At 37.2% G+C, this 72,089-nt stretch overlaps 4 protein-coding genes across 4 annotated transcripts; 2 read left to right on the plus strand and 2 right to left on the minus strand.

Annotated features, from left to right (window-relative positions):
- Window positions 1-4,513: 4,513 nt before the first annotated feature.
- si:dkeyp-51f12.2 (uncharacterized protein LOC100151460 homolog) lies at window positions 4,514-7,187 on the minus strand. Its single transcript, XM_054602150.1, has 2 exons — window positions 6,874-7,187; window positions 4,514-4,751 (listed from the first exon to the last, which is right to left on the minus strand). Exons 1-2 carry the CDS (start codon window positions 7,185-7,187, stop codon window positions 4,514-4,516), a joined length of 552 nt encoding a protein of 183 aa, XP_054458125.1.
- Window positions 7,188-9,612: 2,425 nt separating this feature from the next.
- On the plus strand, window positions 9,613-21,802 carry dhcr24 (24-dehydrocholesterol reductase). Its single transcript, XM_054603065.1, has 10 exons — window positions 9,613-9,662; window positions 9,767-10,003; window positions 13,830-13,985; window positions 14,908-15,013; window positions 15,599-15,717; window positions 17,604-17,867; window positions 18,377-18,520; window positions 19,830-20,027; window positions 20,110-20,288; window positions 20,647-21,802. Exons 2-10 carry the CDS (start codon window positions 9,773-9,775, stop codon window positions 20,798-20,800), a joined length of 1,551 nt encoding a protein of 516 aa, XP_054459040.1. The 5' UTR covers window positions 9,613-9,662; window positions 9,767-9,772; the 3' UTR covers window positions 20,801-21,802.
- An 11,847-nt stretch (window positions 21,803-33,649) lies between these two features.
- si:ch211-121a2.4 (transmembrane protein 205) lies at window positions 33,650-37,901 on the plus strand. The gene is made up of 3 exons (XM_054603120.1): window positions 33,650-33,785; window positions 35,021-35,184; window positions 35,280-37,901. Exons 1-3 carry the CDS (start codon window positions 33,686-33,688, stop codon window positions 35,580-35,582), a joined length of 567 nt encoding a protein of 188 aa, XP_054459095.1. The 5' UTR covers window positions 33,650-33,685; the 3' UTR covers window positions 35,583-37,901.
- A 620-nt stretch (window positions 37,902-38,521) lies between these two features.
- Window positions 38,522-48,848, minus strand: LOC129094481 (UDP-N-acetylglucosamine/UDP-glucose/GDP-mannose transporter-like). The gene is made up of 12 exons (XM_054602674.1): window positions 48,677-48,848; window positions 48,515-48,548; window positions 47,084-47,170; window positions 46,932-46,999; window positions 45,721-45,792; window positions 45,487-45,555; window positions 45,130-45,232; window positions 44,371-44,463; window positions 43,635-43,702; window positions 43,299-43,377; window positions 43,123-43,205; window positions 38,522-40,337 (listed from the first exon to the last, which is right to left on the minus strand). The coding sequence occupies exons 1-12, from the start codon at window positions 48,784-48,786 to the stop codon at window positions 40,232-40,234; spliced, it is 972 nt and encodes a 323-aa protein (XP_054458649.1). The 5' UTR covers window positions 48,787-48,848; the 3' UTR covers window positions 38,522-40,231.
- Between the last annotated feature and the right edge of the window lie 23,241 nt (window positions 48,849-72,089).

Genomic DNA, 72,089 nt, shown 5'->3' on the forward strand with positions numbered 1-72,089 from the left:
GAGAATTGTAGTACATTTTTTACATTACATTCTCTGGGCTTTTATTTTTGGGTTCAAGAGAACTACTAGTTCATTTTCTTTGATCTAAAAGCATCATTAGTGCAGAGTTTTATTGATTATGGATCAGCTGGAGAGGTCCATGAGCTGATCTCTTGATTTCTCCCTATATAGATTGAATCTGCCTTTATTTGAGGGCTTGGTTTATTCTAAGGATATCATGATACAGGACTAGATATGTCTTTGATTTTGGATATTGTGATATGCCACAATAAGTGGTTTTAACGGCTGCATTACAGTAAAGTGATTTGTTTTTCTGCACCTACTGTATTGTTGCAATATCAATAACGAGGTATTTGGTATTAAATACCATTTTGGACTTTCTCCATATTGCCCTGCCCTACGTTATCTTGTTGACTGAACACCTAAATTGCCCTATAACTTATTAAACCTTAAAAAAAGCATCTTAAGTGTCCCCTTAACAATCATGTTTCTACTCCATTCTGATAATTAAAGGAATCAAAAAAATGTTGCATTAAAAAAACCTGGAAAAAATCGACTTCCGTAGAACAATCACATGAAAACAAAAACATAAAGTACAATAATGATGCTTGTTTCTTTATTTAATGATTAAAAAAACCTCTGTTTTCATTCTCTGGTTTCTTCTTCTTTATATATCTCTATCTTTGCTCATAAAATGCAACATATTTTCTTACCTGTTATTCCCTCCCGTTCCTTCATATTCCACCCTATATTTTGCTAAATGTTTTCTATTATAAATACCAAATATGAAAAACTCCTGGTTTATGAAATGTAAAACTGTACGGTGCAGATGTGTGTGTGGTTTCTGCCTTTCAAACCTGATTGTGGGATTCTCTCTCGCTTTCCACAATATTAGAATATCAAAGACCTGAACCACTTGATCCGGTTCCTTCCGCCCCTTCAGACAACAAAATGTGCTTGTGTCCATTATTGCCAAACATGAACCCAGGGTCATTTACCACGTCAACAGTCAGTGAGTCTGATATCTTGTCTTTAATCACTGATTTATTAAATAAAGTTGAATACACACACATTAAAAAACCTGGTGCAAGATTTTCCCTTGAGTTACCTTTTCCAAGAGTAAAACCCATCAGTCATAGCAGCATGCATATTCAAACAGTCCCAAACAACATCCTGTGATTCAGATCAGCTCTCCTGTTGCAGCAGAATGTGTGTGTGTGTGTGTGTGTGTGTGTGTGTGTGTGTGTGTGTGTGTGTGTGTGTGTGTGTGTGTGTGTGTGTGTGTGTGTGTGTGTGTGTGTGTGTGTGTGTGTGTGTGTGTGTGTGTGTGTGTGTGTGTGTGTGTGTGTGAGAGAGAGATTGCAGCTGTAGTCAGTCATCCTTGTGCTGTCAAAGATAACAATATTTGTGGTCATCTGTTCAGTGCAGCATCTTATTTCAGAGGTGGAGAAGGCTGTTGGACTCGTTCTTCACACAAATAATTCAGAATAACAGTCGTCGTGTGAAGGCAGACATTTTACACATACTGTCCATGCATCCTGTAAACAGCAGTTTATAAAGACCGGTATGTTAAGAAAAATAGGAAAAGAAATTGACATTCTTGTGTTTTTGCATCATTTGCAATGATGGTGCATACTTTGATTTTATGTATTTTTATTAAGAACTTTATATCAATTTAATTATGGCCTGAAAATCAGCCTGCAGATACAGGCTTGCATGAACTATGCAAACCATCACAGTGATCATCACATCACCTTTATTCCTTTAATTATTTGTGATTAACAAAGATTCGTCTTACATTACAGTCATTTGGTGCATGTTTTTGTCTTTGTGAGTCTGAACCTTTTTTCAGTCCAGCCCTGTCCTCGTGGGCATACTTCTAATATGCAAGATTTCAACAATTTTGAGATGGCAGCCAAACAGCATATTTTCCCACACAACTTCCATGTCTGACTTTTCAGAGTTGAGATTCCCACCAGCACTCGGATGTCTCATGCTGAAGGAATTTTAAATAAATTAATGATTTTACTGTGATGAATCAACTTCCCCAAACAAGTTCAAAGTCTCTGCAAGTTGGATATGCATTAAATTAAAATGTATGGATATCAACAGAAGTCTGGAAAGAAAATTATATTAAAATGCATGAAAATAAAGTCCCGTAAGTATGCAACAATAAAGTATGCAAAACCACTGATATGATCCTTTAAAATAGACGTTCTCATGCTGTGTTGCCAGTGAGCTGCCGTGGTCTAGTGAGCGGGGGAAAAACTCACATGGGCAGATGAGTCATTGCTCCCATGCTTTCAACAAGCCGATGAGTACTTGTGTGGCACACAAACTAAAATAAAAACCTCTCCGGGCCTGAGTGCTGTTATCCCAAAGTGAATTATCATCATATCCATCCTGCCATGAAGCATGTTAATCCTGACGGGAAAAAACATTTGTTTCAGGAGGACGTTTTTCCGACATTACCACAGAACAAAGCATCACTGCATTGATTCATCGACGAGGACACAAAACAGAAAAATTGTCATCAGGGGGAATCCCACAAAAGAGGATTAACCAGATGTTTTTGATCTGAAACCAAAGCCTGGATTCCCTGTGTGCTTCTGTTGCCGTGGCAACTGATGCCTTCAAAGGGATAGTTCAGATTTTTTTATGTGGAATGGTATGAAGTAATTATCTGTTTGTTACCTACAGTAGATGGAGTTTGATAGAAACAGGCCGGAGTACCAGCAGTACCAGTGACTTTAGTGTTTTAAAAGAGTTAGTTCAGATTCACTTAAGTCATTATAACAAAACAAAAAAAAAACAGCTGATTGAGGCAGCGGTAGACCACCAGCTGACGTGTAATGCACAATAAAATTACTGTTTTTGTGAATTCAATCTGGTGGCTTTGATGAGTTTTTTTTAAGAAGTGCACGTTGTCATGGTGACGTCAGCCATTGGTTTGTGGACTGACGTTTTGAAGCTTTGAGTTCGGCAATTTGGCCTTTGTCATTTTTTTTTTTTGCAACCAGTTAGAAAAAGTGACTAGCTGAGGAGGAGTGACGTAGAGACGGCGTTTACAGTTCGGGTAGAGACCTGTCAATAATAAGGTGGCCCCGCCCTAAAGCATCCCCTGCTTTATGGTCTGTTTGACTCTAAATGGAGCATCATTTACTAAATGAACATCATGCTGTATTGAAGAAGACTTGAAACTAGAGATTGAGACCATAAACTCATGTTTACAATGTTTACTGAGGGAATAAATCAAGAGAGAAGTAGAGTCATTTTCTCATAGACTTCTATACAACCAGAGGAGTCGCCCCCTGATGGACACTAGAGAGAATGCAAGTTTAAGGCACTTTGGCATTCGCAGCACTTTTTCGGCGAAAATATTCTAAATATAGTGTTCACTTAAACTGATGATTGTTTTAATTGTCTAAAATATGTCCGCAGCAGTACATAGCTTTTTTACCTGTGCTTGTACACCTGACTGTTTCTCCAAACTCCATCTACTGTAGTAAAACACTGACTATGAAGAAGGACCTCAAAACTTTCCCTTTAAACTCACCTGCTCCAGGTGAAATCCTGCTATTACAAAGGTAAGGACCCCTGACTCAATATTAAGCTAATTGTATCAGTATCCTCTGCAAATAACTTTTGTGACTGTACTAAATAAGCATGTATTATTATTATTTCCTGTATTTTAATTCCAATTAAATACAGTTCATAAATATAATTTGGGACCAGGTTTCCACCATACATGGAAGCGATTGTGTCAGCTACCAGGTAGCAAAAGCTAATTGACCGACTGCCTGTAAGAAAATATTTTACTTTAGAAAAGCCAACTTTCTTTGCAAGCAAATAAGATACTTCATATAACCTCAAAGATGTCTAATGAAATTCAATCTCATAACTGATTAGAGGTTAGGGGTTAGACACAATTAGATGCAAAGAAGAACACCAACATAGGAGTTACCCCTTATCTCATTTTTATGTCCACATGCCTGATACGTAAAAAATCTGCTGCCCTTGGTCAGTGAACATCACAGCTGTTTGTTTAAATGAATCTTCTTCATTGTGAATGGATGTGTGCTTGATGTTTTTTGTTATGTGTTAGCTTAGTTTAGCTTAGCATAGAGGCTGGAAGTCGCTGTGACTTGCAAAAAAACACATAGTCTCACATAGTCTCCCCCTAAAAACCACGACTTATCGTTTTTTTTTACTCTTCCATTTTGGTGCTTTATTTTGTTCTGCTCTGGCTGAATTCAGTGTGACCTACCTTTCATTTTCACCATACATTAAGATATGCTTTTACACCTGATTTGTAAGTACAGTTAACTTTGGGGAAAGCATGCTAGGACCCACTGGTCACCATCAGAAAGAAGCATGCTTCGAGTGTTTGATAGAGTTTGTTGCTGTCATGGGAACAGCTATTGCAGAGTCTGAGTAAAAGCCCCCGTCTCATGACTATTTATCTTCCGATCAGATGCACAGATGAGAGTTGGGGTGTCCGTATCGTCCAGCGTCACACCTCAAAGCTGATCTCTCTTGAGCGTCCAAACAGGGGCTCCGAGGCCAGGTGTGTGTCCGAGTATGCGCGCCGCAGGTGTGTGGAGCTGCACGTGGTCTTGATGGCGACCTCGTAGGGAGGCGGGGGTTCCTGCCACAGGGGAGGGTGAGGCGTCGGACTGAAACCACTAGGGTCCATGGGAGGGTAGTCGAAATCCTCAGCCCGAGCACCTTGCCTGTGGCGCTCCATCGTCCTGCACCCGAGAAAAACAGTAACAGAGAAAAAAAACATATGCAAACAAACGTGTGGAAACAGAAGTACGATATAGTTGTTGCAGCAGGGTGTAGAGATCAGATGATAGCAGATCGAGTCGTGTTCTGTCTGTAGTTGTGTTTCCTGACAAATACAGGATGTGTAGTGTTGGGTTTCACAGAGGTATAATGGACATATTGGCTCTGCCGGAAGATAAAAAGCTTTTGAATTACAGTCGTAAATTTGAGCCATGTATACAAACCTTTAACCGAACGGCAGGAGACAATCGAATGTCTTGGTTTACATTAAATCTGCATCTGAGTCTTTGGAAATACGACAGCACCAGCTCCTGAATCCTTCTTAGTTAAAGGATTAGTTTGACATACGGGAAATACATGCATTCATTTTCTTGCTGAGAGTTAGACGAAAAGATCGATACCACTCTATTTTTATGCACAGGGGGGAGATTATGAGACAATTATGAGACGTACGTAAGAGCAAGTCAAAAATACTTTATAGTTGTTTGGCCTGTTTTTGCTTAGTTTTGTATCTATTTGTAGTTGTTTTGAGTCTCGTTATATTTGGTTTGTGTCTCTTTGTGGTTGATTCTCACTGTAGTTGCCTGGTGTCTCTTTGTAGTTGGTTTAAGTCATTTTGTAGTTGCCTGGTGTCTCTTTGTAGTTGGTTTAAGTCATTTTGTAGTTGCCTGGTGTCTCTTTGTAGTTGGTTTAAGTCATTTTGTAGTTGCCTAGTGTCTCTTTGTAGTTGTTTTGTGTCTCTTTTATGTAATTTTGTGTCTGTTTGTGGTCATTTAAAGTCTCTTTGTGGTTGTTTTGCCCATTTTCATGGCCATTGCGAGTCTGTCTTTGGTCTCTTTGTGTCTTTTTTAAGCTTTTTTGCATTTCTTCTGAGTTATTTTGGTATGTTTTGTTTCTTTGCAGTAGTTGTCTTTGTGTTGATTCTGAGTCTCCTACTGGTTGTTGCATGTCTCTTTAAGACGTGAAGACTAGGGGTCCTACCGTCAGCAGCCTGTTAGCTTAGCTTAGCTTAGCATAAAGACTGGAAATAGGGGGAAACCTGGCCCTGTCCAAAGGTAACCAGCAGAGACACTAGGAGGTTACTGGAACCTGACAGGAAACACTGTTGTTTCCTTTGTTGGAAATTGCATACTAATATACTTTTCATACTTAATATTATTAAAATATAGTATGTAATGCGGTCCAACTGCATAAATGTAGATTTTGTGTACATGAGAAATGCCAAATAGTCAGTATCAATTTATAACGATATGATATGATTAATCTACATAAACTATAAAATCAACTATTAAAAACAATATTCAATTAAATTAATATTTTCTTATTTAGTTTGCTTTTTTTTTGTCAGATAACAATAAAAAAAACATGTTCAATATGCATGTTGAGGTTGTCAAATGTCAACTCTCTATTTGACGATACCATGGTGTATGTGTGTGTGTGTGTGTGTGTGTGTGTGTGTGTGTGTGTGTGTGTGTGTGTGTGTGTGTGTGTGTGTGTGTGTGTGTGTTTCACAACAAGGAAATACCAAAGGCCTACACCGGGGCCAGTCGTGACTACTCTACGTCACCGTTTAGTGTACAGACATGAGGGTGGTATGAATTATTTCGCCTAAAAAATAAATAAATGTATCTCCTTAAATTTCAATCGATATCTTTAACTTTCTTTTTTGTCGTGGTTATATTTAGATATCTGTGTATCTCGCCTGTGGGCTGTGTCATCAAGGGCGGAACACGGCCATATTAGACCAGAATTAATGGGAAATAAAAGGAAAGTGGACTTTTCTCTTGAAAAGGTGAAGTTGTTTCGGGTCTGTGTGCAAACAGATGTAGAAAAAGATGTTTCTCTAAAGGACCCTGAAATATAATAATAATAATAATGTAGTGGACAGTAACAGTGTTTAGGGCCTTTATAAAATGTATTCTTTGTGTTAAATAAACTGGTTTTCTTTACAAATACAGGGAAGAAATCCTTTTAATACACTTTTTACAATTTTCTGTCTTCAATATAAAATATTCCATACATAGAAATAATAAAACTGTGCAAAACAGTAAATAAATCTAAACATGTTATTGTTTTTCAACCCACCTTGGCAGGAACACCGACTGGGATTCTGGGAAGCGGTTCCCCGGGGGTGTGAAGAGGGCATGGCCGCCGAAGTTGGGGTAGTCGTACGGATAATGTGGACACTCTGGGTCGAACTCCCGGTGGTTGTAGTTGGCGGCACTCTTGCTGTTCATGGCCCAGAACAGCCCCAGGATGAGCATGACCACCCCGAGCACCACGCAGCAGAGGGAGAACGCCTGCAGGCGGCTCTGGGACGAGGCCAGGAAGGCTGTGGAGCCTCCGGTCACGATGAGGAAGGCTCCGATGAAGATTGTTCCGTGGTGCAGGGAAGGCATCCTCCTGCAGGACCGTGACTGTGTCTGGGGTTACTTTCAAGGCTGTGACCGGCTGATGCTGACTCTGACCAGACATCCAAAAATATTTACTCCACAGATACAGAAGTCCTGAAGGATATATATATTAAAAAAAAAGAATCTTACTTATTTGTTCCCATATTTTCCATCTTCCATACTAGAAAAAACAAACTGCTGATCATAAAGTGTTAGTCCTCACTCTGTAGATCTCCAGCTTGTTGGTAAAAGTGTTAAAATGAATAGTTTTGTCGGTGAAAAAAAGAAAAAAGAAACCGGTGAAGGCTTTGATGCGCATCAGGACGAGCTGTGTTTGTCATCAGAGCAGATGGACAAGAGGACGGCAGAGCCCATTAAGAAATCTTTACTGGCGCCCCACCCTCCCTCTGTCTAATGTGTCTGATGGGTGTGTGTGTGTGTGTGTGTGTGTGTGTGTGTGTGTGTGTGTGTGTGTGTGTGTGTGTGTGTGTGTGTGTGTGTGTGTGTGTGTGTGTGTGTGTGTGTTTGTGTGTGAGAGACAGCAATTTCTCTTAACATAAATGGACATATTGGACAAGAAATAGAGTGGACTTTAGGCCTTCATTCTTGCTTTTTTAGCCTCATTGTGTCAGGTTACAACATTCAAATAGAGAAAAAGAGTTGAATGTTTGGTAGTTGAGTTTATTTGCAAAAGCCAAAGACAGAAATCTGCTTTCATATGATTGATTGGGACGTTCAACATACTTTAAAGTTTAAACCAACAGCAGTGTGTTATTTTTCTGCTCCTTGCAATAAATATTAATTTGACACGGTATACTAGAATATAAATAGAGTGCAAGTGTACAATTAAATGTTACAGATATACACAGAGACAGTTGAGAGAACCCTGAGTCTAATAGTTCATTTTGGTATTTTCCTGGATATCTAATTAATAATTGAATGCTAGATTTTACGTCAAACTGCAAGGCTGAGTGGAGATCAATATGTGAAGAGGCTCAGTTTTTTTGCCTTTGCTGTCACAAGCTGTTACAGTCGAATATGATTCTTATAGCAGAGAGACTCCACAGTATGGTGTTGTGTAGGTTTAACACAGAAACAGCAATTGTCATTTATATTCAGTGGATTTTGTGAGTCTCAACCACTACTGGGGATTTATTAGAGACACAACCAATAATATTACAAGTGTCGGTATACGGACAGCGGATCAGTATTTCTGCATTTCTGCTGGATACAAGCCACAAAGCATGATTTATTAAAATGGTCATAATAGCTGGAATTAAATGTAGTACTGTGACTATGAAGGATGCTCGAAATAGTCACATACCCTTTTCTGAGAAACATTGACTTTACGTAATATTTGGCAAATACCACAAATTCTTCAGAGTAATATATCACCACTGGTGCAACAGCGGAGGTTGGGCATATTTACATGGCAAGGGAGATATTAGACATATTTGTACAATATGTACAGTTTCTATTGTTGACCAAATGGGCCGATGAACAACCCACAGAATTTATTAAAGTCATATTTGGTATCTTACTATCTAGACTTGACAGAAAGACACTGTTTGATGTTTCGACGTTGCTTTGAAGGCAATGAATCAGGACCTATAGCTACAACTACTGAGGACACTCAGGTCATGTCCTGTTTTATGAACTTGAATCTGAATTTATTTAATTATATAGAACATATAAAAAGATAAACTTTATTTAAAAAAAGCTTTATTTTCTTTATTTTCTTTTTTAAGGTAGGTTTTAGTTTTTTTTTAAAATACTTTACAACTACAGAACACTTGACTTGTCGTTTTATTTTTTATTTTCATTGTTAGTTATTGCTGTTTTTTTAATATATATATTTAGGCCTATATAACATTTATACATAGGTTAGACGCCTACACCTATTTTTTCTCATACTTATACCTACATAACAGTCGACTCTATTCTTTACTTTTATTTGTCCAGCTTTGTTGTCCTGGATTTTTGCTGTTATGTCTATTTATGTATAAAAAAAGGAAAATTCCTTGTATGTGCACACATACTTGGCAAATGAAGCTGAACTCAGTAACCTCAGTCAGTATTTTGTAAAAACTCTGGCCTTTCTATACTTTTATATTCACAATAGTAACACAAAATAGAGCTGATATAATATATTAAATGTATATGAATGACCATATTGTTTGGGTCTAATCAGTTATATATATATATCTCTGTATTCACTCCCTGAACAGGGTAGTTTGACCTCATGTTGGCTGATATGGGCACAGTGCTGTAACAGAGCCATGGTGTGACAGCCTCTCTGCTCCCTGATTGGTCAAACCTCAGAGAGGGCGTCACCGCGTTGACCAATCAGCGTGCAGCGTGCGGCGCTCGGTCCCGCCTTGTTATCGGGTTTAACCAATCAGCGCCGAGCGGAGGAGGAGCCGAGCGGCCAGATGGAAAATAGTCACAGGGGAGGTGATCGGGAGTTCTCTGTTTCTGCAGGTTTGACACCATCAATCTCAGTTGTAGTTGGACTGAATTAAAGCCTGATTGATACTCTTTGTTTGCAGATAGAAACAACACATTGTGCATGATAATCTGTGCAGAAAACGATGGATTCCCTGCTGTATTTGGCCGGTCTGGTGGCCACGTTGCTGCTGTGGGTCCGGGTGAAAGGTGTAGATTATGTGATGGTGCACCAGAGGTGGATCTTCGTGTGTCTGTTCCTGCTGCCGCTGTCGGTCGTGTTCGACGTGTACTATTATGTGCGAGCGTGGATCATTTTCAAGATGTGTTCTGCACCCAAACTACACGACCAGCGCGTGAGAGACATCCAGAGACAGGTGAGTCATCTTCATCATCTTCATCATCTTCATCTTCATCATTATTATCATCTTCATCATCTTCATCATCATTATCATCATTATTATCATCTTCATCATCATTATTATCATCATTATCATCTTCATCATCTTCATCATCTTCTTCATCATTATCTTCATCATCTGTGATTCTTACAGGTGTGTGTGTGTGTGTGTGTACAGCTACCTTTCAGTGATTCTGTGTGTGTGTGTGTGTGTGTGTGTGTGTGTGTGTGTGTGTGTGTGTGTGTGTGTGTGTGTGTGTGTGTGTACAGCTACCTTTGAGTGATTCTTACAGGTGTGTGTGTGTGTGTGTGTGTGTGTGTGTGTGTGTGTGTGTGTGTGTGTGTGTGTACAGCTACCTTTGAGTGAGGTGTGTGTGTGTGTGTGTGTGTGTGCTTGTACAGCTACCTTTTGTGTGTGTGTGTGTGTGTGTGTGTGTGTGTGTGTGTGTGTGTGTGTGTGTGTGTGTGTGTACAGCTACCTTTGAGTGAGTGTGTGTGTGTGTGTGTGTGTGTGTGTGTGTGTGTGTGTGTGTGTGTGTGTGTGTGTACAGCTACCTGTACAGCTACCTTTGAGTGATTCTTACAGGTGTGTGTGTGTGTGTGTGTGTGTGTGTGTGTGCGTGTGTGCGTGTGTGTGTGTGTGTGTGTGTGCATTCTTGTCCAGCTACCTTTTGTGAGGACCAATTAGAGTTTTTAGGGTCCTCACTTTGGGAAAGACCCTCAAAGGCTTGGTCAACATGAGGTCAAACTACTCTATTCAGGGAGTGAATACAGAGAGATGTATAACTGATTAAACCCAAACAATATTCCCCAATATTATAAGGATCATTCATATACATTTAATATATTATATTAGCTCTATTTTGTGTTACTATTGTCAATATAAAGTTATAGAAAGGCCAGAGTATGTGTGCACATACAAGGAATTTGACTTATTTGTTTTGCATTGCTCCCAATGTACTTACACATACAGTACCAGTCAAAAGTTTGGACACACCTTCTCATTCAACTACTTTGAAGAATGTAAAATATAAAACATATTCTGGTTTGTTGAGCATTTGTTTGTTTACCACATAATTCCATATGTGTTCCTTCATAGTTTGGATGTCTTCAATATTAATCTACAATGTAGAAAATAATAAAAAGAAAGAAAAACCATTGAATGAGAAGGTGTGTCCAAACTTTTGACTGGTACTGTATATAGACATAACAGCAAAAAGCAAGGACAACAAAGCTGGACAAATAAAAGTAAAGAATTGAGTCGACTGTTATGTAGGTATAAGTACGAGAAAACCTATATCAGCCTTGGTTTTAAGGTTCAGGTAAGAATCAGGTTCAGGTCAAGGTCTTGTTTAGGTATTGCATATGTCAAAGTCCTCAAGCAGTAGTAGGCCTACAAGCTTTTGTGTGCGTGTGCATTATGATGTTTATTCTCATTTGTTGTGCTGAAATAATTTAAATGGTATCATTCTTAATGATTTTAACACCATGGAAAAGTTATGATGCAGCTGCAGATTCAATTCAATAAACCATATGGAGTTGATCATAATCATAATTACCTTTACTGACCACATATACATATACAGTACCAGTCAAAAGTTTGGACACACCTTCTCATTCAATGGTTTTTCTTTCTTTTTCTTTTTTTCTACATTGTAGATTAATATTGAAGACATCCAAACTATGAAGGAACACATATGGAATTATGTGGTAAACAAACAAATGCTCAACAAACCAGAATATGTTTTATATTTTAGATTCTTCAAAGTAGTTGAATGAGAAGGTGTGTCCAAACTTTTGACTGGTACTGTACATATTTATACATACAGCTTTCCAAGTCACTCGTGATAAAATTCACGTTTATCCAGCTAATAGAAAGTTCCACGATCAACTTATTGAGTGTTTTGTTTTAATTGTGATTGGTGACTAGGTGAAACATTGTCTTCCCAAAGCCTTGAATGTCTGTTATGTGTTTATATTAGGCGCTGGTTCTCCACAGAAAAAGCAGCGCATGCTTATGATGACAGCCCTCCGCAGTTACGGGGGCTTGCATTTTTCATCGGCCTGCGAGATGCTCATAAGAGATTACGCGGAAATAGTGGGTCAAACTGGCAAAGGTAGCCTGTGTTTGTGCCAGCGGAGAGAGGCTTCTCCCTGCAGAACCGCATTGCTAGAAAGCCGCCTTGGGGAAGGAAGAACGCATTTTAATTGCTTCACAGTGATTTTATTTTTTATTGCTGATTGGTGACTAGTTGAAACAATTGTCTATCCCTTTAAAAAGCCTTGAATGTCTGTTATGTGTTTATTTACTTTGGCCTTGCATTATAGACCCTTTAAAATGCAATGTTTAATTGTTCTGTCACCTGCCAACCTTTTAATTAAAAACACCAGGCTATAAATCGACATGCCTTGATGATATTATTCTTTATATAGCCTGCCCAATTTTTTGGCAATAAAACGGACATTATATCCGACCGATTTCAATTTGGCCTCTTGTCATTTTTAAATAAGTGGCCACCCTGGTAAAACAAGTTGAGTATCTCTGGCCTACATGATGCCTACTACGATAGAATGAGGAGTTACCTGTTTTGCAAAGAATCATGACTCATAGTGACCATTTGTGTTTTAAAACTCGGACAGTGATGTTTTTAACTACATGAAATACATGGAGTCAAAGCAACTTTGCTAGCAGTGCATTGTGATGTAAGAAAGTGTTGCTTTATCTCTGTTATGTCATAAATTAATTATTACACAAGTTTTTAATATCTACTCACCTTTCGCTCTGGATACACACAGTAGATAACATTTTGTTGGAACAGTTTGAACTGGCTTGTAATTCATTTTTTAAATCACCAACCATAAAGAGCCACGACTGGCCATGGCTGTCATATAATAACTACATTATACGTGGTAATTAAAACGTATGCTTGTTGTGTAATTTTAAATAAGACGGCTGATTAAAAGCACATCCATTTCTTTGGATTTGGATAAGTTGGGCCTGCAAGTTCATGATCACTGTGAATCACCTACCACAGTGAAGCAACTACTTACCTTATGGTTTGGTTGTGCAACAATCAAAACACAAAATACAGTGTCCACATACTCTGAAAATTAAGTCCGATACAATATGTGTTAGCTGTATGTTGTTTTATATATGCCTGTTAGAGAAATGGCTGAACTTTTGAACTTCGGCACACTAAGTCGTTTTTAATTGTTTATTTCAAAATGGTATAATGAAAGTGATCAATGCATTGAATCAGTACATAAATGAGGTAAATATCATGAGCTTATATGGCACTTTAAAGTACTAAAGCGTTTTTTTTCCTATTTTCTTAAGTCCTTAACTTTTCTACTTGTCTCTGTGCTGTCGTACAGTTTAGATCTTTGCAAGTTTGTGTGAGTTTAGGCAATCAGTTCATAGTCTGACAAAATGCTGACTCTGTAAGAGGGAGAGAACACTGAGAGCAGACAAGACAGACACCTGATACCTTGATTCCTAGAAGGATTTGGTCAGGAGAGAGGAATCTGACGTGAAGTAGAGGTAAATCAAACTGAGCGTTAGTCAATAATGTGTAAAGGAATAATGACAGAAATTCACATATGGGTCCTCCATGGTCCAGTGAATGAACTGTGAAGATAAGTCTTCAAAAGATATACTTTGAGGAGTAAAAATGAGCTGCCAAGGTCTTCAGTCTACCAAGAAAAGCCTTGACAACGTTGATGATGGCTATAAGTAAAGAGGTACAAGGTCGGCTCACTGAAGAGATGATAATGTGTTCTTTGTTTTTATCACACGTTTCTAGGTGCGCGAGTGGAGTAAGGACGGCAGAAAGACCCAAATGTGTACGGGTCGACCCGGCTGGCTCACCGTGTCTCTCCGGGTGGGGAAATACAAGAAAACCAACAAGAACATCATGATCAACATGATGGACATCCTGGAGGTGGACACGAAGAGGCAGGTAGGAGGACTCAATCAATCCCATCAGCCTCAGCTCCACCATGGTAAACATTACACCTGCATGTTATCTTTGTCTTTGTGAGTGCGGCTGCTGGCTGTCTTTACAATTGCCTGATCTGATCTGAGTCCTGAGATCTATTGTTCCTTTGATGAGTGCAATCAAAGTTGCTCTATAACAAAGACAGTGCATTACAAACTCAGCAGTGGTTTAAAATGGTACACACTTCCTGTCTCTTAAGTTGGTGTGGTCATGGTGTGTTTGTAAGTTATAACCTTCACTGTGTTTGCCAACTTAGTTTAGTGTTTTAGTATACTAAAACACTAAACTAAGTTGGCAAACACAGTGAAGATTATAACTTCAGATCAGATCAGGCAATTGTAAAGACGGCCAGCAGCCAGCCTATTAAAACCATTAAATTTGAAGGGACACTTTGATTAATAATCATACCATTTCACTAGTTTTCTCTTAATAATATATTTGGCTAAACTGGGGGTGTGTATGATAGCTGTGTGACCATCCGGCTGCCTCTGTTAATCAGCAGGGGCGTCAGGTTCCCAGAGTTCAGGATTTATAGCCTGGTGTTATTATAAACCAAAAGCAATAATGACACGATGACAGATGTAAGACTAACATTGTTGTATCAGTTTTCACTGAGGTTGCACATTGCTCCCTTCACTCTCCAACTGTATCGGACAACAGGCTCATTCTAGGCTCAGGAAAACACAACAATTCTTAGTTTTAGGTATTTTTTCGCTAACGAAAACATATATTGTGAATATTTTATTTAAAATTTCTGCTGATAGATACCCTGAAATGCAGCACACTGGCCATTAAAAACACTACTTATTAAAATGTACCTGGCTGAATTTTGCATTGACAGTCAAATAGCTGATCTTCACTCATAGAGGTCTTTGTTTTTTAGGTGGTGAGAGTTGAGCCTCTGGCCAACATGGGTCAGGTGACCGCTCTCCTCACCTCCATTGGCTGGACGCTGCCGGTGCTGCCCGAGCTGGATGACCTCACTGTGGGTACGTCGCTCTATTACTGTGGATTTCTTTTCCGGCGAACCATCACAGAGTGGCCTCAGCTGTGGCCTCTTCTTCTGGTGTCTAGAAATAGAGACGTGCTGATGATTTCCACAGCTCATTGTTCTCCGTGAGGCAGATCCTCCATCTCCTCCATCAATCACTGTATCCTGTTCAGAGCACCAGCGACTTCTCTAATCGTGTTAGAGGACTGACGTTGTAGCTCAAGAGATGAAACTGGGAGGAAATGGCTGCAGCGTTGGAAGCACCCCTGGATCGGGTTTCATAATGGATTCCCTGATGCCATAAACTGCGCATCAGCAATCTAATATTTTCCCATCAGGCAGCGGTTACATTCATTTATCCTGATGTCCACACATGCACATACATACTAATCTCCCAGCAGGCAAGCGCTGCTTTGTGCTTGTGTGTGTGTGTGCGTGTGTGTGTGTGTTTTGTGTGTGTGTGTGTGTGTGTGTGTGTGTGTGTGTGTGCGTGTGTGTGTGTGTGTGTGTGTGTGTGTGTGTGTGTGTGCCCAACTGGAAAGATATTGAATTTACGACTCTTTAATTCTCTCTCCTCTCTCAGGTGGTTTGGTGATGGGTACAGGCATCGAGTCATCCTCTCACATTTACGGGCTGTTTCAGCACATCTGCGTAGCGTTTGAACTGGTTTTAGCTGATGGCAGCTTGGTTCGCTGCACTGAGGTGAGTATTTTGTGTGTGTGTGTGTGTGTGTGTGTGACGTTGTGTGTGTGTGTGTGTGTGTGTGTGTTCAGGAGCCCTGTAACATGAAGTGAGATTAGTGGGCTACTTAGCACACAATCTTGACTCTTGTTTTTAAGAGTCGCTCTGCTGCCTCGGGGCGATTGGTTGCCCCGTCGCTCAGAGGTCCCTGCGGCCGATCCACCCGGTCACAGCTTCTTTCTGTCCTGGCCCCTCAGTGGTGGAATGAACTCCCCACTGACCTCAGGACAGCAGAGTCGCTGCCCATCTTTAAACTCACCTCTTCAAGAAGTACTACCCTGAGCCTTCCGCTAAGCACTTATTGTATTCATATTAGTTGTTGCACTCACTGTATTCGTATCAGTTCGCTGCACTTATTGAATTTGTATTTGTTTACTGCACTTATCCTATTCGTAGTAGTTTGTAGCACTTATTATATTCGGATTAGTCTGTTGCAATTATTGTTTTCGTATTAATTTGCCTCTGCACTATACTTTTGCTCTGGTTTATGCTTTGAGATGCTTGTTTAAGAAAGGAGATGCACTTATGACTTCTGGTGACTAGTAGTTCTCTTGAATACCTATGTTGAATACACTTCCTGTAAGTCGCTTTGGATAAAAGCGTCTGCTAAATGACTGTAATGTAATGTAATGTAATGTAATGTAATGTAAGGTATCACAAAGTTCACTCATGTTTAACCATGGATCACCACGGCAACACCATCATCACATCATCTGGAAGCAACTAACAACAACCCTCCTCCATAACGTCTCAGCTCGACCCTGATTTCAAGCTTAAAATGTTAATGTGGCAATACTTTAACGCAACTCAAATCCCGATGGAATTGCCAAAATAGATTAAAAAGAAACACATAACAAATGGTACTTCCTGTTTACGGAAACATTCCAGCTGTTTTCTATTTTTGTACCAAGAGCTACCAAATGAACAGTCATTAGCGCTGTCACTGAAAGAGAGAACAGGCTTCAGCTCAGGCTCAATCTAGCTTTACCTGGAAGAAGCAAAGTCCAGGTCGATCTATACATGTGTTAAGTCACATCTATGTGACGCATTTAACATCACTGCAAGTTATCTTATCATTCATAATAAAGTGAGATAATGTTAGACCCCTTATAATGAAAAGTATCCACATCCTCTCTTTCTCCAAACTGACATATCAGTTCTACTCATAGAATGAGAAGTAGTCATAGTAACCGTGACATCACTCATTGGTTTGTGGACTGCTGTTTTGAAGCCTTGAAAGCTTCAAAACAGCAGTCCACTGTTTGCTCAATACAACCAAACTCTGAATGAGACATTTTAAGCAACCACAATGGTTACAATTAACTTTCATGAACTGAAACACACTGTGAAAGGGTGAAAGCACTAAGACGAAAACACAGACAACTCTCAGACCGGACAACGCTGGGTCAGCGACCTGTCAAACACAAGGTAGCCCCGCCCTAAAGGATACCCTGATTTATGGTCTATTTGACACTGAATGCCTCAGCTCCGTCACCTTGCACAGCAGCTGAATTCTCACGATATCCCAAGATCGTGCGAGAGTCTCGTCCTCCACTAATCATTTTCAAATGGTCGCTAATGTAAAAGGAGGCCAGACTTGGTTGTGCTTGTGATAGTAGCCCCAGAGTTGCAGTAAAATGTTGTGCAATTGTCTCATAAAGTAAGCAAAAGAGTTGTCATCTTGTGGAGAAGATGAAGTGGTGGGCGGTTTGCTAATGGTTTAATGGTCAAAGCCAACATGGTTGCAAATAGCCAAACGTTAGAAACCCAGAAGGCAGAGACCACATTTATAAATGTGCAGTTTGTTCTTGTTCAAATACACAATATACATTCTTTCTGTCTCGTAGGAGGAGAACTCGGACCTGTTCCACGCCGTCCCGTGGTCCTGTGGAACTCTGGGGTTCCTGGTTGCAGCAGAGATTAAAATAGTGCCGGCTAAACCCTGGGTGAAGCTGCACTACGAGCCGGTCAGAGGGCTGGAGAACATCTGTAAGCGCTTCACTGAGGCGTCGGAGAACCGGCAGAACACGTTCGTAGAGGGCCTCCAGTACTCTCGGGACACCGCCGTCATCATGACGGGAACAATGACCGACCACGCCGAGTCTGATAAGGTGAGGTGTTTGTGAGCGTGTTTGACTTGTTTTCACGTGTTTTATCAGACGCCGTATACAGCGCTGTTGGCGGCAGCAACCTGTCAAGCACAATAAGCCCCGCTCTAAATCATACCCTGCTTTATGGTCTGTTTGACTTTAAATGGAGCATCATTTACTAAATGAACATCATGCTGTATTGAAGAAGACTTGAAACTAGAGATTGAGACCATAAACTCATGTTTACAATGTTTACTGAGGGAATAAATCAAGAGAGAAGTAGAGTCATTTTCTCATAGACTTCTATACAACCAGAGGAGTCGCCCCCTGATGGACAGAGAGAGAATGCAGCTTTAAGACACTTCCTCATCGGCTTCACTAGGCAGAAACCAGATGTTGCCGCCTGGTTCTCCCTCAATACTGGACCAATTCAGAAAGTTGATTAGTCACTTAGACAAAACACATGTGATGATAGGTTGAAAAATATCAAAGTTTCCCTTTTAACCTCCCTTCATCCTCTCTGACGTCAGATCAACAGAATCGGCCTTCACTTTAAACCCTGGTTCTTCAAACACGTGGAGGGCTACCTGAAAGACGACCAGGCCGGAGTGGAATACATCCCTCTGAGACAGTACTACCACAGACACACACGCAGCATCTTCTGGGAGCTTCAGGTACTCACAAAACCACACGCACACGCACACACACACACACACACACACACACACACACACACACACACACACACACACACACACACACACATTAAGTTACTGCACATTTCTTCCAGATATTAGCTCGTCATCATCTCATCAACTCCTTGCTAACTTCTCTTTAGTACACTCTAATGCTCTTTCTCTGTCACACACACACACACACACACACACACACACACACACACACACACACACACACACACACACACACACACACACACACACACACACACACACCATTAGCCATTAGTGAGAAGGGCTTGGCATCCTTTTTTTTGTTTCAGTAAGTGGTGTGATGAATTATGCATAGCATTGGTTTGGCTAGATACCTACAGGAGCCTAGCTCTGGGCTTTTGGGTGCTCCCTGTTTTTTAAAAGGTGTTTTTTTCTGTAGAGGATTCAGAGGAAAAGGCAGACAATATCTGGGCTGAACTATGCTTTTTCAATTTGTGTTGTGTTTGACATGGAGATGTGAGAGGAGAGTGTTTTACATTATTTGGCAGGTTGTGACTGCCCTCTGCTGGAATATTAGAGGAGTGCAACTGGATTGTATCAGCGTCTCATTTACTTTCAACTTTATGACAAATTTTATCCTCATGTAGGAATTAAACATTATATGAGGGACAAGAATATGATTATGATTCACATGTAATATTAAATGTTAAAATACTGTATGCAATTATTTGGGTGGGGGGTGGGGATCACAGTATTAACATTTTATTTAGACCCTCCTCATCTTTATTTATTTTTTTTTTTTAAATAAGTCATCACACAGGGGATGACTGAAATAAAATAAAAAATGGGTTATGATTATTACTATTTATTTATTTTTGTGTGTCAACACCATGATTTTGAAATACTGACATTGCTCATTCCTACACATTTATCTTGGTTAATAGGTCTGCAAAAAATGATAATTATCTACATCATTTAGACTTGAAAAAATTGGAAAATGGTATAAAAAAGTCCAACACAGATTTCCAGAAGCCAACTTGACATCGTGAAAATACTTCCTCTGATTTCACAGCCCAAAACCCAAGAATATTTCATTTTCATTTCTATAAAACAAAGAAAGAGAGCAGATATCAGCAAATGTTTGGCTATTTTGTAAAAAAAACAAAAAAAACTGACTTGTTAGTTATTATATATTTTTTTCCTAACTAATTCATTGTTACAGCCGAATTCATCATGGAACGCCAATCTACCGTCATCTTTTAACCGGTTTGTGTACTTCTCTCTCTGTGTATATTTGTGTCCTTTTCTCCAGGATATCATTCCCTTCGGCAACAACCCGATATTCCGCTGGCTCTTTGGATGGATGGTTCCTCCTAAGATCTCGCTGTTGAAGCTCACGCAGGGCGAGACCATCAGACGGCTGTATGAACAGCACCACGTGGTCCAGGACATGCTGGTTCCCATGAAGAACCTGCAGGCTGCCATCACGCGCTTCCACGAGGACATCGACGTAAGACTCGGATGTGAATGAAACCACTACAAACCTTCTGTTTACGGTCCTGTTTGATCTCCTGCGTCCTCTGCTGTTTCAGGTTTACCCTCTGTGGCTGTGTCCCTTCCTGCTGCCCCCCGGCAGAGGGATGGTCCACCCCAAAGGTCAGGAGGAGGAGCTGTATGTGGACATCGGAGCTTATGGAGAACCTAAAGTCAAACACTTTGAAGCTAAAGCGTCCACACGTCAGCTGGAGAAGTTTGTTAGAGACGTGCACGGGTAAGTCTGAAATAATACGTGAAAATTATCATTAGTAAGGTGATATCTTATAATCAATAGGCGATTTGTTCATTTTTAACAGTGGGAGATGGAGCCGGTTTGTTTTGTTCCTAAATGATTGTGAAAAAAATAATAATTGTGAAACTTGCAATATCATTTGCAATTTGCAATAAAGGGAATTTTTACATTTTACATTTTTTATTGAAAAAACAATATGGGGTGATTCTTGCAGGGATCTGCACCAAACAATGATTATTATTTGTTTTATTAAGTCTGTAAAATATGATTATATCTCTGCAGCAGCACAATATTTAATTTTAAAATGGTGCTTTTGTCTTTTTAACAAATAATCTTCCAGGTTCCAGATGCTGTATGCAGATGTGTACATGGACCGGGAGGAGTTTTGGGAGATGTTTGACGGACAGCTGTATCACAGACTGAGGGAGGAACTCGGCTGTAAGGAGGCCTTCCCGGAGGTTTACGACAAAATCTGTAAATCCGCCCGACACTGACCCCCCCCCCAACATCACTGGTACCCAGACACAGAGGCTCTGTGTCTGCAGCACAAAAACAAACTGTTTAACACAAAGATACGTCTCAGAAATAAGCTCTCTGCACACAGTACTACAAGCTAAAGGCTTAAATTTCGGCAACCAAGCTGTGTCTTAAGGCCCTTCTGTCAAAGCAAGAGCACAAGTATTGTATGTCATGAATATGTTTTTTCCCCCCCTTTCTCTATAGATTATTTCAACATCCATGTTCTCATTTCATTTCTTTATTGCTTTACCAAAAAAAAAAGCCTTAAGTGTAAGTTTATGGGAGCAAATTGGACCATATTTTTTATTTTTGTTTTGGTTTTAAATGTGTATTTTTGGCCGTGTTTCACTACCTAATAATTACCTACAAGTGCCATACACTTTGAAAACATGACTTAAGTCAAGCACATATTTAAAATACATACTTATGTAATAAATATCTGAAAAAGAGAAACCAAACCAGCTATATTGTTACTCATAGGATGCCTATTCTGATATTTAAAAAAAAATCATATCATCAGGACTTTGTAAGGATTTAATTAATTAGTTTAAATTCTTTCATTCTCATGCATTTTTTAAATATAGATTCTTAAATTGGTTTTTTGGGGGGGGGTAATAATAATAATAATAATTAAGCCTTTATTAGTCCCACAATGGGGAAATTATTTCTCTGCATTTAACCCATCCCGGAGGAGCAGTGGGCTGCAATGAAGCGCCCGGGGAGCAACTTGGGGTTAGGTGTCTTGCTCAAGGACACCTCGGCATGTTGCCGGTAGAGGGGTTTAATACAATGCAGCACTGTAGTAATAATTGTTTTCACAGCTGTCACATGAACATAGTCAAAGCTAATTTATTTGCTCTGAGCAGATTTGTTTGACTATTTGAATAACGGCCCAGTGCAAAACTGATCTCTTTTCTTTCTGTAACTTTCAACTTCTCTTTTCATTTGTGGCATATAGTGAAATAAATGAATATGCTCATCAATACTTATTTCATTTTGTTTGAATAACTTGACGGAATAACTTTTTGGGGGTTTGTTTGTTGTCCCTGTGTGATCGGAAAGGCATCAGAGCAAACCAAAGACTAAGAAGTTTTTACTTTTTCTTAATTGGACAATTTCAAAATATGCCGGTATGTTGGAGGAGCCCTTTTAACATTTAATCCGTAGCGGTGCGGTAGTAGAAATCAACAATTGTTTTTGGGCTAGTTACAATTCCAAGCCAACATATCCACTATTCCAACATATCCACTATGTAATTTTGACTAGTAGCAATTACATTTAAATATATTAATCAATATGTCGCTTGTCAAAATGATACCAATAATTCATGTCTTAATAGTGGATCGTTGTAGATAACTATAACTTAATTAAACCAGTCAACTTTTACCATGAACTTCTATTCAATTTCAATAACAGATATATTTTATTTTGATGAGTTATAATTCCAAGTATATATATATCCATAATGTAAATAATAACTAAATTCTCACTATTTAAAATGTTAATTGTTGATATCAACAATTAAATTATCACCAATGGCAATTGTTCATTGTAGATATCTACATATACTCTAACATTACAAGCATGATAAATTGAATTCTGGATATTCTAAAAGTGGAAATTAAATTATTGATATGTTGGATTGTTATAATAACTTGTAATCATGTTATCTATCTTGAATTATGTTTCAGATATATTTTATATAATCTCCCTTAGCAAGACCTGTCAATCATAATCCTTTTTTTATATTGAACATAGCACATGAACAATTTCACAAATTGTTAATAAGAAACGGCAAAATAAAAACATTCAAACTAACATGCCAGGGGGGCAAACGCAGAGTTTAAATAAAAAAACGTTTTTAGACAAACAAAGTAACAAGAATCACAGTATATATATAATAATAATAATAATAATAATAATAATAATAATAATAATAATAATAATAATAATAATAATAATAATAATAATAATAATAATAATAATAATAATAATACTACTACTACCGGCTGCACAGTGGTGTAGTGGTTAGCTACTACTACAGCAAGAGGGGCCCGGGTTCAATTAATCGGCTGGACAACCTTCTGTGTGGAGTTTGCATGTTCTCCCCGTGTCAGCGTGGGTTCTCTCCGGGTTCTCCGGCTTCCTCCCACAGTCCAAAGACATGCAGCTTAGGTGCATTGATGACTCTAAAATTGCCCGTAGGTGTGGATGTGAGTGTGAATGGTTGTCTGTCTCTATATGTCAGCCCTGTGACAGGCTGGTGAACTGTCCAGGGTGAACCCTGCCTTCACCCAATGACAGCTGAGATCGGCTCCAGCACCCCTGCGACCCTTAACTGGATAAGCAGGTTACGGAAAATGGAAAATGGATAATAATACCAGATGAATGCAATGTGCTCTTGAAGTCAAGCTGGTCAACAGAACACCCTAAAATTGATATGACTTAAACTAACAAAGGCCTTTTTGTTGGTACAGCATTTAATAGTTTTTATATACAGTTCCAACTCTTTGTAAGAATAATTAATAGATTTATTATATATGACCTTTTTTCAAATTTTGTCATGGGTTAAGAATCCAAATATAACATTTTTATATTATAATAATAATTATAATAATAATAATTATTATTATTATAATTATAATTATAATTATAATTATTATAATAATAATAATAATAATAATAATAATAATAATTATAATTATTATTATAATTATTATAATTATATTTTTTAATATAATAATAATAATAATAATAATAATAATAATAAATGTATTATATGGGATAAAATACGTTATTAAAAACACCACTTTTATATTTGGAAGCTGTTAACTGTCTTTAAAAAGGTTATTGCTAACAAGTGGCTAAATAAGACTACAGAGGTTGGCGGGGAAATTAGACGTCATCACGTCGAACGCTTGTCCGCAGTGGTGGTGACGTCGTATTCGTGCGACGTTGGTGTAGTTCGTTAGGCTAACTAAAGCTTTTTACTTCTGGTGAATGATGTCCTGTCATTTATGATTAAACAAATGTTTATGATTATCTACAACAAAGCTTTTTTTTATATGAAAACTTAATAATAGTAGTAATAATAACTTTATTTATATAGCTCCTTTTAAAAGCAGTCATAAACAAAATAAAGATATATATATATAAAAAAGTACTTGCATTTTTTATTTACCAAGAGTAACCTGCAAGTACTTTATATATATATATATTTTATATATATTTATATATATAAAAGTACTTGCATTTTTTATTTACCTAGAGTAACCTGCAAGTACTTTTATTTTTATATATATATATATATACACGTTAAGGTGGCTACCCAAATGTAAGCTACATACAGAGATCTATAGGAGCATTTAACCATTGTCCTCAGTGTCATTTCATTGTATTATATGTATTGTTATATGTATTATACATTTTCAAGTTTGTCAGAATTGTTATTTACTCGCCAATTGTTCATGTCCTCTCAGTTTGTACAGTTTGATGTGTCCTCTTTATTAATAAGTTAAACATATAGACATAATAACTGTCACTAACATTATTATGCCTATGCTAAATGTTTTCTTTTCTTTCAATTGTAGGAAGATGACAACAAGACCGCATTAAATTTAGCTGTTGTGATGAACAGTAGTGGACCACAGCCCCAATCCCAGCATGCACCTCAGCCAACTGTTCAGGCTTCTAATGAAGGAGCAGTGAGGAGGAACCCTGTCTCTGTGGCTCCAGTAGTTTGGTCGGCACATTCAGTTCAGGTCAGCAAACCGTTTCACAACACAAGTAGAAAATCTTACAGAGAAATGTGCTTTTGGTGATGGTTCAAAATAAGATATCATGGATATTGGTGTCAGCAGTCAAGGCTTAGATCAATGCGTAATATCTCTTTCTATTCATCTCCTCTAGTCTGCCGTCTGTAGTCTGAATCCGAAGACTGCCCTGTCGTCTGATGATGGAGCAGTGAGGAGGAAACTTGTCACTATAGCTCCATCACTGCATCAACAGCCACTTCAGGTTTGCTAACTTACTAATTTCTTTCATATTTATTCGATCACCTAGTGGTGCAGAGTGCTGCAGGAATGAGTACTGAAACATTTCATATTTCATATGTGCAAAAATGTGAACCCAACCATTCAGTCAGATTATTCGTCTGACCTCTTTTGCTCCCACCATGTCAACAGCAGCGCAAGTTCCATGTCCTGTCATCTATTATTCTATGAGTTTTTCTGATGTTTTCGTTTTTTGCCGTGGTATCATGTTCATATAGGTATCAAGATATTTAGGCAGGTATCGTATCAAAGTCATAATTTTGGTATCGTGAAAGCACTAGTATCACCCCTCTCACTTTGTACAATCTGATCAAATGTCTCCTCTTTATTAAATAGTTACACATATATAAAGTTCTTCTTTTTTTATCAGGCTCCTAATGAAGGAGCAGTGAGGAGGAACCCTGTCTCCGTGGCTCCAGTAGTTTGGTCGGCACATTCAGTTCAGGTCAGCAAACCGTTTCACAACACAAGTAGAAAATCTTACAGAGAAATGTGCTAATCATGATAGCTCAAAATAACATCAGTAGTCAAGGCTTAGTTAAAATGTGTTGCTGTTTCTTCTTCTCTATTTTAGTCTGCCGTCTGTAGTCTGAAACCGAGGCCTCAGCTCCAGCCCAAGCATCTTCCTCATCCGACCGCCCTGCTGACTGATGATGGAGCAGTGATGAAGAAACTCTTCACCATAGCTCCGGCACTGCATCAACGACCACTTCAGGTTTGTTAACTTCCCTTTCAGTAAACATTCTGTCACGACCTACTCACCAACCTGACGTGACAGATGGTTTGTTACACAGAACCGTCTAAGAAGCCGTCATTAAAAACTGTTTTAGAGAAGGGCAGGTCCTTAAAATGTTTTATTGGCAGTTGATTGGATGAACCATCCGTCTATCAAACTCATCATCTTTGATTATTTCTTTACTATTAGCTGTATTGCAAAGTGCAGAGTGCTGCAAGGAGTAAGCCCAAAAACTCTGAAATTAGTCATCATTTTTGCACAATCTTTTTTGTTAGATGCCTGAAATAAGGTTGAAGAGATTTATGTTATGTTCTACAACAAAAATACATCAGTAAATATCCCTCTTGTGAATTTTGACGCAACCAATTTGATCTCATGTGTCCTTTTTATTATTAAGACAGAAACACATTTATCAATAACAACTGTCACTCACATCGTTATGCCTGTGCTAAACTTCATCTATTTTTTCAAATTGTAGGCAGCTGTTAACCAGACAGCAACAAATTCGTACCCGCAATCCCAGCATGCACCACTTCCAACTGTTCAGGCTCCTAATGAAGGAGCAGTGAGGAGGAACCCTGTCTCTGTGGCTCCAGTAGTTTGGTCCTCACATTCAGTTCAGGTCAGCAAACCGTTTCACAACACACGTAGATATATTACAGAGAAATGTGCTAATGGTGAATTATTCTGAAGTTTCTACTAGACCATCTCAGTTCATAATAAAATGTAGAAGTCAACGCTAATCTGCAATGTGTTAACATTTCTTGTCTGTCTTTTCCTCTTTTGTAGTTTGCCGTCTGTAGTCTGACTCCGAGTTCTCAGCCTCAGCTCCAGTCAAAGCATCTTTCTCAGCTGAAGACCCGGCCGACTGATGATGGAGCAGCGAGGAAGAAACCTGTCCCCATAGCTCCAGCACTGCACAAACAGCCACTTCAGGTTTGTTAATATTAAAGGGATTGTTCACTTTCAATGTTTCAAAACTTAAAACGATTGGGTGTCTGCATATCTGACTGCAGGGCTCTTGCAAAGCTGAAAGAAATGGGAAAAAAACTGGACAGCAACTTCCTCCAGTTGGAAAAGAATTTATGCAACAAGCGCACAGCGTCAAACAAAGCATCCGGAGGGGCGGAAAGCAGGTTCACAGCTTCAGAGGAATGCCAGGCAAGTCAAATAGACTGGTTATATTGATACACCTCATGAAAACATTCTCATTTAATGTGTAATAACCTCTACTAAATATATGTTTTCACCACAGGACAACGCTGGAAACAGGATGTCACCAGAGCATGAAGCATCTATTAAGATTGAAATGGAGGTCATGTCACCATGCAAGCAAGAAGAAGAGGAATCTAAAATATCATTGTAACTAGTGAAAATTATATTTGTACTCGTTACAGTTATTTTTATATATATCTACAGTTTCTTTCCTAACTAGTCAGATTTGAATTTTAGCTTTTGAATGTGCAGAAAGTTTTTAATATAGCAGAAGTCGTGCTCAAACACACATGAGCTATTAAAATCCAGGGGTTTATAAATTTAGTTTAATTAATTAATGTATCATTGACTTAACATTAGTGGTACATGCTCATTTAATTCCCCAAATAAAAGACACAAAAGAGGATGGAAGAGTGGATCATGCCTACATGTGTGTTGACTCAGCAGAGATGACATTAAATGAGAAAGGTTTTTTCCATTATATTTTGAGTTGTTATTTTTCCACCATAAATTGGTGCTTAAAAAAAGTGTTTGACGATCGAAACTTTAAAAAAAAACTGACACACTTGGCCCATTTAAAAGTTGATTAATGGCTTTGTGGTTTAAGGATGTGAGGCCTACATATCCAAAATGGTTTGTTTATATGTTGGACATATATCGGAAATGCAATTGTTGATATCTGAAATGGGAAATTGCATCTCCAATAGTCACAATAACTTTTTAGCATATAGAAATTAAATTCTAGATACCTATATTCTAATCATATTTTTTTTACTAGTGATAAAGGAATAACTAATATTTGTAATTATAATAAAGATATCTGTTTAATCGAAATTTAATTTCTACATGTGATAATAAATTTGTAAAATGAGACAGGCGCTAAAACGAGGCGTTTCAGACAGAGGATGAATACACGTTTATTCAGGAAGCCATAATATAGCATGTCGAAAAAAGTCATAGTATAGCATGTCGATAAGTCACAGTATAGTATTTAAAATGGGGGCGGCTGTGGCGCAGTGGAGAGCAGGGTAGTTCTCCAATCAGAGGATCAGTTGGCAGTCGATGTGTCCTTGGGCAAGACACTTAACCCCAAGTTGTGTGTGAATGATATGTAATGATATGTAATATAAGCTTTGAGCTACTGATTGTAAGTCTCTTTGGATAAAAGTGTCTGCTAAATGACTGTAATGTAAAAAAAACATAGTATAACATGTCTAAAATAGTAAAAAATAGTAAAAAAAAGAGTAATAAAAAGTCACAGTATAGCATGTCAAAAAAGGTCATAGTATAGCATGTCGAAAAAAGTTTAAAAAAATGTCATAGTATAGCATGTCGAAATAAAAAAAGTCATAGTATAGCCTGTCGAAAAAAGTGAAAAAGTCACAATATAGCATGTCGAAAAAATTGAAAAAAAGTCATAGTATAGTATGTCGAAAAAAGTAAAAAAAAAAGTCATATTGTAGCATGTCGAAAAAATTGGAAAAAGTCAAAGTATAGTATGTTGAAAAAAGTAAAAAAAAGTCATAGTATAGCATGTCGATAAAAGTTTCAAAAAAGGTCATAAATAGCATGTCGAAAAAAAAAGTCAAGTATAGTATGTCGAAAAAATAAAAAAAAAAGTCATAGTATAGCATGTCGAAAAATAAAAAAGTCATAGTATAGTATGTAAAAATAGTATAGTATGCATAAAATGTCGATAAGTCATAGTATAGTATTTAAAATGGGGCGGCTGTGGCGCAGACCAGGGTAGTTCTCCAATCAGAGGATCAGTTATAGTGTGTCTTGTGCAAGACACTTAACCCCATTGTGTGAATGATTTTTATGATATGTTAATAAAGCTTTGAGCTACTGATTGTAAGTCTCTTTAAAAAGTGTCTGCTAAATGACTGTAATGTAAAAAAATTCATAGTATAACATGTCTAAAGTCATAGTATAATATGTAAAAAAAAGTAATAAAAAGTCATAGTATAGCATGTCAAAAAAGGTCATAGTATAGCAAAAAGTGAAAAAGTCAAAGTATAGTATGTTGAAAAAATAAAAAAAAGTCATAGTATAGCATGTCGAAAAAGTTTAAAAAAGTCATAGTATAGTATGTCGAAAAAAGTTAAAAAAAGTCATAGTATAGCATGTTGAAAAAAGTAAAAAAAAGTCACTAATATAGCATGTCGATAAAAGTCATTAAAATATTTTCATAGTATAGTGAAACTATAAAAAGTCATAGTATGTTGTCGTAAATAAAAAAGTATAGCATGTCGAAAAATGACACTAGTCATAGTATAGTATGAAAAAATAAAAAAGGTTCGAAAAAAAAGTCACAGTATAGCATGTCGAAAAAAGTTCAAAGTATCGAAAAAGTTAAAAAAAATAGTTTAAAAAAAAGTCATAGTATAAGTCATAGTATAGTATTTAAAAAAAAAAGTCATAGTATAGTATGTCCTTCAAGACACTTAAAAGTTGTGTGTGAATGAATGTAATGAAAAAAAGTCAAAGTATAGTATGTCTGCTAAAACTGTAAAAAAAAGTCATAGTATAACATGTCGTAAAAAAATAAAAAACTACTAATAAAGTCATTGTATTATCTTATAGTAAGTCGAAAAAAGTTTAAATTAAACATTATTTTTATAGTATGTTCGAAAAAAAAAAGTGAAACTATAAAAAGTCATAGTATAGCATGTCGAAAAAAGTGAAAAAGTCAAAGTATAGTATGTTGAAAAAAGTAAAAAAAAGTCATAGTATAGTATGTCGAAAAATAAAAAAAGTCTACTAATAAAGGATTGTCTTATCTTATCTTATAGTAAGTCATTAAACATTATTTTTTATAGTAGGTTCAAAAAGTGAAACTATAAAAAGTCATAGTATAGTATGTCGTAAAAAAGGTCATAGTATAGCATGTCGAAAAAAGTGAAAAAGTCAAAGTATAGTATGTTGAAAAAAGTTAAAAAAAGTCATAGTATAGCATGTCGAAAAAATTGAAAAAAAGTCATAGTATAGTATGTCTGCTGAAAAAAGTAAAAAAAAAGTCATAGTATAGCATGTCGAAAAAATGAAAAGTCAAAGTATAGTATGTTGAAAAAAGTCTGTTAAAAAAAGTCATAGTATAGTATGTTGATTTTCTAAGTTTTAATTGCTTAAAAAAGTCAGTCATTTTTATTTTCGAAAAAATTGAAAAAAAGTCAAAGTGTAGTATGTTGAAAACTTAAAAAAAGTCATAGTATAGTATGTCGAAAAATGTAAAAAAAGGGACTAATAAAGTATAGCTTATCTTATCTTATAAAAGTCATTAAACATTAGCATGTAGGTTCAAAAAGTGAAACTATAAAAAGTCATAGTATAGTATGTCGTAAAAAAGGTCATAGTATAGCATGTCGAAAAAGTGAAAAAGTCAAAGTATAGTATGTTGAAAAAAGTAAAAAAAGTCATAGTATAGTATGTCGAAAAATAAAAAAACTACTAATAAAGGATTGTCTTATCTTATAGTAAGTCATTAAACATTATTTTTATAGTAGGTTCAAAAAGTGAAACTATAAAAAGTCATAGTATAGCATAACTAATACAATGACACTAATACAAAATGTGAAAAAGTCATTATAGTATGTTGAAAAAGTAAAAAAAAAAAGTAATAGTATTTTTATCATTTAAAATAAAAAACTACTAATAAAGGATTGTCTTATCTTATCTTATAGTAAGTCATTAAACATTATTTTTTATAGTAGGTTCAAAAAGTGAAACTATAAAAAGTCATAGTATAGTATGTCGTAAAAAAGGTCATAGTATAGCATGTCGAAAAAGTGAAAAAGTCAAAGTATAGTATGTTGAAAAAAGTAAAAAAAAGTCATAGTATAGCATGTCGAAAAAAGTTTCAAAAAATGTCATAGTATAGCATGTCGAAAAAAGTGAAAAAAAAAGTCATAGTGTAGCATGTCGAAAAAATTGAAAAAGTCAAAGTATAGTATGTTGAAAAAATTAAAAAAAGTCATAGTATAGTATGTCGAAAAAATAAAAAAAGTCATAGTATAGTATGTCGTAAAATAAAAAAAAGTCATAGTATAGCATGTCGAAAAAAGTGAAAAAGTCAAAGTATAGCGTGTTGAAAAAAGTAAAAGAAAGTCATAGTATAGCATGTCGTAAAATAAAAAAGTCATAGTCATAGTTCCTTCCTGCTGCTGTCAGGTTGCACAACCAACTCTGCTCCCAGCAGACCACATGACACTAATACAATGACACTAATACACAGCAATATAGTCTGTCTGTGAATATAATATTTCAGTTATTGTTGACTGTTTTTTTATTGCTTATTTATAATAGTATGTCGTTATTTAAATAGCCTGAAAATCATAGTAATAGGCATGTCGGGATCTTAAAAGTGATTAAAAGTATTTTTAGTAGTAGGTAAAATGAAAAAAAAAGTCATAGTATAGTATGTGTAAAAAAAAATGTCGAAAAAAAAAAGTCATAGTATAGCATGTCGAAAAAATAAAAAACTACTAATAAAGGATTGTCTTAAGTAAGTCATTAAACATTATTTTTATAGTAGGTTATGAAAACGATAAAAAGTCACAGAATAGCATGTCGAAAAAAGTTTCAAAAAAAGGTCATAGTATAGCATGTTAAAAAAAGTCATAGTATAGGTTGAAAAAAGTGAAACTATAAAAAGTCAAAGTATAGTATGTTGAAAAAATTAAAAAAAGTCATAGTATAGCATGTCGAAAAATAAAAAACTACTAATAAAGGATTGTCTTCTTATCTTATCTTATAGTAAGTCATTAAACATTAGTTTTTATAGTAGGTTCAAAAAGTGAAACTACAAAAAGTCATAGTACAGTTTGGCATAAAGAAACAATTGTAAAAAAGTCATGTTAATGTTTGGTAGAAGTCTAAATGAACAATAGCTCCTCCTCAATTAAACTGAATAGTGAAGAGTGAACCGGTTCTTTTAAAGTCTGGATTAGAGGCAACTGCGCATGCGCCGCTCCGCCATTTTTGTTTCTGATTCACTTTCCCAGGAGCCGTTCAAAAGGATCGATTCGTTTCTTCATCGACTATCGACGCGATTACGTCACAGTCGGAGCAGGTGAGGTCACTGTCAGAGCGGCACAGGTGAGCCACGGACTATCGATCAGCACCGGCGAAGCGTCGCCTTACTGATTTGAAAAAGAAGGAAAGAAAACAGTTTTACGGTCGATGACGTAAGAGCCGTAAAGAGAAACTGCGCCTCTGGTTGTCTAGGCGACGCTGTCGTGCAGCTAAGGGAACTTCAGCTAGCAGCTAGCTCATGCTAACAGGCATTTATAGCCCTTGTTAGCTTAGCAAAGTTGTTGTTTTTTTACATGAAGGTGACTTTGAAGGCTTTCTGCTGTTATTAACGTTACAAGTGTGGTTAAATAATATATATTGCTTGTTTTAGTGCAAACTTTGAGAGTTAGCCTAGCCTAGCCTTACTAGTAGTGAGTGTTATTGGAAGGGATGTGCACATATGACCACGTGTTTCAAGAGGACAAACCCAGCTTATGAAGGGTACACTGTGTCCTGCACTGAGTTTAGTTACCTGTCCTAGCAATAACAGGTGTGACTGTAGTTCTTATGTAAAGGTGTGGAAGAATACACTGATTTTACCTGTCCTAGCAACAACAGGTGTAGCTGTAGTTCTTATGTAAAGGTGTGGAAGAATACACTGATTTTAGTTACCTGTCCTAGCAACAACAGGTGTGACTGTAGTTCTTATGTAAAGGTGTGGAAGAATACACTGAGTTTAGTTACCTGTCCTAGCAACAGGTGTGACAGTTCTTATGTAAAGGTGTGGAAGAATACACTGATTTTAGTTACCTGTCCTAGTAACAACAGGTGTGACTGTAGTTCTTATGTAAAGGTGTGGAAGAATACACTGATTTTAGTTACCTGTCCTAGCAACAACAGGTGTATGTAGTTCTTATCTAAAGGTGTGGAAGAATACACTGATTTTAGTTACCTGTCCTAGCAACAGGTGTGACTGTAGTTCTTATGTAAAGGTGTGGAAGAATACACTGATTTTAGTTACCTGTCCTAGCAACAACAGGTGTAACTAGTTCTTATCTAAAGGAGTTTCAGTCTGCATACCAGCATGTGACTGGGGTTAAACATTCTAGATCACTATCACATTTTTTTACCCCCAGTTTGCTCACGATATGTGAAGAAGAGGAATCTAAAATATTGCTAATTGTAACTAGTGAAAATTATATTTGTACTCGTTAGTTATTTTTATATATATATATACAGTTTCTTTCCTAACTAGTCAGATTTGATTTTTATCTTTTGAATGTGCAGAACATGTTTCATATAGCAGAAGTTGTGCTCAAACAACCATGAGCCATTCAAATCAAGGGGTTTTATAAATTTAGTTAAATGAAATAATGAACAATTGACGTAACATTAGTGCTAAATGCTCATTAAGTTCCCCAAATAAAAGACACAAAAGAGGATGTCCTACATGTGTGTTGACTCAGCAGAGATGACATTAAATGAGAACGTTTTTTTCAATTATATTTTGAGTTGTCATCTTTCCACCATAAATTGGTGCTTAAAAAAGGTGAAATTTGAAAAAGAAACTGACACACTTGGCCCATTTAAAAGTTGATCAATTGCTTTGTGGTTTAAGGATATGACGCCTACATATCCAAAATGGTTTGTTTATATGTCGGACATTTATCGGAAATGATATCTGAAAGGGGAAATTGCATCTCCAATAGTCACAATAACTTTTTGCATTGTGTTTGCAGAAAGGCTCTGGAGCGGAGCATCAAGGAAGCATTGCCGGGTGGTGCAGTGTGTTTGGAGACTGCAGTGGAGTCCAGGCTGGAAGAGAGAGAGGCTGAGGAGACAACATGCCCACTGACGGGGAGCCCACGGTCACAGTCAAGATGCTGCAGCTGCTGCTACTCTCCACCTACTGGGGGATGCAGATCTGGGTCACCTTCATTTCAAGTTGGTACACACACACACCAAAAAAAGTTAGTTAGAGAGCATGTATCAAGCATTTGGATCAGTCTTAAATTATCGAGACAATTCTGATAGACATGGCGTAAATGAGTCATATATAATAACATTTCCTTTTCACAATCAACACCAGAAATGAGCAAGGCGCCTGCAAATGACAAGGCAGTACAAATGCCAACCACACCCTGGTGTTTATCTCCATCTCCTCACACAAGATCTCACTAAACTCACTCTCTCTTTTTCCACAAAATGATCCAAAACATTGGCAACAAGGAAGATTTTGGGTAGATAATTAGAATTTAAATCATTCCCTCTAAACAAAAACAAGGAAATCTGGTTTGCATTGACATCGAATAGGTAAATATAGGAATACTTTACATCTTAAATTGATTTTATATTACTCCAACTATGACTTAATTCAGGTAGAGGTCATCAACAATGGCTTCTGTTAAGATAAGATAATCCTTTATTATTTTTATTATTTATTATATATATATATATATATATTATATATATATATATATAATTATATATAATATATATAATTATATATTTATATATAAGTCTATCACTCTCCCTCTCACTCTGCCTTATTAGTTATAAGATACAAAAGTCAGGTTATCCTTGTTGTGCCTTGGGGATTAATGAAAGGATACAGCCGCCATGCTTTTTTTTTTGGCCCTATTTTTTTGTTGGTTTTGAGACAATCGTGGTCAGTAAAGCTGCGTTTCTCTAAAAGGTTGTAGGGAGGCAAATAAGCACGTGCAATGACTAATGCCTCACCTTTCACCTAGTGTGGCTGGTGGCACCTTAATATGACACCCTCCACCCATACCACATGGTGCCTTTATGCAACCTAAACATGAGGGATGTTGTTAAATATAAAAGTTGTACATGCAGTACGGAGAAACCATAGCAGTAAATATCAAAATGTGCTACATGTTTTGTTTTATTTTATTTTTAAATGTAAGCTAAAAGAAAGGCACATTTTAAAAAGGGAGCGTCCTCCATGCTCCAGTCCTTTATTATTCCTACAGCGGGGGGAATATGCAGGATCACAGCAGCAGAGTGGATAGTGCAAACAAGAGACATCAGCAAAAACAAGTATAAAAAATTTGTAATCACAAAGTTAAGGTATAATTGATAACACAAACTAAAATATGATATAATCGGATTGAATACTTGTTTGTTATCACTGAGTTGTTCTGTTTCCTTCTGCTCAGGCTTTGTGATGGACAACCACCTGAACAGACACACCTACGGGTTCATCCAGAGTCGCCTCGTCCCGTTTTACCTCCACCTGGGTTCAGCTTGTGCCTTCTTCAACCTCACCATCTACGCTGTGTATCACCCCAGTGACATGCTGAACGACAGAGAAGCCTTTCAGGTGAGTCGCTTTGCTCCCAAGTTGTAAAAAAAACAAAAAACAACACAATTTAAGAATATTCGTTCTAATCTCTCGACTCGTCTTTCCTTCTCCAGATCTTCATCTTCTTCGTGTCGGTGACGGTCGCGGCCGTCAACGCCCAGTGGTTCGGCCAGATGACGTCGGAGATCATGGCGGACATGCACCTGATCGAGCAGGCGTGCGGGCTGGGCCAGGACATCGGGCTGTCGTCGAACCGCGAAGCTTACGCCAAGCTGTGCGACACGGACGCCAAATACAGACACATGAGCAGTCGCCTGTGGCTCTACAGACTGCTGTCGTCCCTCTGCAACCTCTGCTGCATAGGCTGCAACTTCTACAGCCTCTGCTACATGGCGGAGAACCTCGGCACGCTTTAAACCGACACAGAGCTGCTGGACTGTAACAAATATCACTCCCACATCAACAATTTTCTTTAAATCAAAGCAGTAAGTTATATATTTAATACACCAAGTCTCTCACTCTGCCTTATTAGTTATAAGACAAAAAAGTCAGGTTATCCTTGTTGTGCCTTGGGGATTAATGAAAGGATACAGCCACCATGCTTTTTTTTTTTGGCCCTTTTTTTTTTTTGGGTTTTGAGACAATCGTGGTCAGTAAAGCTGCGTTTCTCTAAAAGGTTGTAGGGAGGCAAATAAGCACGTGCAATGACTAATGCCTCACCTTTCACCTAGTGTGGCTGTGGCTGGTGGCACCTTGATATGACACCCTCCACCCATACCACATGGTGCCTTTATGCAACCTAAACATGAGGGATGTTGTTAAATATAAAAGTTGTACATGCAGTACGGAGAAACCATAGCAGTAAATATCAAAATGTGCTACATGTTTTTTAATTTTTTAAATGTAAGCTAAAAGAACATTTTAAAAAGGGAGCGTCCTCCATGCTGCTCAGTCCGGCTCTTCCTGTTTGGGTGCAGTTTGAATACTTTTTTCAGTGTGGTGTCACAGGTTTGTCCGGCTTACCTGAAGAGCACCTGTGAAGTGAAAGGTTGTTTATTATCATCCATCTTTAGTTCTCCAGGCTGCTGGTATGAAACAGAAAGAATTGTGAAGACTTGCTGAGATGATGTGGGTCTATTTTGACTAAATGTCTGTAATGATAATAGTTTGGAGCCCCCAGGAGATGATAAATAACTTGCAAAGAAAACCTTTCGGGGGCTCAGTATTGTTGTCTACTTGAAGACCTGAATGAAATCTCTCTCATTGACCCTTTCACTATTCACCACAGTACGACCTCCATTACCTTACAGTGTGCCTCAACTGAAAATCACATCAGATCTTTTAAAGATCTACAAAGCTGTTGCATCCGTAGCTTGAATCCCTCAAAGTCTGTTTGACTTTGTTCTCAAAATATACAGCCGTGTTTGGAATTGAAGCCAAATATTTGTTTTTCTTTTGTGTGAGAGAAGTTCTGGTTTAGACTTATGTCAACAAACCTCTCCATGCACTTTTTTTTTTTATTTTGTAACTGCTTAGGTGAAGCTCTTATATCGATGTGTTGGCTGTGTTTATCACGTCCATTAAACCAAAGATTTAAAAAAAGTACAGTAACAGCACATCAGAGCAGCTGAGTATTTATTCAGAAACTCCTTTTTGTGTTTTTCCTTGTTTGTTCAGGCTGGAGTGATGAAGGTGTTTATAATGTAACTGCCAAAGACAATGCAATATTACCTGGTTTTAAACTGCACATCCTTTTTTATTGTGTCGCCTGTTAGCTCTGCCAGTCTAAATTTAAAATAAAACTGAATGCAAAAATCATTTGACAGTTTTCTGCTTAAACACAAAAGCAGTGCTGTGTAATTTTTAGAGGATGATTTAACATGAATTTGTGGATATTTATGCTAGTGCCTTAATGTTAATGGTTATAAGTGTTATTGTGGTTTGTGTAATACTGAATGTAAGTTGCCTGAAGACCAGTGAGGTCAGTGGTTGGTAGTGGGTTTGTGTCAAACATGATTTGACAGTCTGGTTTTTTTGTATTAAAACAAGTGCTCTTTAACTTTTGTGCTTCAGCTTCTCCTCATTTTTATGTGGATTTATTTTTAATATTTGTTCAGCCAAAAACAAATAAACCCAGATTTTATCTGTGCAGTACAGCTGCTGATTGGAGGTCGAAATTTGGACTTTTATCTGGAAGTCTTTTACATATTTTGAGAGATGGACAGTATAGAATTGGAAGCCTTTAAAAGTGTACTCAATGTGTATATTTAGCATTTTTTTTGTATATTTAAAATGAAAGAATGGTCATTTTTAGAAATTTTAAAATGTTTGAATTTTATTAAATATATAATATGCTTGTTCTATGTATGAGGATTTGCACCTCTTAATAATATATTAACACAGTGGCACCAGGCCACCACTAGAGGGCGCTATGAGCTTCAACAGGGAAGCACCACATTAGAACACATTTCTGTCAGTACAGGAAGTAAATATTGGAATGAACAACCATGTGCAATAAGGGACATATTCCACTTTTAAGACCCATCTCAAACAGCTTAAAGCTAAATAGAACTGTGATCACTTAGATATACCATGTTTTGTTTTTTCTACTTCTCTATTGCATATTTGTATCTGTATATTGTCAACTTGTAATGCTTCTGTTTTTGTAAACTGCTTAATCCGGCATGTTTATTTTTATACGGATGTAACAAATAAATAAATGTAGGTGGTCAGGATCACACTGCCCTGAACTTACGTATTAAAAGTATAAAAAAAAAGGAATGAAGACATCTTCAGCTCAATATGGTGTGATTTTTAAGGACATAAAATTTCAACAAAATAAAATAAAATACAAAAGAATCTGTTGTGTATAGGATGTGAACATGCATGATTTTGGTGAATCCTAGTTGTAGTAAAAACTTTGAAAGTCAAAAATGCAGTTTTCCTCACACACACAGGGTTTTAAAACAGATTTGTTAGATATAAATGTGGGAGGATCTTTGTACAACGTTTATCAGAGAGAATGAAGCCCTGCTGTACAATTAAGAAGCCAGAGTGACTCACCAATCTAATTTAATCCTGTGACTCCAATGTGACGCCGTGTTTTGCCAGATCTGACAGAAGGGGGAGCTGTTGCTCTGCTTTAGTTCATCGTCTACAAATACAAACAGCGCCTCAGTTACTGAACTGTGATCCAGGATTTAACGGTTTTAGAATAAATAAATAAACAGTTACAAAATATTATTAGAATCATTCATTTGAATGGGACTAAAGGTGGATATAACAGAAGATTGGATAAAAAAGTATTCTATAATTACAACAAATCCAAAATGAATGCGTCGGGTAAATAGAGTGTTTCTTTAATGCAAAAATACATCATTGTGTTTCAGCTACAAATCCATGGTTACTGTGTTTAAGACGCCATCAGCATCAACAATTCACAAGCCACTCCAACTACAACATGAATATTAATCTATAATAAATATGAAATGATGTAGATAAAAACGTAAAAAAGCAAAAAAAAAGTCTCGTACCAGACTATTAAAAAGGTTTAGAAAAACACGTGTCTCTTGTAATACTTTAAAAAAACCTGAAAGGTACACTCCAGAAGAATAAAATAATCTCAATCTCAACAATGACTGTAATAGGAGGTGAGGCTATTCAGTTTCACCTTTCTGCAGGCGCTACCTCAGGTAAAAGTGCGATAACATTGTGTCAAGAAAAAAACAAAAAAACAAGGACAAAAGGATCCCCTTTAACAAATAACAAACCAGAAGTACCGTCTGTTAATTCTGCATAGAGAAAACCTGTTACAGACCAAAAAACATTCTGTAATACTGAGGGAGCAAAAATGTAAACTGTAATATTAAAATTATCTCCCCAAAAAAAGGAGGTGGCGACATTTATTTAAAGCCACAATCCTTGATGGGAGCCGACAGCCACTGCCCATCCACTTTGGTTGTTTTGACGGATGAGGATGGATCTCCGTTCGTCTGTAACAAGCTCATAACAGTGTATGCTCAAAAAAATAAAGAAATGTACTAAACTCTGAAACAACGGACAACGACAGTGTCAGTGCATCTCACTGTGCTTAGAAAGGCAGCTAAAGTTACATTCTCTGTAAACAGCAAAACAGCAAAACAGAAAAGGCTTAAAAAAAAATAAGGATTGTGCCTTTAAAATAACCATTTTTTTTTTTTTTTAAAAGTCCCATGATTCGTCGGAACAAAACGATTATTAAAAAGGGATAGTTTGGATGTTTTGGAGTGTAGTTGCATGAGGTACTTCTACACAGTCAGTGTGTTAATACAGTAGATGGAGTTTGGAGAAACAGACAGGAGAACCAGCAAAGTAATGTACGGCTGTGGACGTATTTTAGAAACCTAAAAGAATCAATATCACTTTAATTGTACGGTATATTTAGAATATTTTCACTGCTTTATTTTGCCGTCAGACAGCGGTTTCTGATGGGGATCTAAATTTCTTTAAAGACACCAGACTCCATTGACAAAAACAGTAATTTAACCTCTCAGAACACAGGGGTTGCTGGTCTACTGCTGCCTCCAATCGGTTAGAAGTGTTTGTGACTTTGGTGAATCCGAACTAACCCTTTAAAACACAAAAGTCACTTCGAACAGTCCAAACTATCCCTTTAAATAACTGATATATTTCCAGCTGTTCACCCTTGTATTCAGGAAACATTACACAATCCCAACGCTTAACTATAAACGTTCGGTATGTGAGGAAATGTCGTAATATAAATAATATTGGTTTTCCATGTTTCCCTTTCTTCTCGATGCTCACACGTACAGTATCAAAATACAGATATTTAAAAAAGAAAACAAGATCTAAAAAAAAAAAACACAGACCCACAATCCCTCTGGAGGAGAGTCAGGGTGACGGTGTGGATCCATTTTCACACAAACAGAGAAAGAAGTTTTCCACCAAAAACACCGTTCCCATCATCCCCCAGCTTCTGATGCTAAAATACTGCATAAATAAAAGTCGTACGAAAAATAGAGTTTTCTCGTTCATCAGCATTAAAAAATAAAATCCAGTGTCTCTGTCATACAACCACCTTGCCCTTGATGTCCAGCTTGGTGTTTTCACTGGTTTTGATGGACTGCTCCTCTGTGAGGGTGATGTAGGAGTAAACCAGGCTGCCCGCAATACTGCAACACAGACAGACACCAGGTGTAAGAATACAAACACGTCACACAAAAAAGACAATGTTGGCATTTAATGTGATCTTCTGAAATGCTGGATTTTCAACATCAGGTTTTTTGGATTAAAGTGAGAGACAAAATATGGGAGCCCTTTTCTATTAGTAAAAGAAAAGTCCAAGATGTTAACGTTACCCTTGATGGATAAAATAAGATCCTTTGAATCATTATGACATGACTTTCTTGAAATAAACACTTCTAAATATCTCAAAATAAAGAAACTTTCTCAAAATAAGGAGTTAGTATTGCAAAATAACATTTCAATATCATGAAAAAGGATCTTAAAATAACTAGAAACTCTCAAAATAATAACTCAAAATTACTTAATATCTCAAAATAATAAGAAATCATCTCAATATAATTAGAAAATGTCAATATAATTACTTATTGTCTCAATATAGTATTGCAAAATAATGACATAGTATCTCAAAATAACGAGAAACTTTCTGAAAATAATTATAAACCATCTACGTAATACCTCTTTGTATCTCAAAATGACAAGAAACTTTTTCTCAAAATAAAACATTTACAGTTACATCATAATGTTTTTGGGAAATTTGAGAAAGTTCCTCAAGATATTGAGAAACCAAGTCATTATTCCGAGGTAGTTTCTCACCATGATGAATTACACAATCTTTTTTTTCCCGTCACATTAGCAACAAAAACACTTCCATCTGATGGATGCAAAATAAGACTTTTGTTTCCTTCAGCCTAAAGGTAAACATGATGCAGCAAGTCATAACATTTCCAGACAAGAACCATCCTGCACATATTCAGTCCTGGAGCTTATTGGCACATCAGTATCATTGATATCTGTGGCAGCTCTGCCATTTCCCTTAACTCAAAACAGACAAACATTTAGGAGTCAACAGTAGCGGACCGTCTCTTACTATCTCAGTGGTTCATAACCAAAAATGAGAACAATCTTCAAGCTAATAAGCTACATGCATAAAGAGCTATGGGGCAAACCAAAGTTCCTAACTGACAAATTTGATACGACTCCATCCAATCACTGTTGAGATATTAGAGCAGAGCTTTTCACAAGGAAATGGAGGGTCAGGGGTCATATATACAGTGGGTACGGAAAGTATTCAGACCCCTTTAAATTTTTCACTCTTTGTTTCATTGCAGCCATTTGCTAAAATCGAAAAAGTTCATTTTTTTTCGCATTAATGTACACTCAGCAACCCATCTTGACAGAAAAAAACAGAAATGTAGAAATTTTTGCAAATTTATTAAAAAAGAAAAACTGAAATATCACATGGTCATAAGTATTCAGACCCTTTGCTGTGACACTCATATTTAACTCACATGCTGTCCATTTCTTCTGATCCTCCTTGAGATGGTTCTACTCCTTCATTGGAGTCCAGCTGTGTTTAATTAAACTGATTGGACTTGATTAGGAAAGGCACACACCTGTCTATATGAGACCTTACAGCTCACAGTGCATGTCAGAACCAATGAGAATCATGAGGTCGAAGGAACTGCCCAAGGAGCTCAGAGACAGAATTGTGGCAAGGCACAGATCTGGCCAAGGTTACAAAAGAATTTCTGCAGCACTCAAGGTTCCTAAGAGCACAGTGGCCTCCATAATCCTTAAATCCAGGTGTGAGAAACTTGTTGCATCATTCCCAAGAAGACTCATGGCTGTACTAGCTCAAAAGGGTGCTTCTACTCAATACTGAGCAAAGGGTCTGAATACTTATGACCATGTGATATTTCAGTTTTTCTTTTTTAATAAATTTGCAAAAATTTCTACATTTCTGGTTTTCTCTGTCAAGATGGGTTGCTGAGTGTACATTAATGCGAAAAAAAATGAACTTTTTCGATTTTAGCAAATGGCTGCAATGAAACAAAGAGTGAAAAATTTAAAGGGGTCTGAATACTTTCCGTACCCACTGTATATATATATATATATATAAAGATAATGAATTAGGTCAGTAAGCCAATAAACATCTGCGTTGGGTATTTTGAAAACACTTTCAGTGGAATGATAAAAGCTTACTGCACCATCATCAAGTTATAACCACTGGTGTTTTCATAAGCAACTCTTCTTAATGAGGATTTTCCCGTCTGTGCAATCAAAACAATTCTTAATGTGCTTTATCATCAATTATTTTTCTTTCATAAATAACACCGAGGACAACTCTCCGCTCTCTACTCGGCAGGACACAACCTCTCAGCTGAGCGCACACACACACGCACGCACGCACGCACGCACACACACACACACAGTTTATTTCTTTCTTTTCCAAATTGTTCAATTTGGTCATGATCTTTTCCCCTGGCAGAGTTGACACTGTTCTATCAGTGTGTTCCAACAGTGTACAGCTAAAAGTTTCCGGGTGGAGCTCGGGAACACCCAAAAGTTTTTTTGTTTTTTTCTTTAGCGGTAAAACTAAACTGACTATGATGGAACAAATAATTCACTTTTGACAGACATCCTTCTGCAGATGGAGCTCTGCTAGCCATGTTCACTGAACTTAAATGACCATTCAGCGGTTTGGCCGGCAGCCAGCACCTAAGGAAAGCTCTGAAGGTTCCTTCTCATGTTTATAAATAACATACTCAACCTGTTGTGTGATTATACAATTCAAAATGTATGTCTTGTCCTTGGATGACAGATTGGAGAGGGTTTTTGTTGGAGGAACATTCTGTACACGGCCCCAAGACAAAATCTATTCATCTATGACTACACACATTTCAGCATGAATGAGAGATTAACATTTTATACCTGATATTCAAACCGATGAAGTTGGTCCAAGAGAAAATGTAGTCTCCACTGAACACCATCCCGATGTACGTCACCAGGACATTCTGCAAAAATGGAGAAAATATGATTTAAACTAATGAAGATGTTCTTCTTTTAGTGCATTTCGCTTTTACTCAACTCATAAATCTTTAGTTTACCTTGATGCAGCCCACGATGGTAGTTGTTAACGCAGAGTTGTATTGTGTACAGAGCACAGTGGAATACATCAGAACAAACCTGCAAAAACAACCATGTCATCATATCACCCATGACTCAACACAAGTTGGAGCACGAAGTCAAGATTTCACAACGTTAATGCAACGTGGTAGACAAAGGGTCATTGTGAGCTTTACACACACACGTCAGGCTACGACCCAGAATCTAGATTTCCCTGATAAAATAGTGTTACCACCAATATCTGGTACAATCCAGATGTTCAACTCTGGCACAAAATGCATGCACGTCACACAGAAAGCAGTGGCCTGTATTCTTACCCCATGATGCAAGAGAGGATGAAGAGGGAGAGGAAAAACATATCCGACCAACCATCATATTCCACAGCCTGAGACGGGAAGAAAAGCATAAGAAACGTCAGAATGATCCGAGTGAAAACATACAAAACACATAAAATAACTGATATACAAGCAAATATGTGTTTTAAATCATTTCAGTTCAAAATATTTGTTTAGTAAAAAATACAAGCAACTTCTTGTGGACGTGTTTGCCGTTCATTGGAAGACAGGAAATACAGATTAACTGAGTTTTTGATCACATTTAAGGAAGCTGGTGGCAAGATAGGACTAACATTAAGGTACTTAAAAATGCTGCACAGAGTTTCTCATAGCTCTTAAAGTTAGAAGTCTGAGTTTGTTCAGTCAAAGGGGGCTGTAGGCGCTGCTGTAATAACTCCACTAGGTGCATAATAGCAGCTTTGTGCCTCTCTGGCTGCTGGGCCCCAGCTGGGCAAACCAGAAGGTCTCTGCCAACAATGACCAGCTAACAGACAGCCCAAGTTTACAGCCCACACCCAATGCTGACACACATGTGTGCACTCACTTCAATTTGGGATTAAATCTAGTTAATAACTGATCAGCAGAAAGAAAGTTTATAGTTTAATGACACAAATCTTGCATGGAATAGGATGTTTGGAGGTTTCATGGAATTAAATAAGAACTAAAGCTTATAAAAAAAAGATTTTAAAAAAAAATACAGAAGAGTCAAACTCCTCACCTTCTGCATATCTCCAGTCACATGAGCCAACAGTATGGTGGGGATGATCATAAATAATGCATTATAATACAGCAATCCATATTTCCCCAGCTCCTGTGAGAAAGAGCACAGAAACAGATGGGCAGGGCGCAACAGGAACATGAAAAAAAGGAAAAACGGAGCCAGAACAGAGAGGGTTATTCACAAATCTTTCGGTGCATTCCTCACTAACTAGCATACAGATGTCGTGCAGCACAGCCAGCACGCTGCACCACCTAGAACTGTCCTCCATCTTTCACTCCCTCACAATATTATCACTCACTCACTCAACTATCTGTCTTGTGCCATATTAACAGGTCGTGCTCTACAGACATCACAGACTAAAATTGGATCCAGTTCAGCATCTGCTGTAACGTGAGAGCAGAGCAGTCTGCTCATGTGACATAAAAACGACTAAAACAAGCTACAAGCCTTTTCAGACTCAACAGACAAACTGTAATTAACATTAAGAGTTTAAAATAATGCAAGAAAACATCCAAAAAGAAATGGAAAAGCAGCACAAATAATACTTTCTCTACAAAAATGGATATAAACAGTGATAATCGAATCAACTTGGTGGGGAATTAACAGAACAAGCTCATGGTGTTTGTGTACACAGAGTAGCTTTGAGCCAGACACTCCAGGACAGTTTAGGTTCTCAACATTCAACATTCAGCTCAACGCCAAAAACAGCACCGGCCCAACAATGGCGACCATTCATCATATGGCGCTGCCACATACCTTTGCATCTAACTTTTGCTTCACATAGGCTCCGTTGGCTGCAGTCAACACGTCGTTCATGAGAATGAACACGTAGCCCTGCAGGTCAAACGACAAGTCGGCACTGCCAAACAGAGATGAGAGAAAACGTTAGAAAGTGTAGGGGAAGGAAATAAGTGTTCTGTCACAAACGACTTAGCTTAAGGCATGCTTAGTTTCAGCAGGACTCCTTTTACTACAGATATACAACATGTGTCTAATGACCACGAGGACAATATCACTTAAGTGTGGACATATATCAGAGCAGGACAACCCTTTGTAGTGAAGGTAATTCTGGTCTGGTTAACGACCGGGACACCTGGATGCAGCAGGACTTACCTTGCGGCTATAAACGCCCCGAGGATCATTGTAAAGACTGTCAGCTGGACCGGTCTGGAGAATTTCTTCCTGCCAAAGGTCAAAGACAGCAAAGCAATGAAATTCTATCTGGCTGCAAATTAAAAAGCCTCCAGTACAGTACAAAGAGGAGGGCTTGGTGTCCCACTGGGTAAAAAAGGATCAGTGAATGACTGAGGAGAAATGGGTCATCTTTCATTGGTGTTTTTATCTTACTTGAGCAGGAATCCCTCAGCCAGCATTGTGAATAAGATGGAGAACCTCCTGAGGACAGTAAACATCGGCAGACTGGTGGAAGAGGAAACAATGGTTTTAACTGGGCCAAACATCACCAGACAATGATCTTTCATTGAGTCAGTTCAAACCTTTTAACTCAGGGTCAGATATAAAGCAGCCTAAAACAATAAAGGACTGGGAGACATTGTTAAGGAAGACAGTATCAACTTTAGGAAGCCGAGGCCATCCTCTGTTTGAGGCATTTGATCTTCTCCCTTAGGGCTGAAGGAACGAGCTTCCCAGGATAAAGTGCAATAGATTTAAATTCTCCGTTGTCCCTTTATTGTTGTAGAGCAGGGCTCAACAGTAAGGGTTGCCAGGTTGACATTTGCAATCATTTTTGCCAACAATTGGCAACAAATTCTTGGCCTAAATGGCAACCGCTTTTAAAGGACAGCAAACAGCAAAATGTGAGCCCCAAAATAAGTACATTGAAAAAACGTTTGCATTACTGAAACTTCAATATTCCCGTTACAGTCATAACCAGTCACCGCTGCACACGTGTTGGAGCGTTGACTCGCGTGCACACAGGCATCGGTTTCAGAGGACATGGAGAAACAAACTTTGTTGTTTTAATGTGAGTGTGAAAAGTTCTTGCTATTTCACTAGTTCAACGTAGCACATCCTAGAGAACCACAGGGGTTAAAAAGCACCAGACCTATAAGTAACCCGAGCAGGAAGCCTAACGACATGATGAGGTGGAGGCTGTAAGAGCTGGCACACCCACTGACTGTCCAATGAACACCGCCAGCCTTAAGACTTTCATTATAAAGCTGACGTATAACTGCATGGCATCTTAAATACTCAAAATATAAAGCTGACTAAAAATGGCAACCATATTTTAACCTTGGGTAACCAGAAGCCGAAGCCTGGTTGCCACCATGGTAACCATTTTTAAAAGTAACTGGTGACCCTTGTGCTGTTGTGTGTGTGTGTGTGTGTACCAGCATTGAGTGCGTTTACTTGGTTATGAATAACCCTTTTATGAAGCTTAAACGGGTTATTCATGTCCATTTAAACACACTCTGTGTTTATCTGCGCTCTGCTGGAAGCTGGATTTCCACCAAAGGGGGAAAAAAAGAACTGAACGAGCTCATAATGAGCTCAACCGTCATTCGGCCTGTAAAAAAAGTTTACAGATGAGGACTCACTTCAGCCTTTTGGTTCCAAACAGACCAGTGATTTGATTCCCCACATAGAGGAAAGGCAGAGGGAACGTCTGAGGGGGGAAAAAACACAGATTTACAAACTGCTCCTGGTGAATGGGAAGTCGTTTTATAGATGGATGAACAGGTGATCTCACCTTGCGAGGTATGCTCTCGTCGCAGTCTGGGAAGGTGATCACCCTCGAAGCCTTTCCCACCCACAGCACGACCACTGTGGCAAACATCTGCACACACACATTTAAGATATGATAAGATAAGATAATCCTTTATTAGTCCCGCAGCGGGGACATTTACAGGATTACAGCAGCATAGAGGATAGTGCAAACAAGAGACATAGTAAAAAAACAAGTATTATAAATAAGCAAATGAGCAATAAAAACAGTAAAGAATCCACAATAACTGAAATATTATATATACAGACAGAATAACTATTATTGCATTTATATTCTATTCAATGATATTACATTGCTGCCTTATACTACATATGATATAATGACATATCATGCTCTATATTACTACTATAATACAGCACCTTATTCTTTGTAAAAAAAAAACAAAAAAAAACAAGATAAAAAAAAATAAGCAATAAATAAAAAATAAAGCAATAAAATAAAAACAGTAAAGAATCCACAATAAGTATTATAAATAAGCAAATGAGCAATAAAAACAGTAAAGAATCCACAATAAGTGAAATATTATATATACAGACAGAATAACTATTATTGCATTTATATTCTATTTAATATTACATTGCTGCCTTATACTACATGAGTATATAGTTATATATTAATGCTATAATACATAAATACACAAATATTATTTGTAAAAAACAAGATAAAAATAAGTATTATAAATAAGCAAATGAGCAATAAAAAAAAACAGTAAAGAATCCATTTCATGAGAAAATGACGTCATCACCAGCATTTAGGAAATTTTTTTATTATTTTTTTTAATATAGTTAAAAAGTGTTTAATATAGTTAAAAAAGTGTTTAATATAATTAAAAAGTGTTTAATATAGTTAAAAAGTGTTTAATATAATTAAAAAGTGTTTAATATAGTTAAAAAGTGTTTAATATAGTTAAATGTGTTTAATATAGTTAAAAAGTGTTTAATATATTAAAAAGTGTTTTATAGTTAAATGTGTTTAATATAGTTAAAAAGTGTTTAATATAGTTAAAAAGTGTTTAATATAATTAAAAAGTGTTTAATATAGTTAAAAAGTGTTTAATATAATTAAAAAGTGTTTAATATAGTTAAAAGTGTTTAAAGTGTTTAATATAATTAAAAAGTGTTTAATATAGTTAAAAAGTGTTTAATATTTAAAAAAGTGTTTAATATAGTTAAAAATAATATAAAAAGTTAAAAAGTGTTTAATATAGTTAAAAAGTTTAATGTTTAAAAATGTAATTAAAAGTGTTTAATATAGTTAAAAAGTGTTTAATATAATTAAAAAAGTGTTTAATATAGTTAAAAAGTGTTTAATATAGTTAAAAGTGTTTAATATAGTTAAAAAGTGTTTAAAGTGTTTAATATAGTTAAAAAGTGGAGTGAAAAGCATTTATCTCACCTGTCCAATCCCGACACATATTGAAGAAGGGAACCTGTAACAGCAGAGGGTGAGTGTCGGTTATTCCCAGCGCACGTAAACGCACCGCGCCGTACAACGTTAAAGCATGCTAACGCTGAGCTAACACGCTAGCTTCCCCTTTAAACATGTGACAGCCGCTACCTGTAGTTGGTGAGGACGCTCTTGTTCACCACGACGATCAGAAACGAGCTCAGGCCGTAGAACCCGGCGGCGAACAGCTTCATGAACAGCGGCAGAGGTTTGTCGGCCATCCCCGACGCGTTCTCACTCCGCTCTGCGCGTCGGCATCACTCCGCAGGCTCTCACTCTCACACATCCCCCGGCGCTGAACGCAGACACACGGGCGCATGCGCAGAGCCACTGGGGGCGTTGAGGCTCCATAAATGCCGGTTGGAAATCTGAACATCAAGGAGTTTTAGTCGTTTTGTTTCATACTTAGATGATTAAATCACAGTGTTTTTTTGGTTTTTCTTACTTTTAAACTTAGGATAAATCATTCCAGTAATTCTTTTTTTACAATATTTGTTATTTTAAAGGAGTTAGACCGGAGACAGTTTGGACACAATAAATTAATCTTATAAAAAACGGATTCATTTGAACGTCACACAAGGCAACATGAATGTTGGCAACATGAATTCTGAAGTATCTGATGAATCACTTTTTATAACAGTTTACATGGTCATACAGTCAAAAAAGTTTGGACACACCTTCTCATTCAACTACTTTGAAGAATGTAAAATATAAAACATATTCTGGTTTGTTGAGCATTTGTTTGTTTACCACATAATTCCATATGTGTTCCTTCATAGTTTGGATGTCTCCAATATTAATCTACAATGTAGAAAAAAATAAAGATAAAAATAAAGAAAAACCATTGAATGAGAAGGTGTGTCCAAACTTTTGACTGGACTGTATAAATGTAAAATAAATAAATAAAATAAATAAAATAAATAAAATAAATAAAATAAATAAAATAAATAAATATAAAATAAATAAAATAAATAAATATACAGTACCAGTCAAAAGTTTGGACACACCTTCTCATTCAATGGTCTTAACATGTTTTATACATTTCTTTCCTCCTGTTTTTCATTTTTTGATTTTAACAGAACTTGAATTTTAAATGTTTCTTGTAAAAATAAGTAACTTAAATGTAAATATAAATGCCATGTTTTAGCTGCTTTACTTTTCATTACCAGAGCCTTCTCCATAGCTGCCCCCTCCCTCTGGAACTCTCTCCCCAAACACATCCGAGACTGCAATGATCTTTCAATGTTCAAATCAGAAATCAAAACTCACCTTTAATGTCTGACTAATGCTGTGTGTTTTAAGTTTTAAGTTTTTAGTGTGTAGCTTTTAAATGCTGATTTTAAATGTCTGTAAAGCGTCTTTGAGTACTCTGAAAAGCGCTCTATAAATAAACTGATTATTATTATTATCTTTGAATTTTACAGGAACATGACTCAATAAAAAAAATCCAGAAAACCTCTGAAAGAAAACATGTATATATTTAATTTATGAAAGTTTAAAAACAATGACAAGTCAGGAACATTTTCAGCAGAAATCTATTTCGCTTCTCAGCAAACTCATTATGTATCCCCAGCTTTTGTTTATTTTAGCAAATTGGGATTTCTTCACTGACGGTTTTGCTTGGTAACAAAAAAAGTGAGAAATTATTGCTGAAATGTATTTTCCATTTGTACCGTTACCATAAAAACACCTGCAGATGCGCAGACACTCTTTGTTTTACAGTAAATACAAATGTGATGTGTAAAGATTCTGTATTTCTGATGTTTTTTGACAGGTGGCGCTCAATACCCAAAGCCTGTCGTTACTATGTAGTCTGAGGGGGATTGTTGAAGTGATGGCTGTCTCTTCTTGGGATGCATAAGCAGGCATTTTAAGGAAGAAGTACTCAGATCTTTTTCTGAAGTAAGTAAAAATACTCTTAAGAGCAGATTCCCTTTGGGGTTCTTTGTTGGGGGGTTGGATGGTGTGGTGACCAAAGTGGGTGGAGCAGTTGTTTCGGAGGCACATCCGAGGCTGCAGGTGGGTTGCTTTATTGCTTGTAGCCATTTCAATAAATAATAATGAATGAATATATATTTTTTACAATTATTCATACAGTGACCTTTTATTTCATATACACACAAATCAAATGATCAAGTTCTCTTATAAATGAAATATTTAGACTAACTACATAACTAAACTAGCAAATAAATTGACAATATAAACAAAATGAATGGATTGAATAAAGAACATGAAGAATACGATGAACCAACAATAATGAAAGTTATTGCCTTTAATCAGGTAGAATCAGTTACTCATGTCATTCATTAATGTCCATCAATTAAATTTGTTTAGACATTAAATTTAGTTTATGCATTTATGCATCGTTCAGCAGTTGAGAATTTAAGAAGCACCAGGGAAGATTGTGAAGCACTTTTATGTTATGTTCTTATTTCAATTTGGATCTTTAAGTCTAAAGCTTATTGATCTCTTTTTAATAGACCCAAGATAAATTTCTTCTCTGACTTAAATTAATTTCGCCCGGGAAAGTGAAACTCATTTACTTCTTGAAATTGTATTATTTTCACCTGACGGTTCAGGAGGATTAATACTAGTTCACTTACATAGTCTTATCTTGACTGCAGAACGGTACCAAATAGTTTGATGTAAACACTAAATAAAACCTGACTAAATATAGAATGCAGGCAGAAAAAACATCCAGTTTATATGGCAGGAAACTAAACAAATTGGAAAAAGTTGTTTATCAGGGACATTACTATGCTTATTATGTGTAAACTCAGATGGGTTTTGCACAATGTATAAAGACAGGAACCGGGGAAAGCTGCAGGAACAGGAACTGGAAAATCTGGGGCCCAGCGGGTACAGGATCAAAAGTCAGCCAGACCGGCGAGAGGGGAACTTGGGTGGTGGGGAAAGGCCACGGCAGCTACCTGGCCATGGTTTCCCCTCATGCATGAGGCCATCGGGAGGCGACCCTCTATTGAGCCCCCAGTCCTGTTGGGGGAAACCATGAGCCTGTGGCTGACGTGGCCCCCCAGTGGTGGCTCATCATCATCATCATCTGGAGCTGGGGCAGCTACTTGTGGCCCGGCATGTCAAGAGGAGTCTGCACAGCCTGGCACAAGTAGCTGCCGCACCACAGAGCAGGAGGATGATGATGATGATGATGATGAACCATCCACCTCAGCCTGTTCCCCACCAAGGAAACGGCGGGCCACTAGGGGGCCCTGATGGAGTTCCTAAAAGAAGAGGCAAAGAAAGAGGAAGAGCGCTTCCAGGCTGCACAGGCATATAGCACCCATTTTTTAGATTTGTTTGAGGAATTAGTAAGAAAACAGTAATGTCTAATTATATAATTTTGCTTTTGTAATATGTTGTGTTTATGTGTATTTTTTTATTGTTATGTGTTTGACAGTTTCTTTTAACTAAATTGAGTCAGACTATTTTCTAAATAAATTTATGTTGTGGAAAAACAAACTGCTTCGGTGTCAAATCCTGGGTTTATGATGGTAGTTGCATAAGTCAAAGGTCTCTTTTGAACATTCCTTTTCCAGAGTTATGCTACAAGGACAGAAGTGTGGCATCACACTTTGTATTCATAGCATTTCTATATTTCCACACCATATAATAAGTACATTTATAAGCACAAACTGTTAAAGATGAGCTGACCTAAAGCGTTGAATTAAAGAGGACTTTCAAAAACCAGGTAAGGAGAATAATGACAACACAAATTACATTAATTTATATACTTTAATAGAGTATTTCACAACACAAACTTAAGGCCAGTTAGAAATATATACACATAACAAAAAATAAAAAATGCGTGATGTTGGTTGAAGCGGCTCTGCACCCTCCCTTGCAGTGGTTCTCTAAACGGGGTGATGATGGCCACAGGTCTTGCCATGCAGGGGTAGCCACCATCACCCAAAATAAAGAATCCTGTAGAGAGTGTGAAAGTAATTACTATTTATTTGAGTAAATTATTGTAATTGATGTATTAACAACTTAGTTTAGACTTACCTGAGGGGGGGGTACAGAGCCTCTTTGTAGATCCTGCTGTTCTTCAGGACTCTGGTATCATGGACGAAGCCAGGAAACCCCACAAAGGTGTTAATGAAGAGGCCCTTCACATCACATACTGCCTGCAATTGTATGGATGGGAGGAGCTTTCTGTTGTCTGCAGACTGGTGCACAGTGGAGTTGAGAAAATAGCAGCCCCGAGTATCACAGTGTGGTGTCCCAATGCCCGGGACACCACACTGTACGATAAGCCGTGTGCCAACCAGTAAATTGCTATTAACATATGCACCTCATGTGACCAGCCTTGTGTGTTCTTTGATGGCAGAATCCTTTAAAATGGCCTCCATGGACTGGTGCCCCAGCCTGTAGTCAGCCATCAGGTCTTTCTGGCCATCAAAGAACACAGCAAGGACTGGACCACGAGGACTGAGCTGTGCATGAATCGGCTCTGTGTCGAACTCCATCTAGAAAATAAAGAAAATAGTTACTTACCACACCTAACTTTTATAAACTGTGATTCCAAAATATTTAACATTTAATTCTTCTTGTGAAACCACTCATACAGCATTAAACTTGATGTGTGTATGATGCTTACCTCTAATAAACACACAATTGCACGCTTTAAATTGGCCGTTCTGCGCCTGCTCTTGCTGCAGAATGTCATTTACTCCCTTAGCGCACAGCAAAGTGTTTAGGGACATCTTATGTTTCTTGTGTAGTGAAAATGTTTTGTCTGACTCTTCTATAGGCCTGGTACCTTCTTTTGTCATTAACTTCATGAGTTACAGCTGGTAGTTTATCAACACACCTAATGATGTCCTACATTCAGCTGCTGAATGGCAGTGAGTGAACTGTAATGCATTTGAAGGGTTAATTAGCATTAACACATAGGCTATCTCTGTTAGTGTTGCTTTTCCTAAATAGTTTTAACATCTGCAATCCAGGACATATTCATAAATGTGGTCTTGGGTGGTTGATATAATGTGTCTTTTGTGTTTGGAGTCATATTTTATATTGTATAAAATTGTGTTTCATATTAAACTGGGCCTAGTGCCATGTATAAACATACCTTGTTATTGTGCATTCAATACTAAGCTATTCAAATAATACACAGGTTCATATCTTCATGTTTTTATTTGAAACATGTAGAGATACAGTGAGTAGGGAGGCCGTGCCACTGTCACTCTTTATACTGACAGTTGTCGTACTGAAGAATGTCTGTCTGAGGGTAGGAGCAAAGGACCAGATCAGTACATTCTAAAGTACTCTGACGACACAGTTTTAATTTCTCTCTTAAATAGTTTCAGTGACCCTGGACTGCACCAGCAGAGAGTAAATAAGGTGGTTGAATGGAGTGATAACAACGCTCTCATCATAAACACAAAAAAGACAGAAGAGATTGTTTTTGGTGCACCACTGGAGATATGCAAATCTCCTATTACTATTCATAGTGAACAGATCGATCAGGTATGTTCATACACATACCTAGGAGTAGCAATAGACCATCTTCTTTCATGGAAAGATCAGATTGAATCAGTGTGTAAGAAAACAAAGCAAAGAATCTATTTCCTTCGCCGTTTAAGATCTTTTGGTGCCAGTAGAAGGATTCTTCTTTTGTTTTTCACTTCTGTCATTATGAGTGTTCTTCAGTACTGCAGTACCACCTGGTATGGATGTCTGTCTGTAGCCCTAAAGTCACAAATGTTACAACAACTAAACATTTGTTCAAAGATTGTTGGACAACCACTTCAGGAGCTGTATGCTTCCATGTATGACAACAGCATGCTGAGGTTGGCAAAAAACATCACCTCAAACACTAATCATGTTTTGTATAGTGAATACAGGTTATTGCCCTCAGGAAGGAGATACGAGGTACCACTTTTCAAGAAGGTTAGACTAAAAAAGTATTTTGTCCATCAATCGACTTTGATGCTAAACCGGAGATAGGCGAAGTGGTGGACAATGTGCTCTCGACTATCTGTACCCATGTATGTAAATTTGTTGTGTTTCAATGTGTCATGTCAATGTGTGTAATTCATGTTTTCTGTTTAAACATGCAACGGCTGCTGGGTCGCAAGACAAATTTCAGCACCAGCTGACGAATAAAGTTCATATCATATCATATCATATCATATCATATCATTTATAAACATACCTGTCAACTGATACCAATGCTAATATCAACATTGTCTGTCAATTGCATGATAATCGTTCATACAAGCTATTCAAATTATACACAGGTTCATATATTCAAATTGACGTTTTTATTTTAAACATAAATGTGGAAACAAAAAATGAGTGATGCCTATTAGTGCCACTGCCATGCATAAACATACCTGTTATTTTGCATACTGAACTATTAAAATAATGGACAGATTCATGTGTGTTTTATATGTTTTTGTTTGATAATATGTTGTTAATGTGTATCTAAAGACATTTACATTTGTGGGGAAAAAATTGGGGGAAAATAGATATTAAAAAAATATGAAAAATTGTCTAATCAACCAAACATTTCACAACCCCCCTGCAGTACCTCCGCGGATCCCCTAGGGGTCGTGGACCCCCTGTGGAAGACCTCTGAGTGACCCTTCATGGCACTACATATCCCATGATGCATTGCGCGCCGGTGATTTTAGTGTATATTCGGCTTAATGCTCATAAAGTTAGATAGCATTCTCTAAGATGTTCAGAAATAGGACAGAAAAAGGAATGGTAAAAACAAAAAGTCAAAATAGAAATTTAAGCTTTTTTAATCTCTTTTTTGTTTTTTAAGATTTATGCTGGACTACTATTTGAAGTTACTTATGGCGCTTATATCTATATTTCAAAATCAATTCATTGTAAGGTCAACGGCTGTTGTATATCAGTGACAATGGTTCTCTCCTTTTAAAAGGTTTTCTGATGCTTCACATCATTAATCTATGGACTTCACACATTCCAGTTCTCTGACTGAAAACATGTTGACATCAAGTTGGAATTAGGCTTTCTCAATAAATATCTTTATTTACAGATACTAAATAAATAACCTTATATATTATGATTATAATAATTATTATTATCATTATTATCAGCCACATCATGCACAACGTGAGTCCATTAGCCAACAATCTAGCATCAAATCTTACATTTACACAGAAAATAAGAATTTTCTACAAAACCGGTGATCGATTCTGCGCAGGACTGATCATCTGGAACGAACCTAATTTAAGAGACTTGGGATGTACCCAAGGTCTCACACTCACCTCTGTGTCCCTTAAGGAATGTAAAATGCTGGTAAAAAAATGAAAGGTGTGATCATTAAATTTGGTAGGCTCAGCCTTTACGAAGGATTTAGAGCAGCTTGGTAATCAAACTGATATATGAGCTATGAGTTAAATTAAGAGACCAACCACTTAGTGACCTAGGGGCAGTTTCTTGGACAGGTTAATACGTTTAGATTTTGTCATCCTTTTTAATCACATTTAAATTTGTATCATTTTTTCTGTCGACACATTACCCTGAACCTGGGCTGAACCTTAAAAAGGCGATGTATAGCAGTGTTTTTAATCTTAAAACCCTTCCTTGACTTGTACAAAACTGCAAAACCTGCCCTCCTGGTATTTCAAAATAATGTAACAGAATTGAACTGGAACAACTTTAAGCTGATATACCCTGATTTAAACATTGATTATCTTAATAGAACATAGATTTTCACAATATGTGCAGGACCGTTGTCAGGCAATAGACACTTTTCTGGTTCATAGTGTTTTTTCATGCAACTGTTTGATACATAATACATCTTACAAGGGAAGGCTGACATGAATGAGGTAAGAATGAGGTAAGAAAAAGTTACAATATCCTCTCTCTCCTTCAAACCTGAGCTGTGTTACAAAAAATGACAAAATGAAATGACTTAATGAATGTAAAAACATTTTTTATTAAAGATGCAAGCAGCGATCAGAAATTGAACAAATTACTGTATCGGCCCCTATTGGATGAACGGAATGAAAATTACAGGGTTTGTTACAGGATGCGATGCCGACATATTCAGCCAGTTTCGTGATGATAGGCCAAATGGTTTTCAATTTAATTGTGTTGTTGTACAAAGCCACGCCCCTATTATGTTCACTGCTCCATCGTTTTCGCATTTTAGAAAACCGTCTTCTGAAAGCGCTGACCCAAGAGTATCACGGCCAAGAGTTTCACCTTCCTCGGTCGATCATTCTGAAGGATCCATGGAACATGATGGCTGACCTGCATACAAGAAAAGAGACAATAAACATGACAGGCATCATTAGTGAGAACATCATTTCAACATTATTGCACAGACAGACAGAGCCAGGCTCGCTGTTTACCCATGTTTCCAGTGTTTATGCTAAGCTAACTGGTTGCTGGGGGTAGCCTTCTATGTATTTTACAGACACTAAAGAGGTATCAATCTTCTCATCTAACTCTCCAAAAGAACGCAAATAAGAGTATTTTACAAAATGTCAAACTATTGCTCTGGCGTATTAAAAAAAAGGTGCAAAAAGATAAACAAAAAAACATAACAAAATGTATCGGAGTGAAAATAATTGTAATTAGCACAAATCGGAAATACTCAAGTTAAGTAATGATCGCAACATCTGCATTATCATTATTATGTTTAAAAAGCTGCAGTTTCAGACTGATTCACTGATAAACTAACTAGTTTTGGATTATCACTATCATTACCACTTGCTGCTTCAATTTTCTCCAGATTGATTAGAAGAAGAATTCAATGAATTCAAACTTTGCTTTGTTTTTAAAATGCATGATGTTGGTTTCATGTGTTTGAATGTAAAACACATGGATAATATATTTATAATTATACATAATGATAAAATACTTTGTTCATAAAATTAGACAAAATAAGACATGGAGCTGAAGATCAGAAATTTTGAGCATTTCAAGTGAATAGCATTTCAGAAGTACTAGACAAGCCGAGGTTTCCTCCTACTCAATGTCTGGGGATTTCTAAGTTGCTAAACTGTGAGAACCGCCACTAATTACTTCATAAAGTAATTAGTAAAATGTTCTTTCATCCAAGAACATTTTTATATAAGCCCTTTTACTTTTACTTAAGAACATTTCGGTAAATAACAGTACTTTTACTTTAGTATGACATTCCATTACTCTTTCCATCATTGGAAGTATGCCATAACCAATAACAAACTCATAACAGGGAAAATCACCAGGTACAGTCAATGCTCATTTAATGTGTATGTACTTACAGAAGGTACCTTACGTCCATCAGTCACCAGAGCGTACAACTTCAGCCTTAGGCCTTGTCTCACACCGGACCTAGGAAGGGAACTGTAATAAACAGAGAACAGTTAATTTTATTACTGTATCATATAAAATAACCAATAGTCCATGCTCAAACACTAAGTTTGAAATGTCAAAGACATACATTTCTGTTTGGTCTGCTAACTCGCATTACTATTTACTCTTCATAAAGAATAATCAGTTTAAAGAAAAACAGATTTTCAGGTGTAAAGGGTGTGGAACAGTGGCAGACTGTACTTAAGTATAATTTTAATAAAATAATAGTACTCCCTTACTTTAGTCTGTCATTCAATTACTCTTTACATTATTGGAAGATGCCATAACCAATGACACATACATAACATGTATGTACTTACAGAAACATGCTGGCTGACACATGGAACATGCTGGCTGACCCATGGGACATGCTGGCTGACACATTGAACATGCTGGCTGACACATTGAACATGCTGGCTGACCCATGGGACATGCTGGCTGACACATTGAACATGCTGGCTGACACATTGAACATGCTGGCTGACCCATGGGACATGCTGGCTGACACATTGAACATGCTGGCTGACCCATGGAACTTTCTGACCCATGGAACATTCTGACTGACCTGCATACAAGAAAAGAGACAATAAACATGACATTAGTGAGAACATCATTTCAACATTATTGCACAGACAGACAGAGCATGGACAGAGCCAGGCTCGCTGTTTACCCATGTTTCCAGTGTTTATGCTAAGCTAACTGGTTGCTGGGGGTAGCCTTCTATGTATTTTACAGACACTAAAGAGGTATCAATCTTCTCATCTAACTCTCCAAAAGAACGCAAATAAGAGTATTTTACAAAATGTCAAACTATTGTTCTGGCGTATTAAAAAAAAGGTGCAAAAAGATAAACAAAAAAACATAACAAAATGTATCGGAGTGAAAATAATTGTAATTAGCACAAAGCTGCAGTTTCAGACTGATTCACTGATAAACTAACTAGTTTTGGATTATCACTATCATTACCACTTGCTGCTTCAATTTTCTCCAGATTGATTAGAAGAAGAATTTAATGAATTCAAACTTTGCTTTGTTTTTAAAATGCATGATGTTGGTTTCATGTGTTTAAATGTAAAACACATGGATAATATATTGTATATCTATAATTATACATAATGATGAAATACTTTGTTCAAGCTCTGAACATTGGATAATTTTATTATCTATAGATTTAAGTTCTGAATGGTTCGTGCCTGCAAAGTCATTAACAAGCACCCACTTCATATAATTAGACAAAATAAGACATGGAGCTGAAGATCAGAAATTTTGAGCATTTCAAGTGAATAGCATTTCAGAAGTACTAGACAAGCCGAGGTTTCCTCCTACTGAATGTCTGGGGATTTTTAAGTTGCTAAACTGTGAGAACCGCCACTAATTACTTCATAAAGTAATTAGTAAAATGTTCTTTCATCCAAGAACATTTTTATATAAGCCCTTTTACTTTTACTTAAGAACATTTCGGTAAATAACAGTACTTTTACTTTAGTATGACATTCCATTACTCTTTCCATCATTGGAAGTATGCCATAACCAATGACAAACTCATAACAGGGAAAATCACCAGGTACAGTCAATGCTCATTTAATGTGTATGTACTTACAGAAGGTACCTTACGTCCATCAGTCACCAGAGCGTACAACTTCAGCCTTAGGCCTTGTCCCACACTGGACCTAGGAAGGGAACGGTAATAAACAGAGAACAGTTTATTTTATTACTGTATAATATAAAATAACCAATAGTCCATGCTCAAACACTAAGTTTGAAATGTCAAAGACATACATTTCTGTTTGGTCTGCTAACTCGCATTACTATAGACCCTTTTACAGCCAACGTCATCAAATAGTTGCGTGCGCAGGCCGGCAACAGAAGTGGTGTTGTTTCCCAGTCGTTCTGACTCACACACGAGGTAGCAACTGGCTAGCAAGAGTTTAAAAGTGGATAAAAAACAGTTTCCAGCATTCAAAATGTCTGGTTGTTGCGTATATGGTTGTCAGAATCGATATTCCACCGCGGACTAAAGTTTTATAGGATTCCGACAGGATCACAACCATTTAAGAGCAACCGGCGGCGTCTGTGGCTGCAGGCGATTAAACGTGTTGACTGGAATGAGGACATAATAAAAAAATGCTCGGGTCTGTAGCGCCCACTTTATATCAGGTAAGGTTATCTATCTACTCTTTGATTTTACAGAAAAGCTTGGTTTACATTAGTGATTGTATTTACAATGTAGAATAATAATCAAATGCAGCTAAAGTTTGATAAGCTGGCGTTAGATTTGCTGTTTGCATGTCCCTTGCTGTAAACTCGTGGTCATTGTAAGTGAGGGAAACTACAATGCCCTACTAGTGTAAATAAAGTTTTGAAACTAGATTAAAAGGTGTTTTATTTGCAGGTGAGGCGTCATTGGACTCTAGTAGCCCCGATTTTGTGCCTTCTGTGTTTGTGTACACAAAACAAAGCCAGAACCCCGATGCAAAGATGGACAGGTACGATTTGAGTTGCCCTCCTCTTAGTCGTTTTTTAGTTTATTTTCCTCTTGCATAAGCTTTGGTGCATACAGCTGCTGTTTGGAGATATGGATCAGTCTAACTATAATTTTTATACTGTAGGTACCATAGGAAAAGGAGGAGAGAGAGACCTAACAGACCTAACACTGCAGCAAATCCTCCGGTTCCATCTGAAACTCCAGAACAAGAATCTATGTCATGGTATTTGACGTTCTGTACATGACCACAGACAACGTATTCATAAGCATCCAGTGACTTATAGGCTCGTAATTTCTCTCTGGTGTACACGCCGGTTTCTCTATTAAGTACGTATATATATCTGGCCACTGTATATTCGGCCACTTGTTGACGCCTTCAACCCACTCAGTAATAGTACACGGATCTGGAAGTCGGACACCATTTGTCAAAGTCAACTTGTTAAAGTAAAATTCGCGATCTTTTGTTGATAATTCCCTTGCATAGCTTGACAAGCTGTTGATCTCTGCCATACTTCTGTTGCCAGACTGCGCGCGCATGCGTTCTACGTCATCATTGTATACAAACAGTAAAAGGGTCTATTTACTCTTCATAAAGAATAATCAGTTTAAAGAAAAACAGATTTTCAGGTGTAAAGGGTGTGGAACAGTGGCAGACTGTACTTAAGTATAATTTTAATAAAATAATAGTACTCCCTTACTTTAGTCTGTCATTCAATTACTCTTTACATTATTGGAAGATGCATAACCAATGACACATACATAACGTGTATGTACTTACAGAATGTTACTGACAAGTTTGCCAAGTCCACCTGAACCATTCTGGGCGGTCTCACTCTGGACCTATTGATAATAAAAGAAATAATTAATAACCTATTAATGTGTCATGGACTCAAGGACATAATTCAACAGGACTAGTCGTGTGGTGTAAAGTCAATGTGGATCACCGAGATATATATCTGATGCTGTGACAAGTGACATGTTCCCTTTAAGATAAGTAGTGTAACCATAGTAACGCAACTTCATTTTGGTGTTAAAGTCGATGTGAGGTCAGTGTAATGGTTATGTTTTTTGAGTGTGGATTAAACATCGACAGTGGTGTGCAGCCAAAAAAGAAACGCTGGCTTGGCTTACAGTGTGTGTGTGTGTGTGTGTGAGAGAGAGATTATTAGCAATATGAAGGAGGGAAGAATTGGATGAAGTGTGTGTGTGTGTGTGTGTGTGTGTGTGTGTGTGTGTGTGAGAGAGAGAGAGAGAGAGGGAAGAGCAATGGAAGGAGGGAGAGAGAGAGTGTGTGTGTGTGTGTGTGTGTGTGTGTGTGTGTGTGTGTGTGTGTGTGTGTGTGTGTGTGAGAGAGAGCAATGGAGAGAGTGTGTGTGTGTGTGTGTGTGTGTGTGTGTGTGTGTGTGTGTGTGTGTGTGAAATGGAAGGAGTGTGTGTGTGTGTGTGTGTGTGTGTGTGTGTGTGTGTGTGTGTGTGTGTGTAAAAGAGACTTATATACTCACAGGAACAGACACCACCTTCCGTCTCTTTTAGCCTGAGTGTGAAACAGTAGAACAATGACATTTTTCATCAGAATTTGAAGAGAAGTTTGTTGTTTTACAACAGTTCATGGGCCCATTTGTCAATAACTATATAAAATATATATTGAAGTTTTGTAATGAGAGTGTAAGAAAATCTAATCAAAAAACAGTTTTGTGATTAGATTAGATTTAGAATAATGCAAAAGCTTCTTAACTTTCACATGGAAGGGCCCAGCATGAGGCCTGCTCGATGGAATAGCGCATAGTAAACCGGCTCTGCTAACCGGCTATCCTAACAAGTTATACGACGGTACGAAGAATCACATGTGGCAGCAGCGATTCGACATGTGGTTCGTACATTTACTGATATGATATCAATAAATGTAAATGACATCCATTAGTAATGACAGAGTTAACAGGCTAACAGGCTATGCTAACAAGCTAGACGGTACGAAGAACGACACATGGTGGCAGCAGCGATTCGACATTCGGTTCGTACATTCACTGATATATCAGGAAATTACATCCATTCCAAGTATGAACAAGTACTTAACACAATCAGATAGCACCTATACCTTACCATATCAGTGGTTATATAATGTTAGCTGTGTGAGCTGTATTTGTAACAGATCCACTCGTACATAAACTAAGATGGCGTTTTGTCTTCATCACTTCCGTACATGACGGACATGACGTACATGACGTACATGACGTAAATATTTCGCCAACACGCCATCTAAGCCCCGCCTCAATTCACCGAACTAAATTCCATTCCTTTTGTTTTTCCCATGTTTTTAATGGTTTACGCTGATTGAGTTAAAATAAACAATTGTGGGTTTTTATGTTTTTTTTTTACAACACTTTTACTGTTTAAATTAAGCTTGTTAAGCATGTTTGGGCTGCACGGTGGTGTAATGATTAGCACTCACAGCAAGAGGGCGACAAATGCCTTCTTTTCCCAGATTCGGAGGATACAACTGATGGATCCTTCGCGGCCCAACATATCCCAAGATGCATTGCGTGCCGGTGAAGTTAACTTTTTTTTTTTTTTTTTTTTTTTGACATGGCAACTAGTGGACCAGCAACGGGAGAATTCACATTTAAATATAATTATTGGGTTTTAACTCAAGTGAATATTTACAGATACAAGTGTTAAAACTAAAAACAAAGGGACCTGATCGGATCACACTTATGTTAAAATTATCGGTTAATTTACGTGACGCTATTAACTAACAAACTAACACTACCGGGAGCCGCTGCACTATTTACAGCAGCTCGTCCATTTTAACATTTGAACTTTTTTATACTCTTTTATGATGACCGCAGCTTTTTTTAAGAGAAACATACACCTCTTAAGTAATAAAACAAATCTACTGTACATTATTAAAGAATTTCCTCTTACCTGGTATGTTGGGTTGTATTCCAGTTGTCTTGTTTAGTGTCAGCTGAGTTGGTCTTCACTACGGTACTTGTTCAAAAGTAAGTCCACTTTATAAAACCACTGCCACCACCTCAGTTGCTTTGCCATGACTTTGATTACTGCAGTAATCGTTGCCTAGTCAACTTCTTAATGTCAACTAAATCAAACCTTGGGAGAATTGTCTGGAAAGATGCAGTCAAGTCCTGATTTGTTGAAATTCAAGTAACCCAGAGCAACCCCTCTCAAACACACTGTAGTATCCATATTTGTGGTCCACTCCATTTGGTCCAACATCTGTAAGAACATGAAGGAAATATTAATTATAAGTGAGTATGACTATAAGAAAAGCTAGCTGAACTTAACTTGTTGGCTGTCTGAGCTTGATTAAAACAGGTTGGTTCAGCCTACATGAATTCACCCGAACCCTATCACCTGATTGATCCTAGATGCCATCTACTGCAGATACGCCTATTATAGGTTCCTACATTTGCTGGGATTTAACTTAGCATTAAAATAATACAGCCAGATGAGATTTTAGAGGACACCATTGCATCCACATTGTTTTTATATAACTGAGTATAAGTGCAGGTGAGTAAATCAAGTATATCACTGCTAAAGAATTCGATTAGATTTGAACTCTAAAGCACTCAGTAGAGCTGGAATTGTTAAATTTGATTAACAAAAGTGAAAGATAATGCATGCTCAATGATTCGATACTTCTCCAAATTGTAATGGGTTCTTCCTTGACCCATGCTAAACCCTTCCACTGAATTTCAAAGTTTCATGTAACTTTATTTCATTTTGTTTGTCTCTTTGGCCCATAAAACAGTTAGATCAGCCCATTGTTTTTTTCATAAATTAACACTGGGCTCTCAATATTGAAAAATATGGGCCTTTCTGATGCAGAAGTGCCTTGAACATGCATCCTTCTCCCAATGAACACAATACAGGGAGCATGTCTTGTTTTAGGATAAAAAGAAACATACTATATTTTCCATCACTTCCTGGAATAGTTGAACACTGTAACACCCGAGTATGGCATGTTGAAACGTTTGTCACGCCTCATTCAATAGAAAACACATAACAAGTCCAGTTACTCCCTCAGGTTTATTAAATGCAGTACATTTCCTTGTACTGCATTTCCTTGTGAGAGTGTGCGCTAATATGCTTGTGATGTTAATATCCATAACACACACAGAGACACGCATGTATAAAAATGTCCAATGATCAACCACAAAAATATTAAAGCCATGATGTATATATAATATTTATGAAGTTAACACGTTGCGCACAAAGACGAGGCTCCCTTGGATCAGCATCAGCAGCAATTGGGTTTGATTGAACTGCTGACAAGTCTTTCTTTGCCAAAATCCATCTTACACAAACACTTCACTCCAGAGAGGCAATTCATTTCACACATTCTCATGTGAAAAAGGACTATAATCAAACACATGCCTGTCTAATTTTATTTATTTATTTTGTATTGCACAGTGCATTAGTGACATTGTATTAATGTCTAACTATTGTATTGCACAGCGTATTAGTGACATTGTATTAATGTCTAACTATTGTATTGCACAGTGTATTAGTGTATTAGTGACATTGTATTAGTGTCTAACTTGGTGTATTAGTGTATTGGTGTATTAGTGTATTGGTGTATTGGTGTATTAGTGTATTGGTGTATTAGTGTATTAGTGTATTGGTGTATTGGTGTATTAGTGTATTAGTATATTGGTGTATTAGGACATATTAGGACTTGCTGTACTTATCAAAACATAGTGTGAAACAATGCACTAATCATGAAAGAATAAAGTGATGTTGCACTTTAAATTAAACAGCAGAACCTGGGCTACAAGAATATATAAGCCATTTTTACATGCTCCAAACACAACTCAAACACCAACTAAATGAATTACCAAATATCAAAATGTAAGTTTTCTCTCACCTTATCTTTGCTGTTTTGCCGTGAAATCCACTACTTTCCACTAATGTGTTACATTCAAATCATTCCGTGTGTTTCTAGGGGCTTTTAGGGCCATGGGGCAAGCATTAGAAGGCTGCCCTTCCCACAGGACTGCGTTCTGCTGATTCTGATTGGCTAACAATGCTGTCAATCTCAGACGCTCAGTTACAATATAGCTTCCCACCACTTGGTGGCGGTAATGCGTCAGTCAGTTGTTTAACAAGCTCCAATAACCAGTGGGCCTCACTATAATACACACTGCTGGTTTATGGGGACGCAGAATCATTTACACTTTATTATTATCTTGAAAAATGGTCCATGTTGAATTTTAAAACATTTTGTGACTCCTCCATCTGTGCTTTTTCAAATAATAGAATAAAGAAAATTGCAATCACTTTCAAGTAAACCAGATTGCTCCATCAGACAAAAACAAATAAAATGTGCAATCACTTTGTTAGAACAATGCAAATAAAGTTCTATCTGTGCAAAAAAGATTAGAATATTTGGCAAGCTTATTGTGGCTGCAATTAACCTGTTTTGCACTGAATATCCTTTCAAGATAATAATAAAGTGCAACCTGTGAAAAACTAAACAAAACAAGTTCAAATATTTGGCAATAAAGAGTTTTACTGAGTTTTACACTGCATATCTTTTCAAAACAACAATAACGTGCAACCTGTGCAAAACAAAACAAAATGAGTTTTATCAGTATTAGTGGCTGCAATGAGCCTGCTTTCCACTACAAATCTTTTTAAAACGGGGTTGCAGACTTGATATGGCCACTCTCAATTCATGTCCAATGTTGAGCTTAGATCTGTATTTTGTTTTGAGAGAGGCGCCCCACAGTTAGAGAAATACTATTAAGAGGTGACCACAAAAAGGGAGTTGTAGCTTGTCAAAAAATGGACTGTTGTGACTGTTGTTATTGTTCATTTGTCACAGATATGAAGAGCAACTGACTGCTGAAGCATATAATTCGCAGATTATAAGGCTATATTTTCATTTGCACTTTATTTAAATTGTATTTACAGTTTATTTAATTTGAAACTTATTTTGAATGTATTTATTTTATTACCACATATTATTTATCAAATTTCCAATTTTTTGAATGGGAAAATATATAGAGGTCTGGTTGAATTTTTTTTTAAAAAGCCAAAAACTGCTGTATTTGGATGTATTGAACACCATTAGTGATATACAAGTGAAATATATAGTTTGGTACATGAGAAAATTCAAATGGCACAGATGGTGCCAGAACGGCCATTTTGGAGACCTCGCCTTTTTTGTTCTGCTTCACTTTATCAGAGTCAACCTTTGCAGAGAGAATGTTCACATATTGTGCTATGATTTGGTAGAGGTTTTTGAACTTCATCTAGGGGAAAACGACTTGTTTGTGGGTAGTTTATATGTTGTATATGTTCTTTTTCTGGCTAATTTAAATTGCACTGCATGGCTGTAAATAATTGTATATAACTTTAAAATTTATAGGACCTTGTGATTCTTTTCCTTTTGTTGTAAATATATACAATACACTATTGCCTTCAAGAATCAATTGCCTGGGTTGAAACTGAACAATATTTATTTACAATCACATTAACACATTTAAATCAAAACTTATTAACTGAATTCTCGAACAGAGTCAGATAACGCTCTGCTCGAGCTTCTGCTTCCTTTTCTTTCATCTCCTCCCTTTCAACTGCCTGTCTCTCCCTCTCCTCTTCCTTCTCAGCCTGTTCTTTTAAAAACTCCAGCAGACTGTTCCTGGGCCTCTTTGTTGGAGGCTGGCCTGCCCTGGCTTCCTCTGCAGAAGAGGTAGAGGCCGTTGGCGTGACCACACCACCTGTAGTGGCAGTCAAGTTCTACGAAGAGCCTGGGCACTCCCTATACGCCCCATTGTACCGATTTTGGTTGTAGTTCCATGAGACATCCACTGGGGGTGATCGCGGGCGAGTCCAGATTGAATGGGAGTCTATCGGGCTAAACGGCTAATTATGCCTCTTTCACCTGCTTGTCGTTGAAATATCGCAAATTTTATTGTAGATTCCGCAAGTTCAATATAGATTATGGTTCAAAAGTCAAATGAGTGAGTACTTATGTCCTTTCGATTTCTTACAGTTTGGGCCGTTGTTGGCCGTATACGCTAGCATTCTGCTAATGAATGCTGATTGGTCAGGGACGGACTTGCGACTGATTACGACCAGAGACCCCTCTTGACGGCATCTGAAGCTGAAGCGCATCGGAAACATTATCTTAAGGAGGACTTTCCGTCGAAGTTATTTTTGCGTACTGTATTTATATTATATATATATATATATTATACTATTATATGTTAATAAAAGGAAGTGCCGAAGTGATTCAGAAACTGCCGTAAAGCAGTACCTCTGACAGTGTGACGTCATCGCATTTTTTGAACACCTTTTTAGAACAGATACGTGACCTTAAAAAATGCAATATTCAGCTGAGTTTATTATTTTAGCCCCACCCTTTGATAGCAACTTTCAAATTACTTGACAAAAAATTACATCGTGAGAAAAGTGGATTCTGAGGATAAAACCCCGTTGGCTCCCATTCATTCTGGACTCGCCTACGAGCGCCCCGCATGGTCAAAGATTATTACTGCAACCAGTCCGGAAACCCGGAACTAGTGCCAGTTCTCCTCATATTAGACATTCTCACTGTGAAACTGAAGGCTCTCTCAGTAATACAAAGCAGAGCAACAGGCAGCTTACCTTGTATTTATCCTTTAGATTGTTCCACTTCTTTTTGGCCTGTTTGGCCATTATTGCCAGGCCAGAAGTGGTTACAAAGTCACTGGAAAAAACAAAAACATAAACAAAGAGTGACACAGAGTGACACACTGCCTCTTCAATAAGATATTAATCATGATGGATGGAGACAGCAAACCAATTTGCACCGGAACTAATAATAGATGTAAACTAGATATCCCCCAAACGAGTTATATCTCATGTTTAACCACTACAGAGACACCAGAGCGGCACATCTGGAGAGGCCTTGCCGAGATAAGGCTGTTGTCAGCGGGGTACATGAGCATCACCGCCCGGTCATCTATCTGGAACTCTCATATCTCTCTCTCTATATATATATCTATATATATCTCCTCTCTGGACCTCTCATATCTCCGACAAACGTCGGAGCTGTTTTCAAACAGGCTCTATCTTGATAAATCGACCGCAGATATGAAGTCTTAACAACTACATTCTCGCTTAAAAAAATGTTAAAACTAAATTCCGTTACACAACAACAGCAGTATTTCGAAAATTATAACTTACAGTTGTGAGTTGTCTCCGCCATTGAAATGCATTCTGGGATACTTGGTTGTCCAAAGTCCACACAAGTCTCCTCCGATGCATCCCCGATATGATGGGCGGAGCAAGAACACTTCTGGGTATTTGGACTGTACTTGGCTGAATGAACTTGTGTTTTGGAACAGAACTTGGGCCGCGCTTGATGACGTCTCACAAGTTCAGGAGGACACAAGTACAGAGAAGTTCACTGATTGAGAAACAGCCCTGGTATCTTCTTTTTTCATTAACTTCATGAGTTACAGCTGGTAGTTTATCAACACACCTAATGATGTCCTACATTCAGCTGCTGTATGGCAGTGAGTGAACTGTGTTGCATTTGAAGGGTTAATTAGCATTAACACATATCTCTGTTAGTGTTGCTTTTCCTAAAGAGTTTATCATTTGCAATCCAGGACATATTCATAAATGTGGTCTTGGGTGGTTGATATAATGTGTCTTTTGTGTTTGGAGTCATATGTTTTTTTATTTGCCCACTACGGCAATATGAATCAAACTGCTGTTGGTTTATTCATTTAACGGATGGCTTTTCTCTGTTTATGCCAATGAGCTCTTCATCTATAGATTTGATTTCCCTCTGCAATAAATTATGGAAACGTTAATAAAAGTGACTGTGTTGGCAGGTGTTGGGGGCTTTTGTTTGTGTGTGAATGTAGTGGTTAAGGCTAAAAAATATAAAATATCACGCTTTGAATTTAAATAATTCTGGCAGAAAGCCCTTAAGGCAGGGGTCTTCAATGTGTTTCAGGCCAACGGCCCCCAAACTGATAGATGGAGCAGGGACCCCCTACTATATATAGTATAAAGTTGTGTTTCATATTAAACTGGGCCTAGTGCCATGTATAAACATACCTTATTATTGTGCATTCAATACTAAGCTATTCAAATAATACACAGGTTCATATCTTCATGTTTTTATTTGAAACATGTAGAGATACAGTGAGTAGGGAGGCCGTGCCACTGCCATTTATAAACACACCTGGTCAACTGATACCAATGCCAATATCAACATTGTCTGTCAATTGCATGATAATCGTTCATACAAGCTATTCAAATTATACACAGGTTCATATATTCAAATTGACGTTTTTATTTTAAACATAAATGTGGAAACAAAAAATGAGTGATGCCTATTAGTGCCACTGCCACGCATGAACATACCTGTTATCTTGCATACTGAACTATTAAAATAATGGACAGATTCATGTGTGTTTTATATGTTTTTGTTTTATAATATGTTGTTAATGTGTATCTAAAGACATTTACATTTGTGGAAAAAAAATTGGGGGAAAATAAATAATAATAATATGAAAAATTGTCTAATCAACCAAACATTTCACAACCCCCCTGCAGTACCTCCGCGGATCCCCTAGGGGTCGTGGACCCCCTGTGGAAGACCTCTGATTGACCCTTCATGGCACTACATATCCCATGATGCATTGCGTGCCGGTGATTTTAGTGTATATTCGGCTTAATGCTCATAAAGTTAGATAGCATTCTCTAAGATGTTCAGAAATAGGACAGAAAAAGGAATGGTAAAAACAAAAAGTCAAAATAGAAATTTAAGCTTTTTTAATCTCTTTTTTGTTTTATGCTTTTTTAATATCCTTTTTGTTTTATAAGATTTATGCTGGACTACTATTTGAAGTTACTTATGGCTCTTATATCTATATTTCAAATTTTCTACAAAACCGGTGATCGATTCTGCGCAGGACTGATCATCTGGAACGAACCTAATTTAAGAGACTTGGGATGTACCCAAGGTCTCACACTCACCTCTGTGTCCCTTAAGGAATGTAAAATGCTGGTAAAAAAATGAAAGGTGTGATCATTAAATTTGGTAGGCTCAGCCTTTACGAAGGATTTAGAGCAGCTTGGTAATCAAACTGATATATGAGCTATGAGTTAAATTAAGAGACCAACCACTTAGTGACCTAGGGGCAGTTTCTTGGACAGGTTAATACGTTTAGATTTTGTCATCCTTTTTAATCACATTTAAATTTGTATCATTTTTTTCTGTCGACACATTACCCTGAACCTGGGCTGAACCTTAAAAAGGCGATGTATAGCAGTGTTTTTAATCTTTAAACCCTTCCTTGACTTGTACAAAACTGCAAAACCTGCCCTCCTGGTATTTCAAAATAATGTAACAGAATTGAACTGGAACAACTTTAAGCTGATATACCCTGATTTAAACATTGATTATCTTAATAGAACATAGATTTTCACAATATGTGCAGGACCGTTGTCAGGCAATAGACACTTTTCTGGTTCATAGTTTTTTCATGCAACTGTTTGATACATAATAAATCTTACAAGGGAAGGCTGACATGAATGAGGTAAGAATGAGGTAAGAAAAAGTTACAATATCTCTCTCTCCTTCAAACCTGAGCTGTGTTACAAAAAAAGACAAAATGAAATGACTTAATGAATGTAAAAACATTTTTTACATTCATTTTTAAGTTTCGTGATGATAGGCCAAATGGTTTTCAATTTAATTGTGTTGTTGTACAAAGCCACGCCCCTATTATGTTCACTGCTCCATCGTTTTCGCGTTTTAGAAAAAACATCTTCTGAAAAAGCACGCCCGAGTACCACGGCCGAGAGTTTCACCTTCCCCAGTCGATCATTCTGAAGGATCCATGGAACATGCTGGCTGACCGATGGAACATTCTGACCGATTGAACATTCTGACTGACCCATGGAACATGCTGACTGACCCATGGAACATACTGACTGACCCATGGAACATACTGACTGACCCATGGAACATACTGACTGACCGATGGAACATTCTGAATGACCTGCATACAAGAAAAGAGACAATAAACATGACATTAGTGAGAACATCATTTCAACATTATTGCACAGACAGACAGAGCATGGACAGAGCCAGGCTCGCTGTTTACCCATGTTTCCAGTGTTTATGCTAAGCTAACTGGTTGCTGGGGGGTAGCCTTCTATGTATTTTACAGACACTAAAGAGGTATCAATCTTCTCATCTAACTCTCCAAAAGAACGTAAAAAATTCCAAAATGTCAAACTATTGTTCTGGCGTATTAAAAAAAAGGTGCAAAAAGATAAACAAAAAAACAACTAAATGTATCGGAGTGAAAATAATTGTAATTAGCACAAATCGGAAATACTCAAGTTAAGTAATGATCGCAACATCTGCATTATCATTATTATGTTTAAAAAGCTGCAGTTTCAGACTGATTCACTGATAAACTAACTAGTTTTGGATTATCACTATCATTACCACTTGCTGCTTCAATTTTCTCCAGATTGATTAGAAGAAGAATTTAATGAATTCAAACTTTGCTTTGTTTTTAAAATGCATGATGTTGGTTTCATGTGTTTAAATGTAAAACACATGGATAATATATTATATATCTATAATTATACATAATGATGAAATACTTTGTTCAAGCTCTGAACATTGGAGAATTTTATTATCTATAGATTTAAGTT

Source organism: Anoplopoma fimbria, chromosome 8 (genome assembly GCF_027596085.1).
Source record: "Anoplopoma fimbria isolate UVic2021 breed Golden Eagle Sablefish chromosome 8, Afim_UVic_2022, whole genome shotgun sequence".
Lineage (NCBI taxonomy): Eukaryota > Metazoa > Chordata > Actinopteri > Perciformes > Anoplopomatidae > Anoplopoma > Anoplopoma fimbria.

Coding starts and splice junctions, on each gene's coding strand:
- si:dkeyp-51f12.2 (XM_054602150.1), bottom strand. CDS start 7,187: ATGCCTTCCCTGCACCACGGAACAATCTTCATCGGAGCCTTCCTCATC. Junction 4,752..6,873: donor CAGTCGGTGTTCCTGCCAAG/GTGGGTTGAAAA, acceptor TCTCGGGTGCAG/GACGATGGAGCGCCACAGGC.
- dhcr24 (XM_054603065.1), top strand. CDS start 9,773: ATGGATTCCCTGCTGTATTTGGCCGGTCTGGTGGCCACGTTGCTGCTG. Junction 13,986..14,907: donor AGGTGGACACGAAGAGGCAG/GTAGGAGGACTC, acceptor TTTGTTTTTTAG/GTGGTGAGAGTTGAGCCTCT. Junction 18,521..19,829: donor GCATCTTCTGGGAGCTTCAG/GTACTCACAAAA, acceptor CCTTTTCTCCAG/GATATCATTCCCTTCGGCAA.
- si:ch211-121a2.4 (XM_054603120.1), top strand. CDS start 33,686: ATGCCCACTGACGGGGAGCCCACGGTCACAGTCAAGATGCTGCAGCTG. Junction 33,786..35,020: donor CTGGGTCACCTTCATTTCAA/GTTGGTACACAC, acceptor CCTTCTGCTCAG/GCTTTGTGATGGACAACCAC. Junction 35,185..35,279: donor ACGACAGAGAAGCCTTTCAG/GTGAGTCGCTTT, acceptor TTCCTTCTCCAG/ATCTTCATCTTCTTCGTGTC.
- LOC129094481 (XM_054602674.1), bottom strand. CDS start 48,786: ATGGCCGACAAACCTCTGCCGCTGTTCATGAAGCTGTTCGCCGCCGGG. Junction 44,464..45,129: donor AGCAAAAGTTAGATGCAAAG/GTATGTGGCAGC, acceptor TCTTTCTCACAG/GAGCTGGGGAAATATGGATT. Junction 43,703..44,370: donor TGACTGGAGATATGCAGAAG/GTGAGGAGTTTG, acceptor TTCCCGTCTCAG/GCTGTGGAATATGATGGTTG.